At 34.9% G+C, this 72,089-nt stretch overlaps 2 protein-coding genes across 2 annotated transcripts; both read right to left on the bottom strand.

Annotated features, from left to right (window-relative positions):
* Positions 1-8,245: 8,245 nt before the first annotated feature.
* Positions 8,246-9,793, bottom strand: LOC100923890 (olfactory receptor 6V1-like). The gene has a single exon (XM_003772415.2). It carries the CDS (start codon positions 9,755-9,757, stop codon positions 8,816-8,818), a length of 942 nt encoding a protein of 313 aa, XP_003772463.1. The 5' UTR covers positions 9,758-9,793; the 3' UTR covers positions 8,246-8,815.
* A 26,720-nt stretch (positions 9,794-36,513) lies between these two features.
* Positions 36,514-49,181, bottom strand: PIP (prolactin induced protein). Its single transcript, XM_031939251.1, has 4 exons — positions 48,892-49,181; positions 46,806-46,911; positions 37,058-37,175; positions 36,514-36,789 (listed from the first exon to the last, which is right to left on the bottom strand). The coding sequence occupies exons 1-4, from the start codon at positions 48,975-48,977 to the stop codon at positions 36,659-36,661; spliced, it is 441 nt and encodes a 146-aa protein (XP_031795111.1). The 5' UTR covers positions 48,978-49,181; the 3' UTR covers positions 36,514-36,658.
* Positions 49,182-72,089: the final 22,908 nt, after the last annotated feature.

Here is a 72,089-nt window from a genome sequence, read left to right as displayed (position 1 = left end):
TTCTTCTTACTTAAGAAAGTCTTGATCTCCCCACCACTCTATATTCTGTGATATATCATTACTATGATAATAGTATCTCCTCAGAGCCATATGATCTGCCATTCAGTAAAGGGAAGGGAGAACACTCATTTATTAAACACTTTCAATGTGCCAAGCACTGTGCTGAGGGCTTTATAAATAATATCTCATTTGACCCCAGAGGAATCTTTTAACTTGCCTTCTATTTGATTGTAGGTGTTTAGTCCTATTACATTCTTCTTCTTCTTAGAATTTTAAAAATTAATATTTTTTCACATTATCAAGTCTTTTTTCCTCCTACTTTTTTCCTCCCCATTAGGAAAAACAAAACAAAACAAATCCTTGTAATAAATAAGCTAAATGAAACAAAATAAATTCCCATATTGGTTATGTCAAAAAATGTGCATGTGTATAATTCTGTGTATTAAATCAGTACTTCTCTGTCATTGTCCTTCACCTACCCTTTAATATTTTTCTAACAGACAAGTGACTACAAACCTTTCATCATTGTTCAGTTTATCTTGGATTTCATTTTACTCTTCTTTGAGCCCACTGTCTAGGAAAAAGAAAGCTAAAACTAAACTTCCCTTCTTTATTCATAACCTCATCCTACAAGGTAAATGGATGATGCAGAGCCCTAGGTCTGGAGTTAGGAAGACCCAAGTTTAAATCTGGTCTCACACGCTTACTAATTGCACAAATCACTTAACTTTGTTTCAGTTTTTTATTTATAAAATGAGCTAGAGATGGAAATGGCAAACAACTCCAATATCTTTGCCAAGAAACCCCCAAAACAGGATGAAGAAAAATTGGACAAAACTGAAAATGACTGAACAACAACAACTGGTCACAACAACAATCATAATAATGACAATAACAACAATGCTTCCTACTAAGTTTCCTGGTCTACCATGGAGGTCACAACATGATTTGTTTGTTAAAGATTTTTCTTAGATCCATTTGCTTTTAATTCAGTTTCTTTAATTCTAGCCAGGGTAAGTACACACCAACTCCTCATTATTCTTGGGAAAGGGACTGTTTTCCCTCAAAGATTATTTTATTTATCCTCTTGCCCAGAGGTCACAATGCATGTGCAAATATTTCACCACCTTCACTAGACTTTCTTATATATAATCTCAAGACCCCATGCTGCTGTTTATCATCTTTTCCCTCTTCTCGCACCTTAAGTATCAATATAGTAAATGTGTCACTCTCTAGTAAGCAACCCAAACTGAGGTGATGACACAGAGGCAAGAGTTTTGAGAACTGAGGAGGATTTGATAGAGCCCAGGACCCTGACACTGAAAAGGTGACAATCAAGTTGCACTGTTTGGGTGAAGCCTCTGGTGCATTTTATCAATATCCTGTTTTAATGGCAGCATTGCAGGGACAAACCAATGTCCATTAAGGTTTCTAGGTCATAGGGACCAATATTCCTGAGTTTATGAAGTGGCATTCTGCTCCTATTTGTCCATACAATTACAAACATTAGAAGCACTTAATATTCTGTAAATTTTTTTAAGCTATGCATAAGCTGTCTAGCTTATTTATTAGGAACCAGGGCCTTTATTACCAGGTACTGATTATTTGCTATCTTTTGAACTAGGTCTTGCTCTAGGAGGATATGGCTAGAAGTGGGGAAAGGGAAACAAATCTAAAGAAAATCCTTACTGGAACTTTCAGCATGAGGTCTGAATGAAGAAGTGGTAATTTGTAATACATGTAGCTAATCTTTGATATCAGATGTTTATTTTATCCTGTTCATAAATTGTTTTTTTAAGTAATGAAGTTGGTAAAGGTAACTTAATGACACATAGGAACAGAATGGGATGGCCAGGACATGAAGTCCAGAGCCAAGTGATTTGACTACTTACTGGATGAGGTCACTTTCCTAACCAGACTTTGGCAAGATCCATTGAATAGCAGAGTTGTGGGGTGATTTAGAACTGGCTGACTTGAGATTCTTACAAAGAAGGCTAAGTAGTCTGGCTAACAGTAATAAATGCCCTCTGGTGTTGAGAGAGGTGCTGGCAGTGACATTAGTATGTTTATTATAATGATAATAGAAATTACTTCAGATAGTAAGGAATCATACCCAAACTTTTCCCCTAAGCTCTTCCTTCCCATCCCATACCCTCCTTTAACTACTCAGTGCTCTATCAATTATGCTAACTACCTCTAGGTTGTTGAGATCTTTTTAGGTTATAACACACTCATCAAGCAATATGTTACTTGTTCCTTGAAGAATTGGCATTGCATGTCATATACTACCTTATTCAAGACAATAATTTTTAGCCAAGGCAAGATTGAATTTTTTCTTTTTAAAAATGTTAAATTTCATTTTAACATAGCTGATAAAGATAGATGAATAGAAACAAAAACAAAGTATCTTTCTCCTATAAAGGAAAACAATACAGAATTGTATTTACAAGTGGTATATTCATTTGTAACCATATATTTTTCTAATTTGTCATTTGTTAAAAGAATGAAATTTGTGTACTATCCTTTTAATAACATATACAGGTTTTCCATTCTAATTAGCTGATATTTTGTTTCTATTTGATGTTTTTATTTACATAAATGTTAGTTACCATGCTGCTGTTTTGAATGTGCATTCATCACTCTGATTCAGTTCATATGAATATTTCCACATTTATTTCATACTTGTTGCTTCTTTAACAGTATAACATACTGTTACATAAGATAAGAGTTGCTGTGTTCCTTGAGCAAAGTAGAACTATAATAGCTTAAAGGAAACATAAGATGCACAAATTTAGATATGTCTCCATTCCAAATATTCATTGGACACATATAATAATGTCATTTGGTTCTTTTTGAGAATGAATTGGAACAACCCCACTTTATTTATCCATTCTCCAATTGTCATGAGCACAGCTTGTAAATTTTTGCTATTACAAATATTGCTACTATAAACATTGTGATACATGTAGGCTTTTTTTTCTTCCACTGAATTTATGATATGAACAACTTTGTAACTTTCGTTGCATAATTCCACACAACTTTCCAAAATATTTGGGCTTAATCACAACCCATCAGCAGTGAATAAGCAAGTTTGTTTCTCCACAGCCATATCAGTATAACATTTTTTAATCCACCATATTTGCCAATGTAGTGGGAGTAAAATAATACCTGAGAATTATTTTAGTTTGTATTTCTTTAAGTATTAATTATTTGAACTCTTAATAGTTGTTGATACTTTGGTTTCCTCTTAGGAAAAACTACCAGTTCACATACTTTGACCATTTATTTACTAGAAAATATCCCTTGAATTTAGAGGTCCGTGGCTATTTCTTTAGGTTTTGAATGTCACATTTTTGTCAGAAATATTTAATGAGAATTTTCACCGTCTGTTCCTATTCTTTTTATTTTTATTACATTGCTTTTATTTAAGTCATAGCTTTTTTGTTTGTAGGTAACTGAAATATATTTTATAATTTATAAATTCCTTATGAAAGACTTTTCTTCCATCCATTATTATGACATGTATAACCTATTGTCCTCAAACATTTTCATTATGAGGCTTTAACAAATCTAAATAGTTTATTATTTTATAATTAATTTATTATTTTTTATGATTGTGTAAATCCACTAGGAATAGGGAGGCAAATTACAATTTCATTTCCCTAGAAAATGTTGTTGAATAGTTAATTCCTTTCTGAGTATTTTGTTGTTAGGATTCTTACAAGGTGCTAAGTCAGTTATCTAATTTAGCATGGTACTTAACAGTTCTCTAGTTCACTAATGTACTTAGTACATATTAGAGTTCTACAAGACTCACACCTTTAAGAGAGCATATATAAGCTAGGAGCCTCAACCAGGATTCAGTCCGGGACATTCAGAAGTCATTCCATTTTCCACCTTTGTGCTGGCTGGAGGCAGAAGCTGGCAGAGGCAAAGGACTAGAGGCAAGATCTGGAAGGCCTCCAGAAAAACTAGCTGAGATCCAAGTGAAGGAGATAAGATTTTTGATAGAAACAATAAAAGATTTGGACTTTAATACCTGGCTGCATTTGAGGTGATTATACTGAACTGAAACTAAGGCCTCCAGAAGTCCCCCGAGAAACCTGCTCCCAGAGAACATTATATTTTAGAGAAGAACATTATATTTTGTAGCATTAGATTTATCAAATATTAAACTGCTATATGTATTTGTGTCTGATTCTTGATTATCTGATCTATTTCACTAATGTACTTTTATAACTTTTATTAATACAACTCTAGAGAGTTTTTATGATTACTGCTTTATAATATGAGTTAAGGTCCATTAATATTATTCCTGTCTTCATGAACATTCAATACAGTTCATGGTACACAACCAACACTTAATAAATGCTTGTTCATTTGCTTTCTTTATTGTTTCTATAGACTTTTGAGACCTTTTGCTCTTCTCTAAGAGTTTTAATTTTTTTCTTTCATTCTACAAGTATCTTCTTGATAATTTGATTAGTATAACATTAATCTTTAGGGTAATTTAGATTACAATTTCATTTTTACTATGTTAGCATGTTTATCTTATTGAGATTGGCAGCATGAAACCAATTCAGATAAATGGATTTGAAGTGAGAGCTCATGGGTTTAAAACTCAACTCTGCCACTTACTACTTACTTATGTGACCTTAGGTAAGTCACAACTTCTTTGCTCTTGTATTTCCTTATTATTAAAATGAAGAGATTAGACGGTCTCTAAGTTCTTTCCTAGTTTTCCAAACCCTTATTTTTATAAAATAATATTTTAATAGTTGTATTTATTTAGTCTTTTATGATTGTTAACTATAAATGACAAGTCTCTTGACTTGTCTTTGATACATAAATCCTTAGAAATTTAATGAATTTTGTTGTTATTTTATAAGGTATTTTTCTTTTTATCCATTTTAAAATATAGAAACATGCTAATGTGTTGATTGTCAGTCAATAAGTCAATAAATCATTGAGCAGATATTTATTTCAGTACCTACTATGGGCTAAACATTATTGTAGAAACTGGAGATGGAAAGACAATATATAAAACTGTTGTCATGAAGCTTATAATATAACAAAAGGAGATCACACAAGTGATTATAAGAATAGACAAAATGGATATAAATATTTGGAGAAGAAACTCATATCTGAGTAGTAAGGGAAGATAATATGTAAAAGATAGTGTTTGAGTTGAGTCTTTAAAAAAATGTGATTTTGAAAGATGTAGGTGAGCAGCAGTTGCATTCTAGGCATAGGAGATAGTCAATACAAAGGGATGGAAGAAGGAAATGGAATGCTATGTTTGAGGAACAGCAAGAAATCAACTTTTGCTGGACCATACTGCATATAGGCTGGGAAGGAAAATTGGGGCTTGTTTATAAAGGGCTTTAGATGCTCAAAGAAAAGTTTATATTGATTCTTGAAGTGATAGGAAGTTTCTGTTTTTTATTGACTGGGCAAATAGACTAGGAATTACATAGGAATTATTGACTAAAAGACCTGGGAATCATTTATGTTAAATCCCTTTGAGTGTGTTGACAAAGAAGAGGATAGAGCCTTATATATTGATAAGCAGGATGTATGCTATGTAGAAGTTGCCAGAAAATTGACATACAATAGTCAGATTTGGGCTTTAGGAAATTCTTTTGGCAGCTGTATTTAAGGATGGTTGGGAGATTGAAGACTAATTAGTCAGGAAGACTAATTAGAAAACTATTGCAGAAGGTCAGGCAAAATGCCATAGGGGACTGAAGTAGGGTGATTACCATGTGAGTGCAGAGGAGGGGATGAATTCCAGAGATTTTGTGAAAGTAGAAATGACAAACTCTGACCTACGAATAGATATATAGGACAAACTGAGGATTTGAGATTGCAAATTGGGTAATTATAATAATGGCCATAAAAGGAAAGACTTTAAGAGCAAATAGGAGATATCTTTATGAAATATAATAAGATATAATTATATTTTAATTTTAATTAATATTAATATAATTTAACTATTATTTTATTTATATTATAATTAAATTAACAATTTAAGTTATATTATAATTATATTATTTTAATTTTAATTATATTAAATTAAAAAGGTTTTTCACAAACAAAACCAATACAGCCAAGGTTAAAAGCAAAGCAGAAAGTTTGGGGAGAAGAGAGAGCTTAAAGTAAATGAACTATAAGTAAAATATGAAACAAAGTCTTCAGCTATGAAGGGAAAGGGAAGTGGTTGTGAGAGTATTTTTAGGAAAGAAGAAAATATTTGTGGTAATTACTGTGGATATTAGAATAGGGAATCAATGAGGGCTCAGTATTTGATTTATTTCTTACAATTTTGTTGAAGCATTAATTATTTGTCATTGTTTCACTATAGTTTTCTAAGTAAATTATCATCTCATATATTTGCTTCCTCTTTAGCAGTATGTATTCTCCCAATTTCTTATCTTTATTTTATCCTCCTAACTAATACCTCTAATATTAGGTTAAGTGAAAGTGGTGAAAGTGGGCATCATTATTTTGCTTTGATATTATTAGAAAATAATTAATGTTTTTCTATTACAGATGATGCTCATTCTTTGTCTTCAGTAGATTAAAAAAAACATATTATGGAAATGTCCTTTCAGGCTTATGACTTTTTGTGTCTTTAATATATAATAATGCTATATAATTCATTGAAGATTCTTTCTATATCTTATTGAATTACATGTGTTTTGTTGTTCTGATGTCAGCTATTTATTTTGACAATTGTTTCTTAATATTATCTTACTTGTATCACTGTTACCAATTTAAATGAGAAATAATGAATGCATTTTTTTACATTTATAGTAATCTTTTTCTTTATGTTTTATTTGAGAAAGTATTTCATAATAGGTAGAATGCTGACTCAGAATCAAATCTATATTCAAATTTCACTTCATTTCATTTATTAGCCCTGTGATTATGGGCACAGCATAAAACATAGGGTTTGGGTAGTGATGGTGCCATGTTACACTTCAGTAAAAGCTGCATCTTTGATAGCACCTCCTGAGGCCTTCTCAGTTCTCTTTGGTTTTCCTGGAAAGAGAATATTAGAAAGTGCAGAAAGCCTGGGCAGATGTGATTAATGGAATTACTCTCAGTGATCTTTTTGTAATAGCAGAGAATAAGTGAAGTGGGATAAGACTAGAGACAAGCAAATGTTTTCCTGATTTTCAAAATAAGAGAAGATATAGACCAATGACCTTGACTTTTATGTCTTTTGAGATTCTGGAATATGTTATGATAGGGGCAGTTGGATAACTAGATAATAACTGCCTAGTTATCTGCTTCTTCCTGATCCCTATAGTTTAGCATTCTAGGAGTGCTTCAGGCTGTATATGCATGATTTGACTCCCAAATGCCATTGTCACAATGAACACACAAATTCTGAATAACAGATAATTCCATTTGTCCAAGATCCTGGTCTTTTAGTTTCCAGCTTCAAAACATCTCTCTTTTCCAAAGCTTTTGCCAACCCACGCAAGCAGGGTTGAATAATCAGTTTCTACCAATGAAGAAAGTCTTATCCAAATTACTCTGAATTGCAGGTTACATTGATAACCAGAGGAACATTGAACAGTTATCTTAAACAGTACATTTATCAAAAATCTTGTATTATTTTAACATGACCATGTAAGATAATACCTTGAAAGAAAGCTTTTAGAGATGCATTTTGTTTTTCCATAGGAAATGCTTTAAAATAAATAATAGACAGCAAAACTTTGTATTTTCTGCACATTTTAATTAACTATGTGATTGTAAAAATTTTTGCTGTATAAAATCATTTTTAAAAACCCATCATTTTTTTCTCAGATTTCCACCAAATATGACCTTACATGCATTTTTATCACAAAGATTTTATAGAAGACAGAAAGAAGGAACATGGATTGGTATTTAATGTCTCAATCTCCTTTTCTTGGCCTATGATTTTTTTTCAATTCCTTGGCATCTTCCCCTGTGTGAGATATTTGTTTATTATTATAAATAGAATGGAAATGTGATTACATTGTCTTTCATGGTAGATTAGTGGGTGAGGATAAAAATGCTAATATATCTGTTTATATATATGTGTGTGTGTATATACAAACACGCACACATGATTAATAGATAACATTAAATAAACATAGAAAGAGTACTCTATTCCTGAGAAGAGAATGTTTCTAGGAATCTTTTTTATCATTTCCCTCAATCCTCTAATGGAGCCCTTAGTCTATCTAATAGAAACACACATTTAGCTTGAGCTTCTCAAAAGTATGGACTGCTTTTTGCCTTTCTTTGTATCTCCAACACATAGCACAATGCCTCAGAGTTAACACTTAGTAAATAATTGTTGACCAGCACACCCATTTTTGCAAACACATAAGATATAGAGATAACAGTCTCCATTGATCATATACACAGTAAATCTGCTATAAACACATGTCTACTGTGTGTACAAATGTATTTAGGCATACCCCATGCATGTATCCATGTCATCTTACTCTCAAATTAAGCGTTCTTTCCTATTGTTCTACCTTTGTTGTCTGCTCCATTCTGTCCATTTATAGTGTATTCCCAGACTCTAAGACCTACAGATGGTTTTTTCAATGACAGGTGAGAAGTATGAACTATGTTAGTAAAGGGCAAATGGAAAGCACTGAGAGAAGAAAGGCAGAAATGAAGATTTCACTATTTCTCTTAGTGGTCCTATCAACCAGGCCTCTCTTGAAGTGATGTAGAATATTCCTTCCCTTTACAGTTGTCTTCCAATACCCCTTAATGCTTTTCATCCTTTGCCTTAATACAATACATCTGGGCTCTTTCCCAATCATGCTGAATTCTTTAGGTCTTTTAGTCTTTGCACCTGTCCTCGGATAATCGTCTTCACTGTCTCATTGCGGAGGGTAAAAATAAAGGGATTGAGGACAGGGGTCAGGATAGAAGTGATTAAGACCACAAATTTGTTGAGCTCCACAGAATGTGCTTTACCAGGTTGAACGTAGACAAATATTGTACTGCTATAGCCAATAAAGACCAGAGTTAGGTGGGAGCCACATGTGGAAAAGGCCTTTTGGCGGCCACTGGCAGTAGGGATATGCAACACTGTGGTAATGATATAGCCATAGGATACAAGTGTTATCAGGAAGGAGCTGAGGACAAAAGCCAAGGCCATCATAAAGTCCCAGAACTCTAGTGGGGATGTATTTGAACAAGCTAGCTGTAGCAGTGGGGCATTGTCACAGAAGAAGTGGTTAATGATGTTGCCATGACAATAGGAGAGCTGTACCCGGGAGATAACAGTGGGTACCATGGCCAGAAAAGGTGCTGCCCAGGCAGCCCCTGTCAGAGAAATGCATACTACAGAACTCATGAGGCTACCATAGCGTAGTGGGTGGCAAATAGCTATGAAGCGGTCCAGGGCCATGTCTGCCAGGATCAGGAAGGTGGTAGAGCCGAAAGAGAAATAGAAATAGAATTGGACCATGCATCCAGTGAAGGAAATTGTCTTCGTGGAAGCATGGAAGTCTGAAAGCATCTTGGGTACTACAGTCATAGTGACCAAAGTCTCTAGTAGGGCAAAATTTCCAAGGAAGAAGTACATAGGTGTATGTAGTTGGGCACTGGCGAAGACCATGGCAATGATGATTATGTTTCCTGTGAAGGCCAGAAGATAAAGTACCAGGAAGGGCCCATACAGTGCCATCTGCAGCTCCCCAAAGACTGAGAAGCCCAAAAGGATAAATTCAGATGGTTGGCTCAGATTTGCCATATTCTTATAACAGGATAACCTGGAAGAAAAAGAGGATGGGGGATTAAAAAGAGGCAAAGATGAAGAAAGAGGCAGAGATGCACAGAGAGAAGTGGAAAAAAGGGGAGGGGCAGCTAGTTGGTGTAGTGGATGGAGCACCAACTCTGAAGTCAGGAAGACCTGAGTTTTTTAACTGGTCTCAGACACTTAACACTTCCTGGTTATGTGACCCTGGGCAAGTCACTTAACCCTAATTGCCTCAACAACAACAACAACAACAACAATGGTTCTGTCCCCATTTTCCCAGGGAGAAAAGATTTACAGCCTCTGATCTCTTCCTTTGCCATTACCTCTGAGAATGTCAAAAATCTGCTCTGAATAGTAGCTTTTAAATTTGAGATTTAAAATCACCTGGATATGTTTAAGTAAATCTCTTTAGAGCATTATGGTACTGTGATTTTTGTGCTATCCCCTGAAAGCTATATGATTCCAAGGCATTTAGAGATTCTTTGAAGAGAGTAACTATCTGAAACATTGGTCATAGTCATAGATCATTCATCAGTAAATCTTGTCTTAAAGGAAGAAAGGAAGAAAAGAGGAGGAACTGAGAGTTTGTTCTCTCAGCCTCCTATGGATGACAAAGAGCCAATTAAAAATAAAAAAAATTCCAAAAGATATTAGTAACAACCATTACATAACTTTGCCATAGTTAAATTATAGGTTTGAGCCCTGTATATCTTATCATGCCATACCCTATACAGCTGGGCTTTCAAGATGCTACCTCTCCCATCATAGAAGAACTCATATATTTTCTTTTTTTAAAAATTTATTTAATAGCCTTTTATTTACAGGTTATATGCATGGGTAACTTTACAGCATTAACAATTGCCAAACCTCTTGTTCCAATTTTTCACCTCTTACTCCCCACCCCCTCCCCCAGATGGCAGGATGACCAGTAGATGTTAAATATATTAAAATATAAATTAGATACACAATAAGTATACATGACCAAACCATTATTTCGCTGTACAAAAAGAATCAGACTCTGAAATATTGTACAATTAGCTTGTGACGGAAATCAAAAATGCAGGTGGGCATAAATATAGGGATTGGGAGTTCAATGTAATGGTTTTTAGTCATCACCCAGAAGAACTCATATATTTTCATGACCACACACTTATAATCGTCTTCTTAATTAGCTCGCTAGTACTTTATGTGTTAATTCTCATGCTTATAAAAAACTCACAAGCTCACAAGAGGAAGTGAAAGAAGGATAGAAAGAGGAGAAAGACAGAGAGGAAGAGGGGAAGAAGAGGGAAAAGAGAGAAAGGAGAGGAAGAGAAGAAAGGAGAAGAGAGGAGAAAGAAGGAAGGGAGAGAAAGAAGTAGGGAGGAAGGGAAGAAGGGAGAGAGAAAAGAAGAGGGACAGGGAGAAACAGGAACATAAAGAAAGAAAAAGTAACACAGAAGTAGAGAAATAATGAGAAATATAGGTAAAGAGAGGAGAGAGGACAGTAAGAAAGAGAGAAAGGTTTTTCAACTTTCCTGTGCTTGGGGATATTGTCAACTTGTTGTGTTCCTATAAGCATGTATCTCTGATATGCCTTTGGTTTTGTGTTGGGAAATTTATTCCTATTTCTTATCAATTAACTGCCAAATTTACTACATCTTCTGATTTTGGGGGATCCTTTACCATCTGTTTTTAGAAACGGAGAATCGAAAGAATATTCAATAGTTATTTAGTTCACTCTTTCCCTAGATTGTAGAGAATATTTTATCCAGCACAGTGCAGATGGCAAGTGAGCCTGTTATTCTTTGAAGACATAGTAACCATATATTATATCATATATTTTGATAGCTCTAATCAGTAGTACATTTACTTTGTCAATGATACTAGACTGCCTTGACTGAAGGGTCTGATAATAGTTGTTGAATTGAATTTAATTCTGTGAGATTGAGTTCCCTGCTGGCCTCAGTTATAACACAGCAATTTTTTGCCATGTCTCAAATTAAAATAGAAAGTGCCAGTAAATTTCTTGTTAAATAGAACTCAATTGAATTGTGTTGTTATCATCTGGGAAAACCATAATCTGACTCCCTGTATTTAAATTTTTGAAGGTGCTTGTGACATTGACTAGAGAATATGAATGTTCCTTAGAAAAGTCATCAATGTTCTTAATAATGTAAAGACTTTTCTTGCTTACTGTAAGAGTTCAATAAAGAATGTTCAACAAATATACCAGCAAGAATGCATTTGATTGATGAAGACTAACAGTGAAAGACTCTAGGACAGACTAAAAGACACACATAGATGCTTTAGAGAGACAACAGTGTACAATGGAAAGAGTAATAAAAATTATAACCACATTGTCATCTACAAAATAGGGATAATGCCCATCTTTCCTGGTTCCTAGTTTATCCTGAGGTTTGGCTTAGATAATGTATATGAAGATACTTTACTTTCTAAACTGTAAGTTGTTGTGGAAATAGATGATATTATTAGAACTTTCCACCATAGATAAGTGAATTCCTGATATGGGGAAACAAGACTCCAAAGTTCTTGAGATAATTGAAGTCTTTGGTTCAGTGAAATAATGAACATAGAACTGAACTCTTTTACTTAACATTCTAGAGAGACAGACCTTTAACTTTGAAGCCTGACATGAGGTTCCTACAGAATATAGTCTTTGCTTTAAAAGAGGAAATGGATTTAAGGCAAAAGATGAGGATGCATTTTAAGTAGATTGATTCCCCTGAGGCTTAGACCCCACATATTTGACCAAATCTATTTCTCAGCTTACTACTATAAGATGCTTTTAGCAGAAGACTTACCTCTGATGTCACTGGGGTAATTCACTGTGGTTATCAGCCCTGAGTCAGGAGGTTCATCGCTCTGAATCTAAACCTTAGTGTTTATCAGGGCAAGGATCAGACAGTAAATCTGCTTCTCAGAGGGCTGAACAAACACGAGGGAGTAGAACTCCATAGAGTTAAGAATCTGGCTTTACCTTGACTCCCAATTAAAAGTTTAAAATCCTACCAGTGGATGGAATGAGGATAGGGCCATTCCATTTCCCTTCAATATACAGTTAGTATTCATGGGCTACTGGAAGAGTGAAGACATGTTGTAGGCCAGATATTCATGGCTTCTTGAGAGGAATCCATTTTCTCTTTGAGTTCAAGCTCTATTTCCATTTCTGGCTATAACTGTCCTTCCTTTACCCTGGATACTTTGTGCCTGATTCTAAATCTTTCCAGTTCTGCTTGGGAATTCCTGATTACTTACCACTCATTAGCACAGACTTGGTAGAGCTATATTGTTCTCTCAATGAATTCTCTGTAGGCTGGGAGGCAGAAACTGGGGGCCCCCTTGGGACTTGAAGAAAGTAGTTTGCCTACCACCTAAACTAAGAGAAAGGTCAAATGTCTGAAAGATCAGCTTGAGAGCTAGGAAACAGTGAGGAGAAGTTAGTGAAAAATACCAAGGCAGAAGCCAGCTCTAGGTTTGAGCATTGTCTGCTTCTTTGGTTGTACTAGAGAAGGACCCTATTGGGGCCATATTCTTTTTTTTAAAACTTTCTTTTTTTATTATAGCTTTTTATTTACAAGATATATGCATGGGTAATTTTTCAGCATTGACAATTGCAAAACCTTTTGTTCCAAATTTTCCCCTCTTTCCCCCCACCCCCTCCCCCAGATGGCAGGTAGACCAATACATGTTAAATATGTTAAAGTATATGTTAAATACAATATATGTATACATGTCCATACAGTTCTTTTGCTGCACAAAAAGAATCAGACTTTGAAATAGTGTACAATTAACCTGTGAAGGAAATCAAAAATATAGGCAGACAAAAATAGAGGGATTGGATTGGGAATTCTATGTAGTGGTTCATAGTCATCTCCCAGAGTTCTTTTGCTGGGTGTAGCTGGTTCAATTCATTACTATTCTATTGGAACTGATTTGTTTCATCTCATTGTTGAAGAGGGCCATGTGCATCAGAATTGATCATTATATAGTATTGTTGTTGAAGTATATAATAATCTCCTGGTCCTGCTCATTTTACTTAGCATCAGTTCATGTAAGTCTCTCCAAGCTTCTCTGCATTCATCCTGCTGGTCATTTCTTACAGAACAATAATAATCCAAAACATTCATATGCCACAATTTATTCAGCCATTCTCCAATTGATGGGCATCCATTCAGTTCCAGTTTCAAGCCACTATAAAGAGGGCTGCCACAAACATTTTTGCACATACAGGTTGGGGCCATATTCTTAATCAAATTTGATAGAGTACTTAAGAGCTGCTTTTCTCTCTTCCCTCCAGATCTACTAGACAGATATACAATGGTGAGTGGAAGTCAATTGATCAGGGAATAGTATATATTTTTATAAGCCTATGTAGTTGTACATATGTTTATATGTCATATATAGGACAAGATGATTCTTGTCCTTTCACCCTCAATTAAGCTAAATGGATATGACTCAGGGTACATTTTAGCCTCCAGAGTGTTGGGTCATACTTTTCTACTTGTGCCCAGAGTACAGTAATGTGTATGATGATGATGATGATGATGATGATGATGATGATGATGATGATGATGTTGTTTGCAGGGGCAGTTGGGGTTAAATTACTTGCCCAGCATCACACAGCTAGAAAGTGTTAAATGTCTGAGGCTGTATTTGGACTCAAGTTTTCCTGACTTTAAGGCCAGTGTGCTATCCATTCCACCATCTAGCTGTCCCTTGGGTACAATATTTTAAGTGGACCCATCACTGTTCACATAGCTCCCTCCTTCTAGGGGAAAACCAGAATGGAACTTTTAACTACTGAATTTTAACTACAAGGGGTTCCCAATGGTTCAATCTCAGGGGATTAATTATTTTAGCAACTTTTTCAGAGTTCTTAGCAACTGTTATGGAAAAGGACTTGGAATATAACATAGGCTAGAATAGATCTATCTCTTTCTTGCCCTTAATGCCTGGACTTCTTGACAAGTTATCTATACTTGATACCATTTTCTCACCTCCCCCTCCTTAATCTCTTACAATCTATCCTCTCTCCTTACTACTGTACCCAAACTATTTTTTCAAAAGTCATCAATGACACCCTACTTTTGAAATATAATGGCTTTTTCCCCATTCTCTTCCTTATGGACCTCTTTCCAGCATTTGACACCCTGAGCATATCCTCACACTAGGCACTATTTTCCATCAATTTTATATTCACCAACTCCTTCCTAGTTTTTCTTCTAACTCTCTAACTGTCTCTACGTCATTGTTTTCTCCCTTTACAAACTACAAAATACTTTATTACATATCTATGATCTATTTTTATGGTTTCCTTTAATATAATTATTTATGTTTCTCTGCAGTTGACACATGAGCTGGGTGCTGAATTGGATAGGAGGCAGAAAACAGGCATAATTGAGGAATTATATGTATATTGAAGTTTATCTTATGATGAAATTAGGTTCTAAAGTCAGTCAGCAAAATGGACTATTAAAATTACTCTTGAAAATAATAGCTCATTAAGTCCATTAAAGTTTTTAAAATTGTAGCTAGCAAGTGGCTAGATGTCTTTGAAAAGTAGCCATCTTTGAAAAAAAAATAGATGAACCTGGTTGGTTGCTTTGGAAGCAATTTCATATAAATTATATTTTTCATAATGTTCAACTAAGATATTAATCAAGAGAGGATGCATGTGTGTGGTTGGGATAGTGAAGCAGTGAGAGGACTATTACTCACATAGTATATTTATTTGGTATATTTATCTGACAAAGATAAATCAAAAGAAATTTTTAATAAACTTGATGAACTGGTAGAAAAATAAAAATGTAAGATATAAGAAAATATTTTGAATTCCATGCTGATAGAGCTCAATTGATGTTAGAATGAAATTCAGATCCACAAGCACTAGTAAAAATATTTTTCATCTTGCAACTTGGATTCATTGAATGTTTAATATATAATCACTAGTATCAAGAAATGTAAATGATGAGTGGGTGATCTATGTCTAGTTTTTTAAAGCACTAAAAAGTTAATCAACTTTGCAAAAACCAATCTATTAAAATAACATTCTTTGTAATGAAATATTATTGTTCTATAAGAAATGATCAGTAGGATGATTTCAGAAAGGCCTGGGGAGACTTACATGAACTGATGTTAAGTGAAGTGAGTAGAACCAAGAGAACATTGTACAGAGCAATGAGAAGATTATGTGATGATAAACTCTGATGGACTTTGCTCTTTTCAACAACTGAGGTAATTTAGGCAAATTCCAGTAGCCTTATGGTGGAGAGAGCCATCTGCATTCAGAGAGAGAACTATGGGAACTGAATGTGGATTACAATATAGTATTTTCACCTTTCTTGTCCTTATTTGCTTGCTTTTTTTCCTTTTTTTTTTAAATTGAAGCTTTTTATTTACAAATCATATGTATGGGTAATTTTTCCAACATTGACCCTTGCATAACCTTTTGTTTCAAATTTTCCCCTCCTTCCCCCCCCCACCTCCTCCCCTAGCTGGCAGGTTGTTCAATACATGTTAAATATGTGTTAGATCCAATATATGTATACATATTTATACAATTATCTTGTTGCATAAGAAAAATCAGATCAAGAAGGAAAAAATGAAAAAAAGAAAAATTATGCAAGCAAATAACAATAGACAAAGTGATAATGCCATGTTGTGTTCCACACTCTGTTCCCATGGTTCTCTCTCTGGGTGTAGATGGCTCTCTTCATCACTGCACAAGTGGAACTGGTTTGAATCATCTCAATATTGAAGAGATCCACTTCCATCAGAATTGATCATTGTATAGTCTTGTTGCCATATATAATGATCTCCTAGCTCTGCTCATTTTACTTAGTATCAGTTCATGTAGGTCTCTCTAAGCTTGTCTAAAATCATCCTGCTGGTCATTTCTTACAGAACAATAGTATTCTATAGCATTCATATACCATAACTTATTCAGCCATTCTCCAATTGATGGGCATCCATTCAGTTCCAGTTTCAAGCCACTACAAAGAGGGCTGCCACAAACATTTTTGCACATGTGGGTCCCTTTCCCTCCTTTAGGATCTCTTTGGGATATAATCCAAGTAGAAACACTGCTGGATCATAGGGTATGGACAATTTGATAACTTTTTGATTATAGTTCCAAATTGCTCTCCAGAATGGTTGAATCTGTCCACAGTTCCATCAACAATGTATCAGTGTCCCAGTTTTCCCACATCCCCTCCAACCTTCATCATTATCTTTTCCTGTCATCTTAGCCAATCTAAGAGGTGTATAGTGGTATCTTAGAGTTGTCTTAATTTGCATTTCTCTGATCAACAGTGATTTGGAGCACCTTTTCATATTACTACAAATAGTTTCAATTTCTTCATCCATCTGTTCATATCCTTTGACCATTTATCAATTGGAGAATGGTTTGATTTCTAATAAATTTGAGTCAATTCTCTATATATTTTGGATATGAGGCCTTTATCAGAACTTTTGAATGTAAAAAAATGTTTTTCCAATTTATTGCTTCCCTTTTAATCTTATCTGCATTAGTTTTGTTTGAACAAAAACTTTTTAACTTAATATTATCAAAAAATTATCTATTTTATGATCAATAATAATCTCTAGTTCTTTGGTCACAAATTCCTTCCTCCTCTATAAATCTAAGAGGTAAACTATCCTTTGTTCTAATTTGTTTATAGTATCATTCTTTATGTTTATATCATGAACCCATTTCGACCTTATCTTGGTATATGGTGGTAGGTATGGGTTTATGCTTACTATCCGCCACACTAGTCTCCAATTTTCCCAGCAGTTTTTGTCAAATAGTGGATTCTTATCCCAAAAAGTTTCTTTCTTTCTTTCTAATTTTTTTCCTTTTTGATCTGATTTTTCTTGCACAGCATGATAAATGTGGAAATATGTTTAAAAGAATTGCACATGTTTAACCTATATTGGATTACTTATTGTCTAAGGGAAGGGAATGGAGAGAAATGAAAGAGAAAAATTTGGAATACAAGGTATTGCAAGGGTGAATGTTGAAAACTATCTTTGCATATATTTTGAAAATAAAAAAACTATTATTAAAAGACATTCTTTGCAAAATTGTGTGTTGGAAGCAGAGCATGAGATAACATATATTATTGTGAATAATTACAGGTTTCTTGTGCCAAATATATGATTTTAAAAATTTTTATCAAATTTCCATGTTTATCAGTGACAATGATTATATTAAATTCATTTAATGACAGAAACTTATATATCTGATAAATATTTTAAAATATAATCTAAATCCTATATAGTATTCACACTGATTCAAAAAGATAAAATAACTACATTTGTGAAAAAGCTATAAATAATACATTCATCACATATATGTATGTGTATATATACACATGTAGATGTATACAAATGAATGTATGCACATACATATGTGTGTATATATACATGTACATAATGTGTTTTATGTACATATATAATGGTAGTCTATACATAGACATATCATTCCAATTTAAAATGTAGCACCCTCTGCAAGTATTACTTAGTTCTCAAACTTGAAGATCAGATTTCCATGATGATAACTATCTCTAATGCTCAAGGTATTTTGTGGGTCTTTTCTCCTAACATTGTAGTCAGTAATCCCTACTGGAATTTTTGCTTTTAAGAGTCAGCCAGGAGACATAATTAGCTCAAAGCAAAAAAAAATAATATTGGATAATAAAGTCAGTATCTATGCAAAATTCTTTCAATAAAATTGAGCAATAATTTCTCACAAATACACATGTAGGAAACACATATGACTGATGTAAAACATGCCTGTAGCACTTTAGTGTCTAGATATCTTTTCTCTTCACATGGAATCCTTATATTACTAGTCTACCGGGTTCAGTATCTTTGATGAATAGATCACCCAACTAAATTTCTTAGGTCTGCTCCTCTTTGCTCAACTTCTGACTGTTGGGAATAAATCTTCCTCTTTGAAGCTTAATTTCTGACTTTCAGGGCTGATTTTTCTCTTGAATCATTGAATAGTTCACTCCTTTTGTGGCTCGTGAGGGTCACTGTTCTCAAGGTTATATCTACTGCCTCCTTGAATCCATGGGCCTGTACTTTGCTGATTGCAGCCTGTTCTACTAGGAGAATATCTCCAGTGATGATACCATGACCAATAAGGGTAAAAAATAGTTGGAGAAATCCCCCTTTCCCTATTTATGTTTGAAAGTGCTACAAAAGATCATGCTGGAGTCTTCCTTTCATAGATAGATCTCTTTTATGCTAGCAAGGATTGCTACATGCTTGGGATTTCAGAGGCAATGGTAAGACATGAACTATTATTTCTTCTGAGGTCACTTATACTTATATAAAGGGCAAGAGCAGCAATGAAATCTAGAAAAGTACAATGAAGGCAGAAAAACCAGAAGAAATATAAGACACTTGTTTTTATTATTCAGTCATTTTAGTCATGTCCAACACCCCGTGATTTTCTTTTATTTTCTTTTTGAGGTAATTGGGGTTAAGTGACTTGCTTAAGGTTATACAACTAATTAGTGACTGAGGCCAGATTTGAATTCAGGTCATCCTCACTCCAAGGCTGGTGCTTAATCCACTATATCACCTAGGTGTCTCTATTTAGGGTTTTCTTGACAAAGATATTAGAATGGTTTGCATTTCCTTCTCCAGCTCATTTTGTAGATTAGGAAACTGAGGCCAACAAAGTTAAGGGACATTTCTAGGATCACACAGCTAACAAGTTATCTGAGACCATATTTGAACTTAGGAAAATGAGTCATTCTGATTTCAGGCCAAGCACTATATCCACTGTCCTACCTGCTTTAAGAAATTCTAGTGAGGAATCCCAGTGAATCTTGAGCATGCCTTTGTGTAAATTTGTTTGCTGAGAATTTTGGAACATGCTCCCAGTTAACTCATAGAATCTCAGGAAGTATTAGGAGGATTGGTCATCCTCTGGTGCCTTAATTAATTAATATCCTTTATATCAGGCCTTAATTTGCCCTTGAAAACCTGACCAGTTCCTGGAGCAAATAAAATCATCCTAAATGAATGAACGGACATCTTCCTTGATGGGCCTCTTGCAATGAAAAAATCCTTTACCTGAGGGGATTAATCCATCTCAAGGGTCATGTATTAAATGAGAATATTTATTGTAGTGCCTTCTTTGTTCTTAGACTATAAAAACCTCTTAGTGGAAAGGGATTTAAAGAATTCAGTTAGGAAATTTGGTGCTACTTGCCTAAGAATCTCCCACTTGAGACTCCAAATAGCTGTGAAACAGGTTCTCTCAGCTAAAGAAATTTAGATGTTGGTGCTTCCTTGTAGTGGTGATGATGTATGTTGTACATTGTCTGTTTCTTATGTTGTTTTGGTGATCACTGTGTTTGTTAATTGTGCATTAGTTTTATGCTATGCTTCCTTTTCTTATATTTTGTTTAAATCAAGATTCTGAACAGTAATAAACTTCTATATTTTACCTTTTTAAATATGTTCCTGTTGAATGCAACATCTTCCAAACCTGGCTTAATCCTATATTTGCCCTCAAACAAGTATTACTATCATGTTAAACTAATAAAAAGGTTAAAAAATAGACTTTGGAAATTTGTTTTGTGTATTTTTCATTGGAACCTGCCTAACCCTCTTTAGCCTCTCAGGGTTTGAATTGAAGAGGCCAGGGGAAAGCCTTGCCCCCTCCTTTAACATTTCCATGACTGAACCTAGGGTGTAAATGGACAAGGAGGATAAGTTAATTGAATTCTTAATAGACACAGCAGAGGGGTGGGGGAGAGGGGGAACTGCCTATTCCAATTTTCTACATTTTCCTGGTCCTACTTAGCCCTCATTGATTCCTTTGGTGGGGATTGACCTCATGCCATGAAAAGATAGAGAAACTCATCCTCTCCCTTGTCAATATGAAGATCAGATATTTTTTCATAGCTTCCTCATTCTACTCTCCTATTCCATTCTCCCTACTTATGGGGGACCTTATGCTCAAACTAGGTTCACAATTCTCCCTTACCTCAGAGCTGGGCTCTTGCCAATTCAGGACTCTAGCTCTAGACCTCTCACATTCCTATTGTTATTTGGGACTCTGTGTCCCTTGAAGTCTGGTACCAGTGGTTCCTGAGAAATCCACTTATGCTGTACCAATTCAAGTCAAAATGAAAGATTCCCATATATACCTTCACCAGGGAGAATATCCCTGTGAGAGGCCATTGCTGGCCTGCAATCCCTTAATTATAGGTTCCTTGAACATGGTCTTCCCACCCCCTGCCAATCCAATCATCCAATACCCAATACTTCCTTTTCTTAAACTAAGTAGGGAGTATTGGATGGTTCAGGATTTAAGAGCAAGGAATAGCTCAGTTGTACTTATTCACCCAGTTGTACTCAGTCTCTACATTTTGACCCAGATCCCAGAAGGGGCCTGCTGGTTTACAATTTTCGATCTCAAAGATGTTTTTTTCCTGCATTCTCTTTTACCAAAATTCCCAATTCATTTTTGCTTTTGAATGAGCATTCCTGGAGAACCCACAACCCCAACAACTTACTTGAAGAGTGCTATCCCAAGGATTCACACACAAATAACAGCACTTAGTCCTGTGAAACAGCTAAAAACTTGAGACTGATAGTCAGAAAGATACCAAGCACTGAAAACTACCATGGAAATAGGATACTGATTTTTTGGTCATATTTGTCCTTATTTTCTTGTTTGTCCTTTTCTATTTTGCTATGCATTTCTCAAGCAATCCCATAGTCTAACTCTACACCTTATCTCCCTGTTGCAGAAAGTGCTATTAAACATTTTAATATCTCTTCCTTTTGCTTATGCCCTGGGGTTTCCAGCTCTACTCAGAAATCTCATCACGATTGGGGGAATATTATCTTTTCTATCTTCATAGTGCCCAGCATTAATGTTTCTTTCTTCCCTAAAGAAATAACTCTCAATTTCTTCCAAATAGCATGAGAATTAGGAACAACTGATGTTTTGTTTCAATATGATTCCCACATTTACTGGGCCTTTGTTTTTTACCTTAGATATTTTAAAAGATGTTTCTTTTCCTTTTTGCAATAAGGGTAACTCACCAGATGTATGCTTTATATCTCCCAATGTTCTCTTGTCATTAACATTTCTTGCACTTCCTGCCCACTACAGGGTATAGTCATAATTGGATACCATGCTTTCACTGGGACAGGCAACCCTCAATAACTACCTTCTCAATAATCCTCCTTCTTCAACCTGGATCTGGGAAAAGGAGTATATACTGTCAGAGCTGCCCCAGCAGGGACTTTGTTGACAAATATTATCTGCTAAATATTTACCTTAGTATTCCATGCTAACTGGACAGCTGCAAATTACTTAATACCCCTTTCCTAGTGCTCTGGGATCCTATCTGTGGATTCTTCCATAATGAACCTTTCATTATGGACCTTCCATAATGTCTCTGGTGATTGGTCAATCCATGAGAGAGACTGTATCTTTAACCCAGCCCCTAATCCCTCCATAGCCTTTTTCATATCACGTTCACATCTAAAATTCCTCTATAATTGGTTCAAACACATGTCAGATACTAATTACGTAGATTTTTTCATTTCTCCTCCTCTAGATTCTGTCCTATTTTTGTGTCAATAATTTCCTCAGAATCCTTTCACCCTTCTGGACTGATGACTTCATTTTAATCCTTGCAGTTTCTCCCATGACTACCATTTCTTCTACTGTCTCTTTTTCCTTCCAATGTATGCCTGACATTCCTTTATGTCCCGCCCCCCCACCCAGCCCCTTGTCTCCCTTAGTAGGGAACATTACCTCTCTTACCTATTTTTACTTTTATAGGACCAGTTGGAAGCTTAGACACCAGAATAGTGAGAGTTATCCAAACCCAGAAGATTTATAGTGGTCTTTCCAAAAATCTGGCTGAAGTCAAGAACCATCTTACTGCTAGCACTCAAATCCTGGACCAGTAACAGCAATTGCTTTATAAAACCAATGGACTTTAGACATGGTCACTGCAGCCTAATGCAGTAGGAGTATTGTTTTTAATGTCAAAAATTCTGGCATTATTCAGTCCATCACTGATGCAGCTGAGACTGATGCCAAATAATTGTTTAATAACTCCAGTTCTTTTTTCTCCACCCCTTGGTCTATCTGGCTAACAACTTTTCTAATTCCACCTAATTGTTTTTGTATATTGCTTTTTTTTTGTTGGCCTGCCTCTGCCCTCCTTTATTTGTTTTTTTTTTCCTCTTGTTCCTCCTACTTTCCTAGGTTAAGATATTTCCTTCATGCACTGCTGACCCAATTCCCTTTCTATTATGGATGAGGCAAATAGGAACAATTCTACACCCCATGTCAGCTTGAAACAATTACAGAACAATGATATTTGTTCTTGTTCCCAGCTCAGAAATGTGCTCTAGAAATTCAAAAAGTGGGTAATGATATGGATTTTGAAATCAGCTTATTTTTTTTCCTTATCAGGGAGGAGATCATCCAGTTATGATCAGCCATAACTAAGTCCCAGATTGTCTTGTTTATTTAGAGTGATGGAACTCTTTATTAACCTCCATTGTCTACTCCTCCAATCCCTGAGACTGTCTAGTTAGAATCTTTAAAAAAAAAACCTTTGAGCTTAGACTATCTTTAAGACAGTCTCAACATCTCAATACACATCGTTGTCACTGCCTAAATCCCTTTCTTTATCTTCTCCCTTTCCCTCTGTGTTATAAATATTGTCACCTTCTCAAAGCAAGTCACAGAATCATTTTTGGATTTTGTCTAGGACATTTTCTCATGAATAAAAGCACCTTTTTGTCAAAGAAAACTCCATTTCACCATATGTGCCTTGCTGCTCACCTTTTGAATCAGGTATTGCTTTCCTGACCCTCATCACTCTTCTTGTTGGTTGACTTTTTTTTCATAATCTTGTTTTTCTTGTATCATTCTTTTTTTCTTTTCTTCTTTTAAAAATGTTTTACTCAATCTCTCTAATTTGATTTTTAAAATCTTTTTTTTGAGTTCTATGGATTCCTTTTGAGGCAGGTAACCATTTAACATTACTCTTTGGGATAGAAGAGACTTTTTATTAACTTCATCCTTGTTTGAAGATAAACACTGATTTTCCCTATTTCCATAGTAAATTTTTATATTTGGGTCCTTCCTCCTTTGCCTGTTTATTGTTATTTATTAAATAAGAACTTGTTGGTATAATCACCTCTAATTCTGGGGTAATACCTCTGGCTTCAGGTCTTCCTTCAGTTCTTCCCTTTGGTTTGGAACCCAAACCATGAATTCCACCCTCCTTTAAGTGCCTGCAGTGAGCAGCTTCCCTGCTCCACTGTTTTTGTACTCATAGAGCCTGTACTGGTTCCTTCTCAGCAGCACAGCTGGGCCTGGAGTTCCTTATCAGCCGAGGTTCTTTTAATCTTCCCTGACTCAAACCCCTCTACTCCCCTGTCTGTCTGGGAGGTGAAAATTCCTGTGGTTTTGACAGAGGCTTCCTAACTCATCTAGCCCCAGGACTCTCTGCTTGCGGTTGAAGATGACCTAGCCTGGTACTTTACACAGACTAAACTCCCTCTTGCAGATCTTCTTTGGTAGGAGGACTCCAGTTCTATCCCAAGTCTTATTTGTTTTTTCACTGGTCTACATTTGCCCTTAGGCACAATTTTGTTTCATTTGTGGAAGAAATCTGGAGTACTTGGGATTTTCTGGTCTAATCCACCATCTTCCCAGAATCCTCTCTCTTGTCTTCTCTTTAAATAAGATTTTTCAAAGTTGAAGATACTGATTAGCCCTAGGTGGAAACACGTTCAATTTTCATTCTCTGGCTTTCTCTGGACTGGATCTTGAGGGGATCCTTGCACTTAAGCTCATTAAAGACAAAAGTATCAATTCTGAATCCTCCTTAGGGGTGAGGGGAAAAGAAAGCAAGAGAACAGAGTTTTTCTCAGATTACTTATTTTTGGATGTTTACTTAAGTTCCTTGCTGAGGCATATCAAGTATATCCTGAAATGAGATGAGACCCAGAATTTTATGGGAAAACTAACATCATTTGTGGACTCTTCTGTGAAAAGTGACAATTTTTTCATTGTTTCCTTTATGATTCATTTAAGGTGTTAACGAAAAACTCAAAATGACCCAACAAAAATGACCTAAGATAGATAAAAGGTTATGGTAAGAGAATACCTAATTTTCTTTGATAAATTAAAGACACTTGATCCAAATGAACTACATCATTGGTTCTTAAAAGATATGGCAGATGTGATTGCTGAGCTCTTGTCAGTGATATCTGAACAATCATGGAAAATAGAACAGGTACTATGAGACTGGGGAAGTATAATTATTTCAATTTGAAAAAAAGTCTACAAATTATAGGACAATGAGCTTAGCTTTTCTTGGGCCAATTCTAGAACAGACCTTTATAGAAATGGCAGACATCTTGAAAGTGAAATAGTCATTATAAAGACCCATCATTTCTTCATGAGGAACAAGTCATGAGAGTATTCTCACTTCTTTTTTTTGACAAGATTACTAAACTATAAGATGAAAATGTGATGAATACAATTTGCCTATTTAGCAAAACTTTTCAAAAATTATCTCCTCCTGTTTTTGTGGAGAAGATGGAGACATATGTATTAGACCATAATAGCAGATGGATTTGGAACTATTTGGATGATAAGACTCAAAGAGTTAATATTTTAATGTCCACTTGCCAGGAGGGCTGTAGTATAATATCTCAGGGATCTGTTTTTCCCAGTGCTATTGGCATTTCTATCGATGCCATAGATAAGGAACTGATGTCCTTTCTTTGGCATTCTGGAAAAGCCTATGGATCCTTTTAATCTAATTCAATCTAATCCAATAAATCTTTATTAAATGTCTATGTGTCAATCACTATACTAAGAACCCAAGACAGCATCCAACCTCAAAGAGCCTACAGTTGAATATTGAGAGACAACACAGAAAAGAAGCAGGAAAGCAAGGGAAGAAGCTCTGGCGTATCTGGCACAAGGGCATCTTGTTCCATTGAGCTTGTTCCATTGCATTTGCGAGTAACAAATACAAAGTGAAATGAGCTGAGAGTCCAATTTCTGCTTTCTAAAAAAGGCTTTGGGAGGGGAGGATTCTGGGAAGATGGTAGAATAGGTCAGTGAATTTCAAGCTCTTTAGATTTCCCTCACAAATAGAACAAATTTGTGCTTTAGGTCAAACACAGACTGGTGAAAAACCAAGAAGTTTTGAGGCAGAATTGGGGTCTTCCTGGCACAATCCAAGAAGATCCAAAGAAAACCTCAGGCAAGGGATTAACCTGTATAAAGTGCAAACATCTCCAGGCTAGCTCAGCAGAAACACCAAGGGTGTTTGGGTTTGGCTCGAGCCTCAGTCAGAATTAAAGGAATTTTTACCTCCCAGACAATGAGGAGCGGTGTGTCTTTAATCTTACCTGCATTGGTTTGGTTTGTTGATTTAATATAATCAAAATTATCTATTTTGCATTTTATGATGTTCTCTAGTTCTTTAGGCACAATTTTTTTCCTTCTCCACAGATCTGAGAGGTAAACTATCCCTTTTTTCTCCTAATTTTCTTATAGTATCACCCTTTATGCTTAAATCATGAACTCATTTCCACCTTATCTTAGGATAGGGTATGAATTATGCCTTCTTTTATCTTGGTCCATCTAGTGTTACATAGTTTAATTGAATTTACCAACATAGCTCATGGATATTCTGTTAGCTTTCATTACTCTTTATTTCTATTTACTTGTGCTGAATGTATTAAAAAGTTGGAAAAGTCAGTCACTGAGTGTCTCTCTCTCTCTCTCTTTCTCTCTCTCTCTCTCTCTCTCTCTCTCTCTCTCTTTCTCTCTCCCTCTCTCTCCCTCTCTCTCTCGAGATCCACACACACACACACACACACACATATATAGGATCTATATATAAGGATCCAACTTCTCCAAGATGCTTTGTTTCCATGCATAATTAATTAGAGATCAGGACAGAACAATCAGGGGTTTGACAGGGTTATGTCTTAATTAAAAAAGGAAAAGAAGGAAGTCAAGGAGATGAATGCTCCCCAAATTTAGGGATAAATGCCAGGATAGATCCTGAGCATAATCAATGCTATAAAGTTTCCATGGGAGATACTAAAATTATATTTAGGAATTGATAGAATAAGAATAAATATTTATGTCTTATTTTATATGCATTATCTAATTTAATTTTCATCATGGCCTTGTGTGAGTATTTAATATACACACATATGCATATTTTATTGGTGATATTATTGTTGTGGGGAATTCTTGGTGAAGCACCTCTAATAATACATCTGATTACTTCTTCATAACTTACAGTCTTTGAGAATTAAATGATTTGTCCAGGAACATATAGCTAATATTTCCTAGGCCAGTTTATTATTATCTATGTTATGCTAGATCTCAAATACAGATGAGAAAACAGAGCTCAAGCAATGTCAATGGTTTATCCAAATTCATACAAATAGAAGCAAAGGTAGAACTCAAACTCAGTCTCATGATCTTAATTCCAGGGCTTTATATGCTTCCTCATACCCAGCCTGGTGCAAACTCAGGATTCAGATTTGCTATTGCAATATGAACATTGACATCTGATAATGGCAAAGAATGATGGCTTTAAAACCATTACCCCCTTATCATATTAGTCAAAATTAGAGATATCAAGGTTAGAGGTACCCTAGAGGGATGAACTCTGAAGATAGGAAGCGTCACTTCCTATCTGAATGACACTTTCTTCAGTGTCCACTTGCTGAATCTTTCTCTGCTGTGAGTTCTCTTTGACTTATTTCTTACTCTGCTTCCAAACCAGTCTACCTCCCCCTAGATTTTTTGAAGAGTGTAACAGAATAGGAGGACAAACCTTGGAAACAGAGACTTGGGTAATTGTTTGGCTATTTATTACCTATCTGACTGAGCAAATCACTTAACTTTTAATGTTCATGTTCCACATATATAAAATGAAAGTCAGATTAGATAACTTTTATTGTTCCTTCTATATCTTTATCAATCATTATAAGACATCTAAATTGCATTTCATAAAATATTGGCTCAATGTGACAAATTGCATGAGTTTAAAATACTTCTTCCACAAAAATCCTGTGAAATAAGTAATATTATTATTCCCATTTCACAAATGAAAAAATTGATACTCAAAGAGTGGCTAGTGAGTGACATAGCCAGTATTTGACCAAGTTCTGATTCTTAAATTCAACATTTTGACTTAAAGGTGGAGAAATTGGGTAAATGAAAAGATGTTAGTAACCTTAACAAAAATGGGGACATTTGGGGGAAGATAATAAGAAATGCAGTAAGTTCTACTTTTGAATTTAAGTTACTTATACAAAAGTTAGCTGGAAATATACAGCAGGGAATTGGTCATGTGGATTGGAGCTCGAGTGATTAGGGCTAGAAATATTGATTTGCAGAGAGATGGTAATTAAACTTATGGGAATTGATGAGATTCCTGAGAGAAGATGAAGAGAGAAAGGAGATGGAATGCTGCGACAGAACCTTAAGGAAAGGGGGAGGGAGATAGATTATATTCTAGCCAAAAAGACAAAGAATGAGTGGTCAGACAAGTAGGAAATAAACCATCATAGAATCATGAAAACCAAAGGAAAAGGGATATAGGAAGAAAGGGTGGCCAGCGATCTCAAAACTTGCAAAGAGATCAATAAGATTGATGATTAAAAAAAAGAACACAAGGGCAAGTAATTAAGAGATTGTTGTTGAACTTGAAGATAGGGATTCTCTTAAGTGGTACCTTTGGAAGTCAGATCACAAAATATTTAGAAGTGAGGAGTAGACAAGGAAATCAAAGCAATGAATCTTAGTATTATGAGAAAAATTATCTCTAGTTCTTTTCACTTTGATTCTATTTGCCACCCAAATTTAATCTGCTTCTAGCTCAGGCCTGTCTTTTCTTGGCTTTATATTACCTTTTTATTTCTAACCTCTCTCTAGTAAGTCCTAGCTGATTTTTTATGAACTTTGGCCCCTGAGAAAACTATGTGCATATATAGTTATTTTCTGGACCTTATTATATGAATTGTTCATATTGTATTAGCTATTTTTTGGTCTAACTATGTCATTAGTAATGACTAGACTGTGGTAATGAGCATATTTTAAATATTAACATAAAAACTCAAAACTCCTTTTAAACAATGTAGAATGACATCTTGCTTGTGTAGGTACAATTTCATATTTTAAAGAGCAGAGCAAGCTCTTATTTATTAAAAATAAAGAAATAGGAGTATAAAGGAATATAATTTCAAGAACAACAAAAATAATGTGAACGGTGTTGAAGTCTTCAGAGCTACAAAGCATTAAATTATCTCTTAATTTGCATATAGATAATTTATGGCTAAAGAAGATAAAACTAAAAAATTAGATTTTATATATATAAACATTTGGAGATTATCATTCAGGACTTTGCTTTTGACTTCCATTTAAAGATGAGATGATGCTGAGAGTCAAGAGATTTTCATTTAAGCCATGAAAGATGTAGGAACTGAGAATAGTAACCTCAGTATTAGCATTGAAGGAGTAGGAAGACTGAAAAGTTTCTTTTTTCAGATATGGCAATTGGAGGCATACCTTGGAGATAATGCAGGTTTGATTCTAGACCACTGGAATAAAGCAAATATTGAATTAAAGTGAGTCACGCAATTGTTTGGTTTCCCAGCACATAGTTTAGTCTATGAAATATGAAATATCATTATGTCTAAAAAAGCATTGTATATGCTTTAATTAAAAATATTATATTGCTAAAAATTGCTAACTATCTGAGTCTTCAGTGATTTTGTAATCTTTTTGCTGGGGAAAGGTCTGGCCTTAATGTTGATAGCTGCTGACTGATTAGGGTGGTGCTTACTGACGGTTGGGGTGGTTTTGGCAATTTCATAAAATAATACAATAATGAAGTTTTCCATATTGATTGTCTCTTCCTTTCACTTGCCTAATTAGAGGTAATTGTAGGGTGTTAAATTAGCATAATTTCAATATTGTTATGTCCTAGGAAATAGGGAGGTTTGAGGAGAGGGAGAGAGATGAGGAAATAGCCAATTGGCAGAACATTCAGAACACATACAACATTTATTAATTACGTTCACCATCTTATGTGGGTGTGGTTTATAGTTTTCCAAAATAATTATGATAGCAATATCAAAGATCATTGATAATAGATCATCATAACATATAACAATATAATAATAATATACTAATAATAAAGTTTAAAATATTGTGAGATTATTAAAATGTGACACAGAGATACTACATGAGCAGATACTATTGGAAAAATGATATGATACAGGGTTCTCACAAATCTTCAATTTGTAAAAAAAAAATGCAATATTGTGAAGACAATAAAGTGAAATATGTGCACATGCTCACACAAGCGTGCACGCGCGCGTACACACACACACACACACACACACACACACACATACTTAATACCTGTAGTTATTTGACATAAAGCTTTAGCTAAGTGATTCCTGATTGGTGGAGAGATAATTTGCTTTATAGATCAAGAATTGCAGTAACAACTATTGTCCTTCAGCACCACCTAGATTTGGACAGAGGCAGAGCATTTTATAAGAGCTTGCTCTCTTCTGTCATCTCAGGCTTGAGAAGAAAAAGCAGAGGAAGCTTTGTGCTACTTCAGTGTTTTTATGACATGGTTTAAAGATTAAACATTAACTATGTTTTTGTGAATTCTGTTGTGATTAGACAATACAGGAACTGACTAGGCTAGTCTCTATATTTCAGAGATATTCCAATCTGATAAGTATTATAGTTATATCACTTAAAGAGGATAGCTATTTGCATTTAACAGCTAACACTTTCTAAATATTTTTTAAGTCTGATGAAAAATTGAAAGGGCTTATTAATGCTGTGTTCAGGTAGAGAAAAGTTAATAGCCAAGTAGTGGGCAGTATGCCAAGTAAATATTCCTGAATGAGGAGAGCAAGAGTAATGAATAGGTATTTAATGCCTACTATGTGATTTGAACTCTGCTAAGGACTTTTTACAAATATTATCTTATTTGATCTTCATAGTAAGCTTTAGGTAGATGATATTATTCCTATTTTACAGTTGAGGAAACCAAGGCTGAGAAAAGTTAAGTTGCTTGCCCAGTCATACATCCAGTCTAAGTCTAGATCTAATGTCAGAGCTTTCAGATTCCAAATCCATGCTCTAACCACTGTGCTACCATTTCCCACTGAGTTGTAAACAATCTATGTAAGTTTTTTTTATGATGGAGAAGTTTCTGATTGGACTAATAGCATTGAAGTCTATAGTCACAACAGTGATTTACTCTAAGTCCCTTCTTCATTCACTTTCCTGTCAGGTTCTTCTTTCTAGTTGATATTGAAAGCATTGGTGGAAGATTTTGATCCAAGTTTATTTGGGCATTGTTAAATATTGTGTTATTTATGCATTGACTTTAATATATTACTATCTGAGATTATTATTTTTCTGCTTTTTATTTAGTAAATTATCACATTTAAGATTTTGTAGTGTCAGTATTATGAGTTACTTTTATGTGTAAATAAGTGCTACTTTGTGTGTGTGATTGGGTAAATAGAAAATGCATGAGATGGACACTCAAGAGTTCTAGTAGTAATAATCATTGTAACCATTAAAGAGTATTGAATTCTCATTTTCTTAGAAATGTTGAAGGGTAGTTTAATGGGTGGATTCCCTGGTGTTTAGGACTCTCTTTTTCTCTTTGGTTCCAATTCCATCAATTTTGTTTGTTAAAATACTCCTTGGATTCCAAGGAGCCCAATGTATATGGAAGAATTTTGAAGTGAATTTTGAATTGGAGTAGAGGAAATATTAAATTCTTGGTATGAACTGAAACTGGTCTATTTGACATATTTATTTCTTCCTAATCTGATTTACTATGCTGGGTTGTGGCAATTAGAATCTAGAGGCAGAGAACTATTCCTTCTTTCCTAGTCTCAAATGCTATACTAGGTTTGGGGAAATTCTTGATAAATGGATGACAATTTGGATGAATTGATATAGAGTATAGAAAAACCAAGAAAACAATATATGCAATGATTATAATAAAATAAAAGACAATTTTTGAACCATACTTCTCTCATTTGAGAGATTATAGGTGTTGATTTTGCATATTCTGCCAAATAAGTTATTAGTTTTATTTGTGTGTATATGTTTCTTTGAAACAAGGGAGACCTGTGTGTGTATGTATGCATGTATGTGTGTGTGTGTGTATATATATGTACTAGGGACAAATGTGTGGTATAAAAAACAAAGGTCATAAATTGTTGTTCAGGTGTTTTCAATTATGACTGATTCTGTGACCCTATTTGAAATTTTCTTGGTAACAATACTAGAATGGCTTGTCATTTCCTTCTCCAGCTAATTTTACAGGTGAGGAAACTGAGGTAAAAAAGGTGAAATGATTGTCCCAGTCATATAGCTTGTAATTGTCCGAGGCCAGATTTAAACTTAGGAAGAGGAGTCTGACTCCAGACCTGGCATTCTATTAACTGCCCTGCTTAGCTGCCTAAGAACATCAACAAAGCAACAATAACTACAAAATGGAGGTATCAAACATCTAATTTGATTTCTTTTCTAACAATGATCACATACTTAATTCAGAAGTAGTTCCTATATGGCTGTGCATGTCATAGTTATAATGAAAGCAATCCAGAACCTACCATCTATTGGAAGACTTTTCTTTTGGAGCAGCTAGTTGGCACATTGGATACAGCTTTGTCCCCAGAGTCAGGATAACCTGAATTCAAATACAAACTCAGATATTCACTAGCTGTGTGACCCTTTAGACAAGTCATAACTCTGTTTTGTCTCAGCTTTCTCATCTGCAAAATAAGCTAGAAAAGAAAATGACAAACCACTCCAGTATCTTTGTTAAGAAAATCCCAATTGGGGTCATGGTGAGTTGGACACAATTGAAACAATTCAATAACAAAGTGAGTCTTTTCTTTGGTGTATCCCTGAGATGTATCTTCTGGTTTCTGTATGAAGTCAAATTATGCAGCCTAGAAAAAAAAGATGAAAGATAATTTTCAAATTGGTTCAGAAATTAGATAGGAGAGGGATAGTTAACAGATAAAAAGGTAAAGATATTGTCCCTGTATTGTCCCCTGCGTACCATTTGAGCATGGGAAATGTGGGAATGAGACAGGAAATTTTAATTTCTAAAATAGAGAAATTATCTTTTTCTGTTTGAGTAGCAGGAAGGAGGCTAGTGTCAGTGCATCAAAACAAAAGTACATAATGAGGATTAAGATGTAAGAAGACTAAAAAGGTAGAAGAGATCCACATAATAAAAGGATTTAAATGATAATTATTTTGTATTTTATATATAATTCTGAGGGTAACTGAAGATATCAAAAACACTTACTATGTGCCAGGTACTGTGCTTACCACTAGAGAGATAAAGAAAAAGCAAAAATAGTTCTTATCTTCAGGGAGCTTGTATTTTAATGGAAGGGACCCCGGAAAACAAAATCATACAGATAAATAAAGAGTAGATGGAAAGTTTCCTTAAAGGAAAAAAAAAAACTAACAACTGCTGAAGTTAGGAAATGCCTTCTACAGGATAGGAGCACTTGAGCTGGATCAAAAAGAAAATCTGGGATTCAGAGAGATGGAGTGAAGAGGGAGAACACAAAGTATAAGGGAGAACAGTATAAAGGTATAGAGACTGGCTGAAATGGTGTGTGGGTGGAATAATAAGTAGCTGAATATGACTATACAGACTCCTGTATGTGGAAGGGAGTGTTGTATTAAAAGACTAGGAAGACAGGAAGGTGCTTCAATGTAAAGAAATTTAAAAGCTAAACAAAAGAATTTATATTTGATCTAAGAAGTAAAAGGGAGCCATTTAAGTTTATAGAAGGAGTCATAATTGATTCATGGTCTTAAATGAGTCAGGAAAATCACTTTGGCAGCTGAGGGGAGGGAGGATAAATTGAAATCTGGAGAGACCTGAGAAGCGAGCAAATCTAATCAATTTGTTATTATTTAGTTGTGTCCAACTCTCTGTGAAGCCATTTGAGTTTTTCTTGACAAAGATATTAGTCTCTTTTCCTATTTCCTCCTCCAGTTCATTTACAAATGAAAAAAAACTGAGGCAAATAGAATAAAGTAACTTGCTCAGGGTCTTACAGTTATGTGTCTGAGACAAGATTTGAACTCAGGAACACAAGTTTTCCTGACTGCAGGCCCAGAGCGCTATCCAATGTACCACGTAGCTGTCACAGTCTTTTTTTAATAATGGAGAAAAAAAGAACTAGTGATATATGTGTCTTTACCACCCTCTAGTGGCAATCAAAAATGTCACAGAGAAAATCTATTGTTGCTATTATTGCTATTATTAAACATTGGTCCAATATTGCATCTGCTCTACCAGTTGACAAACTGTAATAGATAACAAAAAATAAGATTCTGATATAAGAACATTATAAGGAAAAAACACCTTATTCCTGAGAATACTTATCCAGCTATAACTAGCACAATTCTAACAACACTATCTAAAGAGGTAACATTCTATTTTTGACACACTCTTGGTATTAAGTAGCTCTTTCTTATATTGAATCAAAATTTATACACCTCCAGATTGTACCCAGGTGTTGCCATCTGGAGCCACATAAAATATATCTTATTCAACTCTTCCATATATAATAACACTTTAGATATTTTGTGACAACTATTATATCTCTAGAAGTCTTTTCTGTATGAGTGCATCAGTTGATAGTTCATCAGTGTCAATGGTTTTTGATATCAAAAGGAAAATTTCCTATACTTAGTAGAAAAAGATTCTCTGAAAAAATGAGAACCTGAGGAATATTTTGTTTCATATTGGAAGTCAAGGTAGAAAGCAGCAGTGAGGATGAAAGGAGGGGAAATAAAGTAACACATTTTTCTTTTAACCACTAGGTCACCATTGACTAAGAACCTAGTGACTAATTAAGGGCCAAATGCTGTCAGTCACTTGACCTCAGAAGTCATGTGCTCAACCGAACAATGGAGGGCACTCTGGGATAGAAAAAAGCAACATATGGCTCTCAGAATATTCATATCTCTTCCTACATGCTAGACTCCTTTTATAGACCATGATACCAATCTTTTTATTTTGGAGAGTGAGCATCAGGAGAATGTGACCTTCTTAGGGAGCAAGACTATTTTATTTTTGCTTTTGTATCTCCCCAGAATCTAGCCCAGTGGCTTGCATTAGTAGATATTTAATCAATATTTAAAATTTGAATTTTATTTAAAATTGAATAATTCCACCCCACACCCAAATTATGGTCAAATTGGGGTATTTTCTGGGAGAAATGTTGAAATTTAATATTGAGAATTAAGATTATTCTTAGAGGATATTAATTAATCTATCTGTGAAGGAGGTTATTGTTCCTTGGCTTTCCTGTGGAAGAGGAAAAAGGGTGAGGAAGCAATTTGGCCTGAATGTCAGTGAAAGGTGGCAATTAAACCCAAGCCAAAAGAGAGAAACCTCTTTAAAAGAAAATCCTATAAAAGAAAAAAATTCTGCAATCTTGATACTCAAGACAAAAGTCTAAGAAGAAAGTTGTAACTTTTGGCTGAATTAATAGGAGAAAGTTTAGGCTTCCTTCCATACCCCGCAGCATCTTGGGTATTTGGAGAGAGAAGTCAGCTGAGGATAGTACAAAAGAAAAAGGAGAAAGTAATAATAAATAAAAAAACAACAACAGCAAACATGTATATAGCATTTTAAGATCTGTAGACAGCCTTACAAATATTTCATTTATGATTACTCCAATTTTATGGATGAAGAACTTGAGACAGAATAAAATGATTTTCTCAGTGTCGAACAGCTAGTAAATGTCTGAGGTCATATTTGAATTCAAGTGTTCTTGACTCCAGGTGGAGTGCTCTATTCACTGTGTCATCCAGAGATCAGCAGAAAGCAATAGTTTTACAATAGACCTTGGGGTACAATACAGTGGGGAAGACTTTGGGAAAACAGATCTTGTAAGAGCAATCTTTCTGGGAACAATTCTGAGACGATTTCTTCTGCTGAGATGTGACTCTGGGAAAATCACCTAGCTTCTATCTGCCTCAGTTTTCTCATCTGTAAAGTCAGGATAATAATAATAATATCTATCTCCCAGCATTGCTGTGATGGGCAAATGAAATATTTGTAAAATGTTTTATCAACCTTAAAGTGCTATATAAATGTCAGCTATATTGTTGTTATTCTACTTTGGGGGAATTAAACTCCCCCATTATTATTACTTTATAACAACCTTCCTTCCTTGTCAATACAACTCTGTAACAAAAAGGAAAGTCGAGTAAAACAATGACATATTGAGTATTTCCAACAATGTATTCCCTTTTTCCTACCCATACTTCCCCACATCTCTAAAAAGAGAAATTAAATACATTTCATCATTAGTTCTCTGGAGAAACCTGTGCTTGTCTGATTTTATGGATAGAAATTCATTTTAGAGGAATTATAGTGAAGAGTTAAAACATAAGGTTCTCATCTTGGTTTTACTAACTTGCTAAGTGATTACGGTTAACTAATTTAATCTCCTTTTTTGCCTTCATTTCTTCATTTGCCAAATGTAGGAATGATCTTTACTATAATTTCCTCACAAGAAAGTGTGTAAAAGTACTTTGAAAGAAGAATAGTCTAGAAAGTAATAGTACCATGGGGCTTTGAAAGGTGTGGTGTTTGAGAAAAAAAATTAAAAATGGGACATACGCAGGCAGAAAAATGTAGCATATTTATTTTACATTTGAAACTAGTCTCAGATGTTCAGTTAGCCTAATAGGTTGACTAAATGGGGGCGGGGGGGGGGGGGGGAAGGGGAGAGCCTAGGGTTTAAAGCTCAGTTGATTATTTTCAAGGTCTTCATATTAACCCCATATCTTCTTTTTTTCTGGGGAGGAATTGAATTCTGGTCCTCAGGGCAAACATCATCCAGATGGAAAGCAGCTCTACATCCTACATTCACAGTCCCTGAGAAAGAGAATAGTTCAATGTCCTTCAATACCTCTCAGCCTTGTGGGCACACTTCTCCAACTCAGTCTGCAACACTGTTCTTCAAACTCAGCCACAGCACATTACTTTTCCCTTATTTCATCTCAGCCCACCTCCCACCTTGCCTAATTTCTCTTTCCTTTTGGTCATTTCTTGCCTTTGATCTTCCCATTTCCCTTCAGCCCTCTTGCCATAGATGCCTTCTCTATATCCCTCCCTGACTTAGCCTTGGTGGCCCCTCACTTACTGCTGCTTTGGATGATCCAGTAGAAGGTCTTAGTTTCCCCAGGACATGCACAAAAAGAATAAGTCAAATTTTTGAAGGGGAAGTCAATGGATGGGTTGCTCAGGGTGTAGATTTTGACCTAGGAAGAAGGAGTTGGTAATAATGCACTAGAGTCCTCATTTAGCACTTTTGAGGAGAAATGTGAGAGAGAGGTAGAGAAGAAGAAAAGAAGAGGTAGAGAAACAATGAAAAAAATCACAGCCTGGTAAATAGTAGAGGAAATAATGTAAGACTAGAGATTGGGAAGACGTTAATCAATGAAGTGGCCCATATACTAAAATAATTAGATTAGCACACACACACACAAACATATAAACAAAAGTTTATATATGTCTATGAGTAAGGGAATGAATGAATGAATGAAGGACAAAAAAACATTTATTGAGTCTTTACTACATTCTAAGTATTATGCTAATCAGTGGATATATAAATTTGGCATGATTTGAATAGCTCTTAACAAACAAACAAACAAACAAACAAACTTCTCATTCTAGTTTACCTGAGATTGAAAGTGATTTTCCCTTTTTACTTATTTGAACAATTAATAGAATTTAGGATTAGAAGGCATCTGAAACACAATCTGATTCACTTAGATAAGGAAAATGAAGTTTAAAGAGAAGAAAGTTTTCTGAAATAGTAAACAGCAGATTAGGAATTTGAACCCATATCTTTTATCTTTAATCTTGACTTTTTCTTCTATAAATATATATCTTGCAAGCCATTCCCATACTTATAAAAGCACCTTTCTCCTCAACTCCATTTTTCAGAAACAGTCTTCCTCTGAAATTTAATTCAAGTTACAACTCTTATGAAGCTTTCTCTGATCCTCTCAGCTCTTAGTAAAGTTTTTATTTTTTTTGTACATTTATTTTTTGCACATATATCTTTCAAAATAAAATAAAATCTTGAGATGGAGGACTGTTGCATTTTTCTTTTTGTATCCTCAACATCTAGTATAATTCCTGGACCTAGAATCAGAAAAGACATGAGTTCCAATTTACCCCAAACATTTACTAGCTGTGTGACCTTTGACGTCTTGTATGCCTCAGTTTTTGTATCTGTAAAAAGAGATTATAATAGCATCTATTTCCCAGGATTGTTGTAGGGAACATTAGTCCTATAATGCCATTGATATATGGAAATTTGAAAGGAAGAAACTTTCTCTGTCCAGGATACATTAGCATCTTCTTTGCAACTTATGGTTTTAGAGAGTTGTCTTTTGCATTGAAGTAACCTGTTTATGGTCACACAGTCAGTAGAGATTAGAGGTAGGACTGGAACCCAAGTTTTTCCGAGCTTCAAGGTCAGTTCTCCATCTATTACTTCATGCATTAGTAGGCACTTAGTAAATGTTTGGTGTTGTTGGTGATATTACAACAGAATAAACAACAGAAACAGGTTATTGTAAGAAAGGTTCTGAAGTTTTTTTGTTTTTTTTTAAAGTGGCCATTTAGCCTTTTCTTATTTTTTACAAATTTGCTTTTTTGGTTAGTTAATATTTTCATAGGAGACAGTAAAGTTTTGCACTGACTAGAGTATAGCACAAAAGTCAGAGTTTTGTTATTGTAATCAAGTCAGGAATATGGGCCAAGAAAGTAGAGTGCAAAATTTTTTCTTCTATATTTATATTGTTTACCCTTCAAATACATATGTAGACTAAAGAACTTCTGTTTGATTTTTTTCCCCTCGACATCCTTGAAATAAGTTTTGAGGTCAAAGGATCTCCTTCATGGATTAAATGTACATACATTAGAAAGAATTTTCTAACTCTAAATCAAATAGTTGTCTGTCAGCACAGATTTCAAATCAATGCTAGACACAGGAAATTAGAAGAATAGGTATGATCATAACTTAAATAACCTAGTTGACTTTTGTCATCTCTTCTTAGTTAGGTGAAGTGGCTCATATCCTTAACTATGAAATTGAGTTTAGTCATTTGTCCTGAAGAGGCTTTCTAATCATTGCCTCTTAGCCAAAGAGAACCGAGGAGATGACTCTGAGGAGCTGAAACCTAGAAGATAGTATCAGAGAGAAGTTCAGTGACTGTGAGTTTAACTAACTGGAGATCAACAGGGAGTATTATCCTTATCACAGGACATAAGAAGCCATACATATAAGGTTGTAAGTATGAATTCCATTGGGCATATATATGCCTGGTCATGCTTGCTTCAAAATATGTGTCTTGTGCTCTTGCATGTGCTCTTGTTCCATGTATTTTTAAAATTGGGCCCTTTCCCACTAGCAGTATGGTGTGTGTGTGTGTGTGTGGGAACTTTTCCTATTATTTTATTTATGGTACTCCTTTATTTAGTGCATTTGTTTGAAATAGTGTCCTCTGGCTGTCTTGTAAATATCAATATGCTAGTTGGGGATCACTAGCTATGGTTTCTAGTGGGTGTTAACTCACAAAATTGCTGGAACCTGTGCAACTAAATAATGGAGCTAAGTTGACAATTGTATTCCAGTTATTTTATGAAAGACATTTGCAAAATATACCTCCTCAGGCTATGTGTGGAATGTTGTTCTTTGTTCATTTTCAAAGAGGAACAATGACATCATGGGGTGATTTCTTGACTTGTGCTTGAATTGGATTTAAGTGGGGCAGAGTTGCACAACTGTCAACCTTGCTCTCTCTTCCAGAGCCATCAAAGTCCAGTGGCAAGATAAAAGTCAGGATGACTGGTGATGACCCAGAATGCAATGGATGACCTTGTTGCCTTCTGTGCCTGACTAAGCCCTAAGTGCTCTACTTTTAAAGTGCTTTCTTTATCTGCTTTCATGGCCATAGAAACAAATTGTTCTCATCTACCCATTTCAATCTTCTTGTGCTTGGTTTACTAAGGTATATGAGGTATTCAGGGAGGACTAGCACTTCTAGAGTGAGGGGCTTGCCAAGCTCTTTTTAGGACTGCCCATCCATCTTTGGTGTCCACCTTCACTCACCTTTCACTTGTGGTTCCAAAAAACTAAAGCATGCATAGTGGACAGAAACCCACAAACCACCTTGGCAGAGAGGTTAAATGCATGGAATAGGCTTCTGTGGGACAAATGAGAAAGATCATCCACACTGCAGTAACATCGATATGAATTTGAATTTCCCTGAGGAGATATTGGTTGTCAGCATGAAGGTACATACTGGGACTCAGGTATAGGACCTGATGAATCACTTTGGTGTGTCAGCATTGATTTTGAGTGGTCATCTGTGAGGAGGAAGAGCTGCGCTTTGAGAGTTGTCTATCTCTATGTTTGAATGCCCTTGATTTGTTTTTTATATACAAATGCATATATGTGGGTATATATACATACATGCATGTATATTTATCCTTATACATATTTACACATGTAGGCATATATGTATGAATATGCAAACATATATTTGTATATACATACATACATATATATATATTCATGCTTTTCTAGGCTATGATATAAGCAAAATAATCATTATGGATTTTATAAGCCAGACCAGTTATTTTACATGTATGTGATTATGTGGTTAAAAATTCAGAGTTGTATTGCTGTGTATGATTGCTGTGTATGATTTCAGGGAATATTCACACCATTTCTGTCCAGGCACTGAAACGTTGGTGGGAAATGATGGATTTGGATTCATTATAAGGAACTTTTTATATCAGTTATACCCCATGCATAGTGGGACAAGGATAATGAGAGTGCTAGCTATGTGACTATCAGACAATTTCAGCAGTATGGCATACTTTCCATAGGATAGAATGGACCAAATAAAGCACTGTTGTGCAAAGTAAACTATTTAAGCCAACAATACATTTATAGGATTGCAGATTTAGAGTTTGAAGGAATAATAGATTCTGTTATGTCTTCTTTCAATGAACAAGGAGACTGAGGTGCATAGAAATTAAGTGATTTGTTCAAGGTCACTTAACTAAATATCTGAGTAAAGATCTGAATTACAAGTCTTTCTGACTAAAAGCCCAAATACTTTATTGACTTATAATTATTACACTAATTTTCTTGTCTATTTAGGTATTAGATACTTTGATGGGAAATGATGGTAGAATGGTGGATGGTGGGAAATCTCTACAAGGGATATATACATCAGATATACTGATATTATCCACCCTGGGTGCTGGTAAGAATGACAGTACATATGTGGACAGGATTAATGTGAGCTTTGTGTTATCTAAGGAAGTAGTGGGTGTATGTGAGAAAGTGAGCACCGACTGGTATGTCTACACCTGGGGAATAGCTTTGTGATGTCACTATTTTTGGCACCAATTCAAGCCTGTACAAGGTATAGGCAGAATATCATAGACACTGAACTAAGGCTGTCTAGTTGAATCCTTTGGCAATCTATGTATAATGTGAAGAAACTTCCAGGAGGAGAGAAGCCAGTGGTAGCAGAAGGCATCAAAGAAACACTGAATCCTTCACTCTGAGAATGGAGCCAGAGAATTCTCACTCTTTATAACTTCACAATCACGAAGTCTATAGCATGGAAGAATCAATTGAGGAAAAAATGCAGTAAAAATAATGAAGTTTTTTTCCCCCACTAAATGAATAGAAAGTAGATGTGCATAGTGCACATAATCTGCCTTAATGAGACCTGGCCATTTCAAGAGAAGGTTGCCTTGTTGTCAATGACATCATCAAATTGTCTAGCAGCTCATATGTAATGACTATATTAGAGCTTATTGTTCTTCTTCATTTTCAAAGAGAATCAATAACATCACTCAGTGATGTCTTGGATTTGCATGAGGTGGAGTTGCACAGTAATAATCAGCCTTAAGTTCCCTTCCAGAATCCTCAAAGTCCAGTGGGAAGACAAAAGTCAAGATGACTGATAATGGCCCAGGATGACATAGATGACCTTAGCTCTTCAATGTTTGACCAAGCTCTAAGTGTTCCACAGTACCTGTTTCATCCTCCTTCGTGGCCATTGGAACAAATTGTTTTTATTTGTCCATTCCACTGGGGGAAGTCTTCACATGCTTGAGGGAGACATCTCCTTAACTCAAAATCAAGACTAAGAAGAGATAAACTAGAGCTTAAAAGAGAGGTTTAAATTAGAATAATGCACAAGGTCATAACTTTAAGATGCCCTGCTAGGTAACCAGTGCTTTCAGTATTAGAACTACACAATAAATATTATTGTGTATTATGTTAGGCAAAGACAAAAGAAGACAGCCTCCATCTTTCCAGAAATATTATGAGAATATGGGCTCAACTCTATAACCAACTTACCAGTTTTCAATATCTTAAGAAGAAGGCTATATGGAAGTATAGTTATCTTGATGATTTCATTGTTTTTAGAAATACATTATAAAAACACCAGAAAAGACTAAATTAATTGTTAAATTGTCTAGATTGTGCTAGTCTGAAAATACCCATTGATATGTGCCAGTTTTTCAAGTCTTTATCAGTAAACAACTTCAGATTAGTATCTTCCAGCTAGCCTAACAGTTTATTCAGTGAGTCATATAGTATCTGAACAAAGAGTATGCATAGATTTAAAGAAGACAATAACATTTGGTGACTACTATTAAAAATATGCGAGGAATTAACATTGTTAGTAGTAATCTCATTCATGAGGATGTAATTGAGAAAAAATAGAAGCAAGACACTAAAGTTGGTCTGTTTTGACTCTCCCATACCTGGAATACTCTTGTCCTTTTCATCTTCCCCTCCTGTGTTTCCTGACTTCTTTCAAGACCAACTGAAATCTCAAATTCTATAAGTAGTCTTTTCTGGTCTCCCTTATTCCCCATTATTGATTACATCCAGTTTAACCTCTATATATCTTATTTGTACATAACTGTTTTTATGGTGTTTTTTCCCCAGTAGAACAGTCTCTTTGAGAGCAGGAATTGTCTTTTGCCTTTCTGTGTATCCTTAGCACTTAGCAGTGTTTAGCACAAATAGACTCTTAATAAATGCTTGTTGATTGATTGATTGCTAAATACTTTTTGGAGATCATGTATTGAGAATTATGCCAATATATTTAAAACATAGCCATTTGTCTCATACAGGTATCAGTGTTGATTTATGCAAACCAAACCAACACTTTCTGCTGGGCAAATATTATAGGCTTGGCACTGGTCTTATAGAATATGAGTTACTAGTTAATTATTGTATTTTTTTCATTATAGTTCTTACTGACAGTGAGACTTACTATCCCATATACAAGTTGGAATTCTTGGTGTTAAAGGGGACTATTACTGAAAAGTTGTGAAATTATGTATATGGATTCAGTTTCAAGTATAGGTTAACAATAATATACTGACATTTATACCATCACTAAGTTGGATATTACTTGAAAGAGATGAGTAGAGTCACTAATTGACTACAAGTCAGTGTGTGCTATTAGCTATAGGAAACTAATATAGTATTAGATGCTACTTCTGTGGGTCATGTGACTGACACTGAAGAGCAGTAAAAAAGGTGATTGCATTGAACCAATTCTCTTTGACTTGTATATATCTTACATTATTGGAGTAGAAAAGAATATTAGGTTGAAGAACCATGAAAAGTGGTAGAAGTCAAGATATAAAAGAATGGATCTTTGGGGCAGAAATTTTGTTCCTCAAGTGGGAGTTATATACTGGAGTTCTATGAGAGAGATAGTAACTGATTCCCCCCCCAGGTACTAAGAAGCATGTAGTATTTCCAGGACTTTTCCTTCTATGGAATGTAAAGTAGATTGTAAGTAAAGTGGATACTTCGGTCAAAAGAGAACATTTAAATTAGTAGGACAGATTTTATACTTACTCTAAGTGAGACTTGGGCTCAATGTAATCAAAAGAAAGTGATACTATATTAGGTGCATATTTAGAAACTATAGATACTAGAAAGCTTTTGAAGTTTATATATATAAGCAGTATATTTGGACTAAATGACAAAATAATAAACAGCCTACTAGTGGTGATGGAATATTCCATCTGGCATACATAAACATATCCAGTCAATAATAAGAAAATTTTTAGTGTCTGTAAGATGTTGTGGGAAAACTATTTCTCTGAATATGACTTTTCTGCCAAGATCTATTCTGACCAAACAGAGTTTGAAAGTAACTACTTAAGTATATGCTGGCCAAGGCAGGAATCAAGGCTCTTAGACTATCATCACAATACCCCTCTTAACTTGAGTGTTTCAGTCATAAACTCTTGATCATATTGCAACCCTAATCTGAGCAAAAGGCTCAATGGAGAGACTTTCAAGTGCTTCAGCATAGTCCAAAGCAAACAGGAAACCTCCAAAGGCCAGACCTCCTTATGCTTCAATGTAGAAACACTCCATTGGCCTCTGTACTATGACCAGAGCTCCTATCAGGTAAACTGCCAGACTCTTTCATCTGCCAGTAGCATCAACCACTTCCACACTACTCCCATAGTACAGATATAAGGGCCCCCCTGTGAGTCTCAGGCAACATCAGTACAGCAGCAGGTCAAGAGTCAGGGTCTGCAGACCCTGACACAAAAAGCCTGAGATAATGTTCCTTCCACTCTGGAAGCAGATTTCAAATTTAAAAAAAGGGGGAAAGCCAAAAAAGATGAGCAAAATTAAAATAAAAAAAGAATTTGGCCATAGAATGTTATTATGATAACAAGGAAGATTAAGGCACTATTTAAGAAGAGAAAAACAATGTCAAAAAAAAACAAAAACCTATGCGCAAAACTCTAAAGAAAAATGGGAAGTATAGCAAGTCCAGAAAGAAATAATGGAAAAACTCAAAAAGGATCTTACAAATCAAAAAAGAGAGGAAGAAGAAAAATTGGGAAAATAAATGAGTGGTACAAGAGTTATGAAAAATAGAGCCAACATCCTGGAAAAAGAAAACAACTGCTTAAAAAGCAGAATTAGCCAAATGGAAAAGGAGATACAAAAATCCACTAAAGAAAACAATTCCTTTAAAAGTATGATTAGCCAAATAGAGAAGGAAGCACAAAACTAAATAAGAAAAAAAACTCCTTAAAATTAGGATTGGTTAAGTGGAACCTAACAACTCTATAAAAACATCAAGAATTAATAAAACAAATTCAAAAGAATGAAAAAATAGAAGGCTCAATGGAGTCAACATGTAGCATTTTTACTGTATGCATTTATGTATACATGTTATTAAGAAAAGATGCTTCTGGCTTCAACTCATATTTGTTAATGTTTGGGAGACAGCTATTCCCCACTAAGTTGTTCTCTGGAGACTAAAAAGATGAAGACACAAAAAATAAAGAAAAAAAGAAAAGAAACATAAAAAAAATAAGCAGCCAACATATCTCTTTGCTGATAAATCATCTAAAAGGTCTTTCTAGCTGTGGTTTCATCTCAGAAAAGTTGACATAATCCTCATCTTCATCCTCATCCTCACTAATATTTATATAATATTTTCAGCTTTTCAAAGCACTTTGCTAACATGTTTTAGCATATACACATGTATATGTTAATCCATTTTAACCTTACAATAACTTTGTGAAGTAGATTCCTATTTTATATGTAATTCCTATTTTACAGATGAGAAAATTGAGGCAAGAGAGAGGTAAGTGACTTGCCCTGGCTCATAGGATTCAAATTAAGATCCTCTTGCCTTCAAGTCTTGAACTCTCCATTATTTTAACTAACTGAAATAAATTACTTCACAACTACTGGATTTTAGAAGATCTCCCATAAAGGGAAGAAGTTCTGTTAAAAAATCTTCTTGTTCAGGGAACATATGTCTTTTCTTGTAACTTTATTTCCTATATTGCCTGATTAAATGCTTTTTGTTTAAACTAAAGTTTCTTCTTGAACAGCTGGTAAAAATAAGCACTCTTTTTGGGGGTCCATGAGTTTTGGTTTTGATTTACTTTATCTTGGACAGTTTTTCATGCTGCCCACATGGAAAAGGCACTGTTCCAGATGCTAAATTTGAAAATACAAGGAAAAAAATTCATGAGGGAATGGAATACTGGGTGGGTAATAGAAAGTAAAGGGTAGTGAGTGGGTGGCAGTAATAAACTCTGGGAGAGGAGAGATTGGTATCGAGGTTTCTAGGCATTAACAAGTCTAAGCTGATCATTCTATTGGAAACCTGAAGAGCTGTAAAAATGGCAAAAAAGCCCCAAATCAGTGAGGACAGGCTTCTAGAGATGACTTACTTTTCATAATGGATGAAATGCATTGTAGTTGAAAGGAAAAATTTGATAAAAGAGGATGGTTTGAAGTTTGAACTTGATCAATTTTAGCTTTCCTTCCCTTTAGGCTTTGTCCTAGATGGGAATGTGTTTGTTAACTGTTGGTGGGCCAACTAACTCTAGGGAAGAGACTTAATGATATAAAATGAGAGATATACTCCTCCAAGAGGACACATTATCCATGAAGAACAATGAAAGTTTGAATCCTTTCTTCCTCCCAGTTTATATACTTTTTCACTCATCTACCTCTACTGACTAATTTGTGAAAAATGGGATATCTACTTTCTTTATATTCTGTCCTCCTCTAGTCTTAGTAATGACTATAGGGAATGGGAATGGGGAGAGAGGAGATGAGTCCTAGAGTAGATCATCTAATTCCCATTGCCACTTCCCTGTTTCCTTTCTACTCATTATTCTCCCTCTTCTTTTCTCTCTTCTAAATGAGATTCTCAATCAAATTAATGAGCTAATTGAGCCAATGAGCATTTATACTTGCTTCTCCCTTCTTTCTTTCACCTCTGTATTTTCTTTACTCCCTTCCCTCTCAATAAAATCTCTGTCTCACTCACCGGAGCACAATCTGTCCAATATGATTGAACATGACATGCCAATTCGACTTTTCCCCCTGGTTTTGCAGGCTCCATTGGGATCACGTTAACATCAAGCAGCTTTTGTCTGGTAACAAAAAGAGAGAAAGAAAGAATTCCCCTATCCTTCTTACAAATAGATCAAGAAACAAGAGGGTTGGGGGTTGAAAGTAGGGATGAACCAAAGAAGAATAGAAATGTGAGGCGTCTAGGAGAAATGTGATCATGTGGTGTAGATAATCATTTCCTCCATATATTTCATTTCCAAGGACTTTCTATTTTTAAGCCCCACTTCTCTCCCAGAAAGGAAAGGATAACTGAAACCCAGAGGGCAAGACATGAGATGCTATCAGAATAAAGTGTTCATATTTCTGATTATATACTAAGGGAACAGGTTAGGGATTGGCTTCTTTTTATTCTTTATAGCTCCAAGTCAAAGCAACTAGACTGGTAAGAAAAGTACCAACTGAGTGAAATAATCTAGATTTTAGACCTGGAGGGGGATTTAGGAACTGTTTAGTCAAACCTCCTTAATTTATATAATAGAAAATGAGGGTACAATTAGATGTCATGACCTGTGGATCCAAGAGACCTCCTTAGCTCTGAAATTCCCTTACATGCCCATTTTTCTGACACAAAGCATTATACCTCAGAAACACTGTGCTCGAAGAGGTGTGTGTGTGTGTGTATGTGTGTGTGTGTGTGTGTGTGTGTGTGTGTGTGTGTGTGTGTGTGTGTTTTCAGGGAAAGGGGTCTACAGACTCAAATTTCAAAAAGAATTGGATATTTTTTGAACAATGGCTCTTAAGTTGAATGTAAGTATGGTTATTTGCAAAAGTAGTTGCTGTGCAATCTAAGACAGAGTCAGTTCTGTCTAGGATTTTCTAAAGCATAAGTCCATTGATTGTGGTTTCCTAAAGACCAAGAGTATCCCCACCAACATTAGATATTTGGTTCCTTTTCAGAAGCCAAAGCCAAAAATGCAACTTAGAAGTCCTATATTCTTAGCTCCCTCCTTATAGTATTGGACACTAGTAGATTTCATCCTTCCTTTATTTTTTCCTCTTCCTTTGAATAATTCCCACCTGCACTTCCATATATGTCCCCTCTAATCTCCAACACTCTATCTTCCCACTCTTTCCCTCACATGAGTTGTCTTCCTCTTAGAAACCAAAGCTTGTCTCATTTTTGAGATATTTCAATACAAAGGTTCTATTCCTTCCAAGAATCCAAACTTTCATGTTTCCCAGTCCCCCACCCCAGTATGAGATTAGATAAGGGCTAATCATTCTATAAAGGAATAGAACTCCTGGATTCTATACTTCTATCTGAATCTATTCCTCAGCACCATTTCATGGAGTCGAGTCCTAGGGTGTGTTCACCTACTAAAAAATTGTCTATTTATCCATCCATCCATCCATTCATCTATTTATCTATCTCCCCAAGAGGAAGGGCTAGGATGAAAATAAGGAGATAGGAAACAAGGTAATTTTGTACTTATGTCTACTTTTCACTCACTAGCTCCAGATCAGAGATCTAAATTGGACTACTTGGCTTAGTGCTCATGAAAGAAACATAGATTGGCCGAAAGTAGATTGTCTCCTCCCAATTTCAGGACTTATGTCAATATGTTATTAGAAAAATTATGACAGTCTCTCGTTATAGTAACTAGTGTCTTGAATACCTTTTTTACCATGGTCTACCCAGAGTCATCTCTTTGACCCATAATTTTAATATTTTCTCCCTTCAGTAGAGATTTACAAAGAGGAAAATCAAAGCACAGAAAAAGAAGAGGATTCATGGTAGGGGCAGGAGCCAATTCTAGATTTTTTCTCTCTCTAAATATCTTGTTCTTATCACCAGGAATTGAGAGAAATAGTTAGGGAAGGGATAAATCTCCTATCAAAGGGGAAAAGAGATTTCTAGGTAGAAAATATGGCATGTTGTTATTAGAAGATGGGAATACTGGGTGGTATAATATTTTGAGAGGCAAGTGAGGTCTTTGGGTTGCAAGATAAACCCTTTCTGAGAGACTAGAGAGACAGTGCCTAGAAAAGGGGTGGCTTACATTTTTGCTTCAGTGGTCTGTAGTTGGAGGTAGATTCCCAGAAAGATGGCAGTGATGCAAGAACTCAGGATCTGCAGATAGTACATCCTAAAGGAACCAGAAAATAATATTAAAAAAATTAGGGTACTAACCTAGGACCTTCTATTTAAAGATATAAAAGGAAGGCAGGGCAACTGTTGGGCAGCCTTGTACTCTGGCTCCTACTGATCCCTGCTTGTCTCTGCTAGGTTTATGCTTCTATAAAAACATATCAGCATTCAGAAAGTTGAATTGGCAATGTTCTGGAGGGGAGGAGTTGAGCACTTTTTCTTTATTTTGCAGTATTGGAGAGTGTTCAATCTAAAAGTGATCTTAAAGAACAGGATGTTTCATCATAATCCTTTCAACTCTCATCACATTAGGACAAGAGGTGGCAGGATTTCAAAGGCCATCTAGGCCAACCCTTTCTCCTTTTCCTCCCCATTTGTAGATGAGTAAACTTCAGGCTAAGGTCACATAGATTGGAGGCATCAGAGGTGAGACTTTAAAGCCAAGTCCTTTGACTCCAGAGTTAGGGCTCTTTTCATTGTATTATTCTACCATCTCACATCTTGGCTTAGGCTTATCAGGCATAGCTTCTCTAAAAATAGATTTACTGTTACACTTATGGTGCAGATCCCACAGAGCCATTCAACCAATTTCATGCTGATTATAGCCTGGAGAATGCCTCTGAAATTCTCTATGTGAGAGGAAGTGAGTCATCCTTCCAGCCCCATGTCTAACCAGTACCCCAAGAAGTCCTTGGCTCAACATCCACCTCAGAGCCTGAACAAAGTGAAGTGGAATTCCTGCTGCTGCCAATTAGCACCCTATCATAACAGTGGAAACTTTCTTGGGCTCCTCCTCCTCCTTAGTTTAGGTTTTTAGAGAAAAAATTTTCTTTCTATCCTATATCCCATGTACCTCACCAGAATCTTCTCTTTTCTTAGGTTTATAAAAACAAACAAATAAATGAACAAAAAACAGTAGGGATTCCCCACTCCCTGACAGGGATTTCATGGAAAGTACCTGCGTGAGAAGAGTGATAGTGGATTAGTATAAGCACAGCTAATCAAAGGAATCAAGTGTTATTTTTTAAAGAAAAGAGATGGGGAGAAATAAAATGAAAGAATTGAATGGTGGAAAGCAAAAGTTAAATACTTATAAACTTAAATATGAAAGTCTCCAATAAAAAGAAAGAAAATTTAGGAAGAAAAGTAAGAAATAAAATCCCAATTTTTTTTTGTTGATAAGTATATTTTAAAAATAAAGCCACACAAAATAAAAATGGGATGGCCATGTTGTATAGTCATTTTTGGTTATGTCCAACTCTTTGTGATCCATGTTTTAAAATTTTCTTGGCAAAGATGCTGGAGTAGTTTGCTATTTTTTTCTCCTGAAGCAAACAGAGTTAAGTGAATGAAGCCAGATTTGGACTCAGATATTCCTAACTCCAGGGCTGATATTCCAGCTACTTAGTTACCCCAAGAGTGGGATAGACCAAAACAAGACTATATATATATATATATATATATATATATATATATATATATACACATATATATATATACATATATATATTTATATACACACACACATATATATATATGTACATACACACACACACACACCCATACACACATATATATATATGTGTGTATATGAGATTTTTAAAAAGCTGGAGTTTCAATCATGATTCCAGAGAAGCAAAAATAAATAAAAATAAGTGTCCAAATTGTCAAGAGAAAGTTATTGTTCTATTAAAATTATAGACAAGGAAACAATATTATCATTGAATATATGAACTGAGTGATATTCTATCTTTCTTCATAATAATTGTATGAGGTGGGATTTGAACCCAAATTTTCTTGGTTTTAAATCCTGTGTCCTATGTACTATTCAATATTGTCTCCTTAACAGAAGTTTTATAATAGATAAAGTTAGAAGGAACTGCTACAATCAATGATGAATGCAACCCTTTGTCAAAGATATGAAATCTTTTGATAAATTGTTTACTTATTCTTGGCCAGGAAGCTCAAAGATACCATTACATCTTCCTCAACTTTTTCTAGGTACACTCTCATTTATTATCCCTAAAAAATGGAAGCACAAAATTTTCAATGTTACTTTAACATTCAAGGAATCAAAATTTCAGGGGACCCCAAAAGTCATATAGAGACATATGGCAGGCCCAAGAAGACTACAGAATATATATAATGTTGACCTACAAGCAAAGACAAGCATGTGAAGACTTCCCCAGTAGAATGGGCAGATGAGAACAATATTTTTTCCAATGGCCATGAAGGTGGATGAAGCAGTCAATATGAATGCTTTGAGACTGAAGAAGTCAACATCATCCATTGCATCCTGAGCCATTGTCAGTCATCATGGATTTTGCATTGTAACTGGATTTCAATGACTCTGGAAGAGAATGAAATTGAGAACTTGTGCAACATTGCTTCACTTAAATCCAATTCACTCTCAAGTCAAGATATCACCCTATGAAGCCATTGATTTTCTTCAAAAATGAAGGGCAAACAACATTAAGCAAGGAGTGTGAGTTATGTGTCATAGAGAACAATGTGATAGGAAAAGGAAGTAGGTTAATTGTATGGCAAGAATAATTAAAAACAGAGAGGTAGCATCTTCATTGGTACCCAGAAAATGTAAAAAGACCAAAAGGAAGTTGAAGACCTAAAGAACATGGACAAAAATCACAGAGAAGTCCTGAATGCATTATAATCTATGCTGATGAGCTCACAGATTCATTGAAGAAGTTGTGTTTTCATTCATAAACTGGATAAATTGGGCAATTTTAGTGCTTGGTTTTTTGTTCTAAATGTATCTATCCCTTGTAATAGACTGACTGATGATTACATAGTGGACTAGCTATAAGGATGGCATGAAGCAATGCTTCAAAACATGGGAGTTAGTTCAAAAAGACCGGTTTTTGGCTGGGGTGATAATATTTTACTTGGTAATATTGAACTCAAATTTGTCATAGTCTCCAGTAGAAAGGGAACTTATTTTTTCTTCTTTGTGCCTCTTATTTATAGCCTCAGTCCAAACTGAAATTTATGCAACTAAGTCTTTTTAGATAACATTCAAGGGATTCAGTACATCCATCCACCTATCCCTTACTTCTTAAAAAAGTCCAAACTTTATTCTTTAATTTTTATCTTATTTAATACTTATTGTTGTTCTCTTTTTATATCATCTTTACTTCCAAATAGATTTTTCCTCTATTCTATCCCTTACAAAAGAGGGGAAAAAGTTTCACAAAAATAATTTTTAAAGGCCAAATCTGATGGTTGAAGAAACTGCGTCACAGAGAAGTTGTTACTCCAAGGCTAGTAAGTGTAAGAAATAGGATTTCAACCTGTTTTCCTGACTCCAAATTCAACTATTCACTACTCCACACCTATAGTACCTCACCTTTGCAAATGAGTAACATGAATTCTTTCATCTTTTTGTGGGTGATGGGCAAGCTTGGTCATTATAATTACAAAGCATCCAGCTTAAGTTGTTTTTTTTTTTTTTGTCCTTTCTACTAACATTGTTGTAGTCAAAGGATATATTGCTATCTCAGGTTCTTTCTATTTCATATTAATTAATGTCTTTTCAGGCTATTCTGAATTTTTCATATTTATAGTTCCTCATGACATAGTAATATTATATTACATAAATTTCCAATTATTTGTTTAATCATCTTTTGATTAATGACTTCTGAAGGGCATAAAGTATATTCACTTCTCCACTCTGTAACCCCTTGTAATTTGCTTTTATAAATCTACTGTAGTTGCCTTTTCAAAACCACCAATGACTTTCTAAATTGATGATCCCTTAGCTTTTTCTTAAATTTTGTTTTCTTTGACCATTGTCCAACATTGGATTATGCTGGTAACCCTCTTTATTTAAACATATTCTCTACTATTTTAAGGTCATTTTAACATTAGAATTTATATTGTATGGAGTGTGTGTGTGTGTGTGTGTGTGTATGTGTGTGTATTTGTATGTTTATGTGTGTATATTCTTTAGTTCCCATCTTCTCTGACTCTTAGGAGTTTTTGACCCTTCCTCTTCGAAACGTTTTCCTCCTTTGCCTTGCATGACATTGCTTATTTCTGGATTTATTCCTGACTGACCATTCCTTCATGGATTTCTTTTGTTACCAAAAAATAATGTTCAATCATCATCAAGGCTTATCAAATCTATCTCTATAATGTCTGTCATCTCTATCTATTTCTCTCCTATCATATAGCCATTATTCTAGGTCAGGGTTGTCACTGGAACTAATATAATAATCTCCTTATAAGTCTTCCTTTTTCAAGTCTCATCACTCTCCAATTCACCCCCCTCCAAGTTGTCAAATTATCTTCATAAATACATATTTTTACCACATGTCATTTACATACTCAGAATTCTTCAGTGTTTCCCTATAATCTACAGGATAAAATATAGATTTCTTAGATTAGCATTTAAATATCTCCAGAGAAGACAATTAGGTGGCAGAGTTGGATAGAGTGCCAGACCTAAAGCCAGGAAGACTCTTCTTCCTGAATTCAAATCCAACCTCAGCTGTGTGACCCTAAGTAAGACATTTCACCTTATTTGCCTTAATTCCTCATTTGTAAAATGATCTGGAAAATAAAATGGCAAGCCACTCCAATATTTTTGTTGAGAAAACACCAAATGGAGTTAAAACAAAAACACTAAGAAGGCCCCCATTCCCTCTTCCAGTCTTACCTTATGCTGCTCTCTTTTACTAAATTTATTTTTTAGTGAAAATGGTCTATAAACCATTCACTTAGCTCAATATTCCTTCTCTTAACTGTTCAGTTTCCCAAATAATTTCCCCATGTTTTGCCTCTGTAATGCTTGCTTTGTATAAGACTCCCCTCAAATGATACCTGAAGTTTTCCCTGACTCCTCCATTTTTGGGGTGCTTTCTCTCTTCAATCATCCTTTGCATTATTTCTATACATACTTTAGCTCCTGATATAATTAAGTTCCTTAATATAGATATTCTTTCATTTTCATCTTTGTATTTCCAATGCTTAGCATACATATAGAAATTAATTAGAATGGGAACATTTCATATTTTTAAAGAAAATGACCATGAGAAATGAACTGATGTTTTTATATCTTTGGATTCAATTCCTTAGTCAACTCTAGGGCCAAACTATCTAGGGCCATATATCTAGGGCAGCGGATTGCCTAGCATGGAATCTTTCTAGAAATGACCACCATTCTCCTAGCTTTGAAAGCTCCATTTTTTGGGGGCAATCAGTTAACTGAGCAGTGATTTAAGACAGCCACTGGGGAAGGAGGTGTCAAAAAAGCCCCAAATTCAGCCCTTCTGCCTACTTCCCTGGAGCTACTTTGATGATATATCTTCTTAGCAGATTGTTCTTAACATTCATTTTCATGTAATTTTATGCTGAGGTATGAGAGAACATTAATAATTGGGGTAATTAGGAACTGCTTTGAGAAGTAACAAGGTGAGAGAGTATTTTCTCCATCTTATCCTCCATTCATTTGATTTGTTACTTTTTTTAATCTTTGGAGAGAGTAGTAGAATATGAATGGTAAAGAAAGAGAGTTAGAGAGACAGAGAAAAAGACACAGAGACATGCAGAGACAGAGGGAAACAAAGGCAGAGGCAGAGACAGAGATAGACAGACAGTTACACACAAGAAATAAAAGTAGAGGGACAGACAAAGATAGAGTCAGAAAGACAAAGTCAGAGAGAAAAAGAAACAGGCAAAGACAAGGACAGAGAAGTAGTCAGAGAGAGGCTTCTTTCCTTGAGTACAGAATTACTATAGGATATGTATCTGTTTCATTTTTCATTTTGTTCTGTTTTATTTGCCTGGAAATTCTGTCTTTTCAGGCTTTGGGGAACTATGAATAAATGTGGAACAGAAGGCCATGATTACTTTATGCAGACTTAGACAAAAAGAGAACTTAGTGACAGAACTTTTCTCATCTGTAAAATAAAGAAATCAGATCAAATGACTTCTACATTTTCTTACAGCTCTAAGTCCAAAATATTCTATGACTTTTGCTTAACCCATTAATTCTAGCAATAGATCCACGTTAGTGCTCTACCATTCTGGTCCCACATCCCCAAAGGACTGCACTCAGTACTCAGGACTTCTGACAGACTAACATAGCCACACATTTGCTGCCCAAACAAGACTGTTTTCCACCGTTGGATTTAATGTGTTCTTTTTCTTTGTTCTTATAATTTTCAGGACCATCCATTCATGAAAGTAAGTTTTGAGTAAAGTGTTCCTTGTTTACATAGAACTTCCCCACATCACTTGGACATGCCCTATTTTTGGTGCCAATATCAACTCTGGTTTATCTGGAGGAAGGTTTTTTGGCTTTCAGGTCAAGTTATTGCATAGAATCAGACAGAATGTTTTACTCCTTCCTCTCAAAAATTCACTGTACTAGTATATTATTTCAGAACCATTTTTCTGTTCTTGACAGATGTCTACAGACTTCCTACTCTCTTGCCCCCCACAAAGTTTCCATTCTTCTTAAGAAATCAGAAAAGCAAATCTAGGTCTTGGAATTATTGCCTCATGAAGCAACTTTAACCTTGACTTCCAGTTCATGATCCTTCTTAATAAAAAGTCAGAGCTTCAGGATGGGAAGGAGGACTTGGGATTTCCAGTTTCAATGATAATTTTGTGGTGATTGTTGTTATTGTCCTGGTAATTCATAGCTTGTCTCTTGGTTTCTTTACTTGTACCATGAGAAGGATATCTACCCTATGATAATGATAATGATATATATATATATATATATATATATATATATATATATATATATACACATACACACATACATACACATAACTTGAGTCAAAGGACTTGTGTGCTGTACTGCATGCTCGTTTCCAAGAATGCCCTCATCATACCCCTTAGAACTTCCCTTTCTCTTATGGATTCATAAACTTGGGTAGTAACTATATCTCGGGCTATCTCTTCCTTGATTATTAAAGGGGAAAATGAATATAAAGAGAAATTTGTGAATAGGACAAAATGAAGAGATGGGAGAGAAGTAGGAAGAAAATAGGGAAGTTTAAACTTTGGATTGATTTTCTTCAGAGGATCTTGAATCCTAGGAAGATTGATCTTATTGAAAAGTGTTTAGGTCAAGAGAATCCAAAGACAAAATAATTGTTTCAGAAGAGAATGTGAGTTACTTGATTATTGTATCTTAAGAGCTTAGAATGGCCTATATCAAAATCCTTCACTCTCTTCTTATGAAAGAGCATCTTTTTCTGTAGATCAGAAATTTGAGTTAAATCTATAAATTCTTATTGAAGTGGAAGATGAATTATTCTTCTGTCTCTTTCTGTTTTACTCAGATCAATGCATATATAAAGAGGGGGTGACTTGGGTCATGGAGGAAGGAAGCCAGAGTGGGCTTCTTCCCTCATTTTTTGGTCCCAGGTCAGTGGGTCATTTGGGATATACTTAAACATTTATTCACAAACACAAATGTACACATGCATGAATGGAGAGAAATTCTCTGTGATAAACAAAGTCTTAACATTAATTTAGATCTCTGGGTGATAGTGCCCAGTATCTCTTCAACCCTGTCATCTGGTTTTAGGGAGACTGAGAAAGCTGGGCACATCATACTCTAGCACTAGGTAAGGATTTCTTACAAGAATAGAAAAAAAAGATGACAATAGTTATGTTCCCTTGAAGTTCATTTGGCGATGATACCTTCTACATTTCCTTGATCTTAGAAATCTTCCCCCAGCTTTGTGTTTCTGCAGAAAAAGTAAACAAGGCAGCAAAAGTGTATGTGATAAAGCCACAGAGGGAGGAGACATTGTTCTTTCTCATTTCTTAGAATAAAGGAGTTCTTGAGCTAAATGTGACCATGAAACCCAAGATAATCAATTTACCTATTTCCTTGCCTCCAGGAGAATTACTGCCAATGTGGACCAGGATACTAGTGGGACTTGATAAAAATGAGTTAACTTTCCATTATCCTATAACATCAGGCAGGTGTTTATGAATTTAGGAATTAGGGAATTATAATGCAAACCTGGGGCAGTTTGGATCAACTTTGTCTCCTGATAGATTGATTTGGACTTAGCTTTGGGCCTTTTGGGCAAGATGAATATAAAAATATTTTGGTCTTTGGCAGGAAACTCCTTAAATCCTATGGAAACACTTGCTTATATTTTTTTATCCATTTTTATCTTTCTGGATTGCTTTGGAAAATACTTTTACATGAGATCATGAAATCATGGGAATGTTTTTTAGTAAAAGGTTTGTTCATTTGAACTCTTGGGTTTTGAGTGATTCTTTGTACCAGATAAGGAGCCAAAACCAAGACAAATGCTGCCCCTTCCCCTTAGCTCTAGCTATGACTATCCCACATTATGGAAAAGCTTCTTTTGTGCTTTTTTACTTCTCAATATCATAATTAGTCATACTCTCAAGCAAGAGTTTTCCTTTTCCTTCATCCTCTCCACTATCCCTTTTCTCTCCATCTTCCTAAGGTAAAATGGAAAAAAGTAGTTTTTTTCCCTATACTTTGCTTTGATACTTCAATTTCCAACCCTATTATGGAATCTGACTGTCGAATCCAAACTTTTCTATCACAGTTCACTAAAAAAGTCAGGGATCTTTATTTTCAAGGGTCATTAGAGAGTAGACTTATTTTTTAATAAAATAAAAAAAGCAAAAGACATACACATTCTTTGTAGTATTTAAATTTCAAATGTAAGTGAGGCCTTTAATATAAAAGGTCACATCAGAAATAAATTAGAGAAACAAGGAACCATTTACCTTTCAGATCTATGGAAAGAGGGAGAGTTCATAACCAAATAAGGGATAAACAGGACTGCAAAAGATAAAATGGATGATTTTGATCACAGAAAATTAAAAAGTTTTTACACAAACAGTACAATTAATGATGAGGGGAACTGAAGAATAATTGAGATTATTTCATCATAACAAAAAAAGAGAGATAAGAATGAAATAATAACAGTGTACAATTATATAGCTTTAACATTTGCAAAATACTTTACATACATTATCTTATTTGATTTTCATAACTTAGACTTTTAAAAGGAATGTAAAGAATTCTACCTTCTACAACAGTGAATGAAGCATTAACACAGAAACACTTAAATCATAAGAATAGTACCAGGATTGTAAAAGCTCAGTATTCTAGAGAAGGCCTAGCCTAGACAAATCTAATAATTCAAGTTTGAAGGTGAAAATATAAAAAGGCAGTTGGGATTCATAAGATGCAAATAAAAAATTTGTTATTAACAAGGGACTAAAAATTAACTTTAAAGTTATAAAGATATAAAACTTATCCATTAATAATAACCAGGTTGGGAAGTCAAACAAGCATTTTCACCTGGTCCAGATAAATTACATTCTTAGATTAATGAAGGAACAGTTAAATGTCATTTCTGAGCCACTGTCAGTGATATTTGAAAGACTGTGAAGAATTCAAGAGATACCTTCCAATGATGAAGGACAAATGCTGCCTTGATTAAAAAAGAAGGAAAGAAAGATAATAAGAATCTGAAACTTAGAGTCTTGGAAGAACCAAGATCCAAATTCAGGTTTTGCTGACTTCAAATTAATTACTTGTTCTACTGCATGAGAACCTGGACTCCTTGAGGGCAGGGATTACACTACTACTTCTACATTTTCCAATTTGAATATTTGATAGAGATGAGAGGATAAATACTGGAATTGAATAATTACTGTTGTTCAATCTTTTCAGTCATGCCCAATTCTTTGTGATTCCATTGGGGGTTTTCTTGGCAGTGATATTGGAGGGGTTTGCCATTTCCTTCTCCAGCTCATTTTACAGGTAAGGAAACTGAGGCAAATAGAGTTAAGTATCTTACTCAGGCTCACATAGCTAATAAGTGTCTGAAGGCAGATTTAAACTCAGAAAGAGGAATCTGCTTGCTTCCACATCTAGCATTTTCCATTATGTCATAGGATTATAGAATCAGAATTAGACCTTTTTTACTTGGTCAAAAAAAATTGTAGCTATAAGTGGCTGGACTTAAAAGATCTTAGTTTTAGACTAAGTGGTCTACTAGCTATTCCCTAAGTTTGGCATTCGGTCTCCCACTTCACTTGGTGCACTCAGCTTTTATGCCTAGGCTAGCTCCTGCCTTCATGCCTCGGCTAGCTCCTGCCTTCATGCCTAGGCTGGCTCCTGCCTTCATGCCTAGGCTGGCTCCTGTCTTCATGTCTAGGCTGGCTCCTGCCTTCATGCTTAGGCTAGCTCCAGCTTCATGCCTAGGCTAGCTCTTGCCTTCATGCCTAGGCTAGCTCCAGCTTCATGTCTAGGTTAGCTCCAGCCTTCATGCCTAGGCTAGCTCCTGCCTTCCTCCCTAGGCTAGCTCCTGCCTTCATGCCTAGGTTATCTCCAGCCTTATCTTTGTTTGTCCTGATCCTGATCTTTTCTGAAACCTCTAGTTGTTAGCACTTGGTACTACCTAAAATCAATCACTTCTAATTACATACATGCTGTGTGGTAGGGACTTCTATTTTTACCTTTGAAAGCCCAAGGTCTTCCACTGCACTTTATACATAGACAACTCCCACTTTGTTCGGGGCCATGTCCAGTCCTTCTGATCTCCATCTGGACCCATTTGACTTCAGAGGGGAAGAAAGTGAGGCAGATGATCTTGCCCATCCCTCCCTCCTTCAAATCTAATTCACTTACATGTCATCATGGCATCCCCTCCCTGATGTCATGCTCCTCTTTGAGAACAAGGGATAAACAGCAACAGAATTAAACGTGATCATAGAGACTATCATATTCAACTCCTTTATTTTTCAAATGAGGAAACTGAGGCACAGAGTGCTTAAGTGACTTTAACATGTGTTTTCTGACTCCAACTTGAATAACCAGACCACTATAGTTTTATTTATTACAACCACTGACCTTATTTATATTCTTGTTACAAAATATGTTTTTTTAAACTCTTCTTACTTCTTTAACATATTGCAACTTCGTGCTTTATCCATACAAGAGCTAATCTTATGTGTCTGTACCAAGCTTTTTGGTGGTTATCGCTGCTGTATATTGTCTGGGCTTGAAACCAACTATGGGCTCATTTATAGACATCCAGGGAAGACAAACATGCCATATGACCTACTAACCGTCTGCTCCAGATGTTCAGCCACATAAACAAATACCGGAGGGATCATACAGAAGTCCTAGACCTTTGCAACTGAACTGTTATGCTGAACCCATTTTTTTCTATGTGTATATTCATTGTGTGTATATCACAGAAGATTGGTCAGTCTGATATCTGTATGCTAGTACTGTGTTCTGTGTTAAGCACAAATAAAAACACACTCCTTTCTAACCTAGGGTTAGGCAAAGCAGTCAGAACTCATCTCTGGTACAGACAGGTGTGTGGCCCCAGGTTTGTTCCTGTGCTCCACACCCAACCCCTGTAGATGGCTTGGAAAAATTTCCTGTGCAATATCTTGGGGTATAAAGAGTTACACTGTGTTCTCTACTATCTTTCACAATCCCCATGGTGATTGTGGCCAAAGGTCTTCCTCCTCTCTTTGGATCATCTGCTCTCAGTCTTGTTATGGAAGTAAAAGGTTAAGTAAAGAGCATAAATAGGAAGTTGACACAATTCAATTCTATTCACCAATTCAAACAAGCATTTATTGTTCAGCCTCAAGTGTAGCCCCAGCCATCACTTCTTTGTCATCTTTTCATAAGTCACCTGCCACCAGGAGAAGACGCTATGCCTTGGAGTGGAACACTCTTGAAAATACTTAGAAAAATGCTCAAAAAGTTATCAAACTGTGCATACCCTTTGACCCAGAAGTGTTACTACTGGGCCTATATTCCAAAGTGATCTTAAAGGAGGGAAAGGGACTCATATGTGCAAAAATGTTTGTGGCAGCCCTTTTCGTAGTGGCAGGAAACTGGAAACTGAAAACTGAGTGGATGCCCCTCAATTGGGGAATAACTGAGTAAATTGTGTTATATGAATGTTATGGAATATTATTGTTCTGTAAGAAATGACCAGCAGGATGATTTCAGGAAGGCCTGGAGACTTACATGAACTGATGCTGAGTGAAATGAGCAGAACCAGGAGATCATTATCCATGGCAACAACAAGATTATACAATGATCAATTCTGATGGATGTGACCCTCTTCAACAATGAGATGATTCAAACCAGTTCAAATTGTTCAGTAAATAAGAGAATCAGCTACACCCAGAGAAAGAACTTTGGAAAATGCGTGTGGACCACAACATAGCATTTCCATTCTTTCTGTTATTGTTTGATTGCATTTTTGTTTTCTTTTTCAGGTTTTTCTTTCTTTTTAAATCTGATTTTTCTTGTGTTATACAGATTACTGTATAAATATGTATGCATATATTGGATTTAACATATACTTTAACATATTTAATATGTATTGGACTACCCACCATCTAGGGCAGGGGTTGGAGGGAAGGAGGTGAAAAATTGGAACAAAAGGTTTTGTAAGGGTCAATGTTGAAAAATTATCCAAGCATGTTTTGTAAATAAAAAACAAACAAATAAATTAATTAATTAAAAAAAGAAAATACCTAGAAAAGCAATGGCAAAGATAAACACTCAAGGTTTCATGTTTTAAAAAAAATGAATTGCTTGAAATTGAATTGACAGCATTGGCTGCTGGGAACAGAACAAATCCACCTGCTAACAGTGATTTTAAAGTCTTTTTGCAGCCCCTTTTTCCATGAGTTAACTCTCTGTGGGAGTGAAGGAGTACTATAGAAAAAAAACCCCAACAACTTTTTTATTTTCAAAATGTTCTATTTGATTGAATGACACTCTTGACATAGATTGAATAACAAAAACTGAGTCCTACTTAGACTGGATATAATTCCTGCAGTTGACTTGTTGACACAGTTGACACAAATCCTTAAAAGGAATGAAAGACTATTGAAAGCGATCTATGTTACTGCTTTCTAAAGACTTTCCTAGAAATTTGCTCCCATACAACAATATAATAAAAATTGGTTTTATGTCTGTACATCAGTGCTATTTGAAATGCTAACAACTCTTACTTTTCAACCTCCCCCTTTCAGGTATCATGGAGCTGCCTGAGAGACTACTTGCACATAATCCTAGCTGGGTTTCTTTGTTCCTGTGTCTATTGCCAGTAATCAGATTACCTGTCTCAGTCTTCATTGGGGTGCTTAAATGACAAAAACAGAACTTGTGTAGTGTGTCAAGATTAGAAGAAAAGTAGAAAATTTGGGGACACTTTCATAGACAATCTCTCAGATAAAGGCCTTATTTCTCAAATATATAGATAATAAAGTCAAATTTGTAAGAATATGAATCATTTCTCAAAAGCATATGAACAGATAGTTTTCAGATGAAAAAATCAAAGCAACTTATAGTTATATGAAAATACTCTGAATCGTGATTGATTGATTAAAAAAATGAAATCTTAATTCCACTGAGTTAATATCTTGTTATAGGATTAAATCAATCATACTGAACTAGAGAACTATTAATCACCATGCTAAACTTAAATAACCATTGTCTTATCAATTCCACTGAGTTAACACCTTGTTATAAGAATCCTTGTTTCAAGTACATTTCTCCAGAGTTCTGACCCATTACATGGACCACTAGCTGAAAGAAAGATAAAACATATATACTGGGCAGAGCCAAGATGGCCAAGAGAAGCCAGGACATTGCCTAATCTCTCTCTAATTTCTCCTGGAATCAACCCTAGATCAAGACTCATGGATTTTGGAGTGACAGAACTCACATGTTTGGAGTAAAACAAATTTCCAGTTTAAGATATCTTGGAAAGACTTCAAGAAAGGTCTGTATCATTTGGGCCCAGAGTAAGTGCAGAAACAAGGAATCTGGTGGGAGACTCTTAGCCAAAGAACAGATCAGCAGAATTTGGTTCTCTGTCCTGACTCAGAGGAGTAGTGACTCAACTGGTCAGCTATGAGACTTCCAACCTAAGCAGAGAAGGTAATTGAAAACCTTGGAACCCAGCAAAACAGGCAGGATTAGACCAGGCCATGCAATGCAGTGAGAAAGCAGATAGCACTACTGGTCCTACTGCAGAAAGTCAGTGTGAGGCTCCTGTTTCCCTGCTAAAGAAGCTTATGACAATCTCCCCTGCGTCCTATGATCAGGGTTCAACATTTAAAAATGAGCAAAAAAGTAAAAAGATCTCTGACCGCAGAAAACTACTGTGGCAATGTAGTATCATAGTATCACAGATCAGAACACAAATCCTGAAGAGAACAGCAATAATGAAATGTTTACATGTAAAGTTTCAAAGTGGGATATAAACTGCTCTCAAGCTCAAAAGGTTCTTTTGAAAGAGCTCAAAAAGGATTTTAAAAATCAAATAAAAGAGATGAAAGAAATTTAGGGGAAAAAATGAGATCTATGCACCAGAATTATGGGAAAAGTCAATAGCTTGAAAGAAAAAGTTAACAACTTGGAAAAGGAAACACAAAAATTGACTGAAGAAAACATCTCCTTAAAAATAGAATTGGTAAAATGGGAAAAAGCTGAATGAAACAGCCCTTTTTTAAAAGCACAATTGGTCAAATGGAAAATGAGGTAAAAAAGCTAAGTGAAGAAAATAATTTGTTAAAAAATAGAATTGAACAAAAGTAAGGGAATAACCCAATGAAACATCAAGAATCAGTAAAACAAAAATGAAAAAAATGAAAAAAAAGAAGAAAATGTAAAATATGTCCCTGGAAAAACAACTTTCCTGCAAAATATATCCAGGAGTGACAATCCTTTTCAGATCATGGTGCAATAAAAAATATGTGTAATAAATGGCCATGGAAAAATAGACCAAAATGTAATTGCAAACTAAATAATCTAATCTTAAAGAATGGAGGGGCCAAACAACACATGATAAAAACAATCAATAATTTCATCCAAGAGAATGACAATAATGAGATAATATACCAAAACTTATGGGTTGCAGCCAAAACAGTTTTCAGGAGAAATTTTATATCTCTAGATGCTTACATGAATAAAATAGAGAGAGAGGAGACCCATGAATTGAGTATGCACCTAGAAAAGCTAGAAAAAGAACAAACTAAAAACCCCCAATTAAATACCAAATTTGAAAATTTGAAAATCAAAGAAGAGATTAATAAAATTGAAAGTAAGAAAAATATTGAATTAATAAATAAGAGTTGGTTTTATGAAGAAACCAACACAGTAGGTAAACCTTTGGTTAATTTGATTCAAAAAAAGAAAGAAGAAAAACAATTTATTAGTATCAAAAATGAAAGGTTGAACTAACTACCAATGAAGAGGAAATTAAAGCAATAACAAAAAGCTTTTTTGCCCAATTGTATACCAATAGATCTCACAATCTAAGTGAAATGATGAATATTTACAAAAATATAATTTGGCAAAATTAACAGAAGAAGAAAAAAATACTTAAATAGTCCCATTTTAGAAAAAAGAAATTGAACAAGCTATCAATGAACTCCTAAAGAAAAAATCTCCAGGGCCAGATGGATTTACAAGTGAATTCTGCAAAAAAAAATAAATAAAGAAAGAACAATTAATTCCAATGCTGTGCAAACCATTTGGGAAAATAGGCAAAGAAGAAGTCCTATCAAATTCCTTTTATGATACAGATATAGTGCTGATACCTAAACTGAGAACAGCCAAAACAGAGAAAGAAAATTATAGACATAATTCCCTAATGAATATTGATGCAAAAAATCTAAAATAAAACATCAGCAAAGGTATTACAGCAACTTATCACCAGAATAATACAGTATGAAAAAGTAAGATTTATACCAGGAGTGCAAGGCTGATTAAATATTAGGAAAGCTGTCAGTATAATTGACAGTATCAATAACAGAACAAATTTCATATAATTATCTCAACAGTTGCAGAAAAAGCATTTGACCAAATATCACACCCATTCCTTAAAAAACATTAGAGAGCATAGGAAAAAATGAAATTTCTGTTAAAATGATAAGTAACTTCTATCTAAAACTATCTGCAAACTTTATATGTAATGGGGATAAGCTAGAAGCTTTCCCAGTAAGGTGAAGACTGAAACAAGGATGTCCAGTATCCTCACTAGTATTCAATATTGTATTAGAAATGTTAGCCTTGGCCAAAAGAGAAGAAAAAGAAACTGAAGGCATTAGAGTAGGTAACGAGAAAACAAAATTGGCATTCCTTGCAGATGATATGATGGTATGTTTAGAGAATTCTAGAGAATCAATTAAAAGGTTTTTGAAACAATTAGCAACTCTAACAAAGTTGCAGCACATAAAATGAACCCACATAAATCATTGGTATTTCTATATGTTACCTACAAAGGTCAGCAATAAGAGATTGAGAAATTCCATGTGAAATAACACTAGACAATATAAAATATTTGGGACTCTACCTGCTGAGATAAACCCAGAAACTATATGAACAAAATTACAAAACACTTTTCACACAAATAAAGTCATATCTAAACACCTAGAAAAATACTAATTGCTCATGGGTAGACCAAGCTAATATAGTAAAAATGACAATTCTACCTAAAATAATCTTCTTATTTAGTGCCATATCAAACTACCAAAAATTACTTTGTAGAATTAGGAAAAATAATAACAATTCATCTGGAAGAATGGTCAACAATATCAAAGGAAGTAATGAAAAGAAAAAAGCAAAGGAATGTGGCGTATCTGTACCAGATCTTTTTTTTTTTTAATTTAATAGCCTTTTATTTATTTACAGGATATATGCATGGGTAACTTTACAGCATTAACAATTGCCAAACCTCTTGTTCCAATTTTTCACCTCTTACCCCCCCACCCCCTCCCCTAGATGGCAGGATGACCAGTAGATGTTAAATATATTAAAATATAAATTATATACACAATAAGTATACATGACCAAAACGTTATTTTGCTGTTCTGTACCAGATCTTAAACAAAGTTATAAAGTGGAAGTTATCAAAACCATTTGGTAATAGCTAAGAAATAGAGTGGTGGATTAATGAATAGTTTTGCTACACAAGACACAATATTTAATCATTATCATAATCTCTAATGATGATAAACTCCAAGATTCTAGCTTTTGGGATAAGAACTCACTATTTGACAAAAATTGCTGGGAAAATTGAAAAAGTATATGGAAGAAACTAGATATAGGCCAAACATCTCACACTCTATACAAAGATAAGGTCAAAATTGGTTCATGATTTAGACATAAAGGGTGATACCATAAACAGATTAGGAGAACTACTCTTCATATCTTTGGAGAAGAAAGGAATTTGTGGCCAAAGAAGAACTAGAAAACATTATAAAATGCAAAATTGATAATTTTGATTGCATTAAATTAAAAAGGGTTTTCACAAATAAAACCAATGCAGCCAAGATTAGAAGGGAAACAGAACTGGGAAATAATTTTTGTGGCCACTGTTTCTGATAAAGGCTTTACTTCTAAAATAGATGGAGAACTGAGTTAAATTTTTAAGAATAAAAATCATTCCCCAATTGATAGTCAAAGGGTAAGAACTGACAATTTTCAGATGAAGAAATTAAAGTCAACTATTGTTATATAAAATGTTTAAATCACTATTGATAAGAGAAATGTAAATTAAAACTATTTTGAGGTATCACCTCACACTTATCAGATTAATTAAGATGATAGTAAAAGATAATGATGAAGGTTGGAGGGAATGTGGGGAAATTGGAACACTAATATATTATTAGTAGAGTTATGAACTGATCCAGCCATTCTGGAGAGTAATTTAGAACTATGCCCAAAGTGGCATAAAATTGTGATCCAGCAGTGTCATTACTGGGTTTATATCCCAAAGAGATCATAAAAGAAGAGAAAGGATAAACATAGGCAAACATATTTGTCATAGTTCTTTTTGTGGTGGCAAAGAGTAGATGCCTATCAGTTGGAGAATGGCTGAATAAATTATGATATATGAATGTAATATTATTGTTCTATATGAAATTATAGGAGAAGCTAAATAATGCAGGGCACTGGCCCCAAACTCAGGGGGACTTAGTTCAGATCCAGCCTCAGACACTTAGTAGTTATGTAACCCTGGGGAAGTCGTTCTACTCCAATTGCCTCACAAAAAAGAAAAGAAAAAATGATGGGCAGACTGATTTCAGAAAAGCTTGGAAAGACTTACATGAAATGATGCTGAGTGAAGTAAGCAGAACCAGGAGAACACTGTACACAGTAACAGCAAGATTAAGCGATGATCAACTATGATAGTTTTAGCTCTTCTCAGTAATACATTGATCTATGATATATCTATATCTGTCAACTGCATCCAGAGAGAACTATGGAGGCTGAATGTGGATTGATGTACTATTTTCACCTTTTCTTTTTGTTTGTTTGTTTGCTTTTTCTTTCTCATGGTTTTTCTCCTTTGTTCTAATTTTTCTTTCACAACAGGACTAATATGGAAATATATTTAAAATGACTATACATGTGTAATGCATATCAGATTGCTTACTGTTTTAGGGAGAGGAGAAGTAACAAAGGGAAGGAAAGAAAATTTGGAACTCACAATTTTACAAAAAAGAATGTTGAAAACTTTATATGTAATTGAAAAAAAATAAAATACTATTAAAAAAGAAAGATGAAATAATTTAATTCATTTGGTTTCAGCATTTTTTTTCATATAGGAATAGACAATGGAGATGTTTCCATCACAAAACAATGGATAAAATATCCATTGGATAAATGGATAAAAATAAATTTCCATGCCTGACTCAGTTTGCAAAGGGTAAAGCTTAGGGATGGATATTCCCGTGTATTCCTGAGTTCTTCTTCATACAGCTTCATAGTCTTTCAGGCTTTTTGTTCTTAAGTCTATGCATGCATCCTTTTATAGATGTTGGTATATTAAACAAAATTCTGAGAGACTTGGAAAGGGAAGGGGCATATATGTTTGTTTCTATTAGGCTGGCAGACCATGTTTATTGTCTGTCTATGAGTATACTTAGTCATGCTATACATCTATGTTGTGCCATCCCCACATATTAATGTCTCAATGAAATTTCTTTTTCTGTAGTTTCCTGCTGTCTTTTGCTAGCAGTATACAGAAAGGCGGATCATTTTGTGGCTTTATTTTATATCTCACTACTTTATCAGTTATCAATTGTTTTAATCTTTAGTTGAATTTCTAAGACATTTTAAGTAAAAAGTCATATCATTTAAAATAATAATAATTTTTATTCTTCTTTGTATTTATTCCTTCAGTTTCTTTTATCCTATTGCAGTCCTGTAGCTCTCTGCCAGATTTCCTGAGCAATGTTCCTTATATGAGTATTCATATACATGTGCGTCCCTATGTTCCAAGTTCCAAATACATCCTATGCTCAGGATGTATTTCTGAATTTAGTCCTTTATCCTGTCATATTTGAAAATGTTCACTCTGGATACCTCAGGTACCAGGACAACATATGACTAAGGAATGGTGTCAGAGAAAATTTATAACAAATTATTTATGACAGAACCCCATTTCAATAGATAGTTTTGGGAATAAGTCAGGACATAAAATTTTTGTATGGAAAATTAACCATCTGTCTAATGGGTCAGGAGTATACTGGAAAGAAGAGAGATCTTCACAGTCTTAGGAACAAGGTCTTTCTATAGAACTAAAAGAATTTTTTAAAAAAGAAAGAATCAGGGTTCCAGGGAAAGGAGAGGGACTGTTTTATAAAAAAAAAATAGTCCTAAATCTAAGGAAAATACTGATTGATGACAAAGAACCTATATGAACCCTGATAGCACAAACATAAGGCTTAAGATAGATACACCAAAGTTTTTTCAAAATTTATGTATTTATTTTATTTTAAAAATATTAATTTTTCATTTTCAAAATGTATGCAGAGATAGTTTTTCACATTTACTCTTGCAAAACTTTGTCTTCCAAACTTTTTTCTCCCTTTCTTCCTCCCACCCATTCCCTAGACAGCAAGTAATCCAATATATGTTAAACATGTGCAATTCTTCTATACTTATTTCCTCAAGAAAATCAAATCAAAGAGAAAAAATCAAGCAAACAAAAAAGATGAAAATACTATGTTGTGATCCATAGTCAATCCTCTTTCTGGATACAGATGGCTTTCTCCATCACAAGTAAATTGGAATTGACCTGAATCACCTCACTGTTGAAAAAAATCACATCCATTGGTCATTACATAATCTTGTTGCTGTGTAAAATGTTCTTTTGGTTCTACTCGCTTTACTTAGCATCAGTTTATGTAATTTATCTCAAGGTCTTACTGAAATCCTCCTGCTGATTGTTTTTTTATAGAATAATAATATTCCACATCATTCATATACCATAATTTATTCAGCCATTCTCCAATTGATGGGCAGCCATTCTCCAATTGATGGGCATCCATCAGTTTCTAATTCTTTGACACCACAAAAAGAGCTGCTACAAACATTTTTGCATATGTGGATCCTTTTCCCTCCTTTATGATTTCATTGGGATAGACATCCAGTAGAGTCACTGCTAGATCAAAGGGTATACACAGTTTGCTAGCCCTTTGGGCATAATTCCAAATTTCTTTCCAGAATGGTTGGATCAGTTCATAACTCTACCATCAATGTATCAGTGTCCCAGTTTTCCCACATGCACATAACATTTATTATTATTTTTTCCTGTCATCTTAGTCGATCTGAGAGGTGACACACCAAAGTTTTAAAAAGTGATTGAGAGCAAGAGTAAGTGAGAAAGGGTGTGAGAGTAAAAGTGAGAGAATGAGGGGAGGATATCTATATCTATATATCTATCTATTTATCTATCTAAATATATATATATATTTCTCTCTCTATATATATATATCTGTATATATATATATATCCTATTCTTCTTCTATGGTCATATATGATATTAATATTTTATTACCCAGGAATAGGGAGAAAATGCATAGCAGGATGCAAGAAGATTATGTTTGTTCTACCCTAAGTTATGTCTTCTTGTTCTTCTGGTTAGTTACAATGAGAAACCTGGGCAACAGGTCTTTGAATTATCTCTGAGATTAATGTCTTTAGAAGGCTGGCTTTTGATGGTTCCTTGCACTATTTCCTTTTTCTGGCCCTGTCTTCTATTGTTATGATCATAGGCTTTTCCTCCGGAATTAGTGCCTATTTATGAAAGACAGAGAAAATAAAGCTCAGAGTTATTCAAGGACTTCTATCCAAAGACAATCCCATAAGAACCCAATTGATAGAAATGATATTTCTTAAATTAGTGGACTCATTTTAGCTCATTCTTTTATCTCTGACCTTTAAGGATGTTATTGCAAAAGAGCTCCCTTTATTCTTTCTCCCAGCCTTTATATGGATATCTTCATAGCTTTGGATGGGAAGAAGGTGGGAAATTTTGGTGTTTAATCTGTAACTGTGATGTTTTTAGTATTGGAATGGCATTGAAGCCTGAAGAGAGAGATTTAGAACTGCCACACATTTTGGTGGGGTAGATCAAATACTTAACTGTGGTAAAAACATCTAGAAAACAGATCACATTTTCATAGCAATTTGAAGTTGACACTTTGGAGACTGTATATCCCAATGTAATTTATCCTCACAACTCTGTGAGATAGGTAGGGCAAGTTTTAATCCATTTTACAGGTAGCAATACTGGAGCTTACAAAAGTTATATATTTAAACAAGGCCACATGATCAATGATTGACAGAATCTGGACTTGAACCTAGGACCTCGATGCCAAATTTGGTGCCCTTTCATTATACATGCTTTTTTCTCTTTCCTGTGTTTATAGGAAGATAGACTACAAATAACTTTCAAGCATAATGAGATATATTATAAGAAACAGAAAAGCCTGCTTAAGAAACAGGGAGAATGAAATTTCAAAATGTTTGAAAAACAAGAAGAGCTCAGTATGTTGTATGATGATGGCAGACTCAATCATCCAAGATCAGAGAAATGATGAAAAATAGGTCTAACAGAATCATAGGTGTAGAATTGGAAGTTCTCAGAGATCAAGGATTCTAACTGCTTCATTTTATATTTGAAAAAATGAAACTAAGAGAATTGAAGGGAAATGCCAGAGATCCCACAGAGAAGAAATGCCAGAAAGAGGTTTAGAATCTAGGAACTCTGAAATCTAGTCCAGTGCCTTTTCCACCACAGTACCTTGTCAGAGGCTAAAAAAGGGAAAACAGTATTGAATGGAGGGATAATTATAGGTATCATTTATAAAGACCTCTCACAACTGTAAAGTGCTTTAAGAATATTATCTCGTTTGACTGTCATAATAAACCTGTGAGATAGATGCTATTATTATTCTCATTTTTACAGATGAGGAAATAGAGGCAGGCAGAGGTTAAGTGACTGGCTCAGATTCACACAGGTATCAGAGGCAGTATTTGCACTCAGGACTTCATATCTCCAGGCCCAGTATTTATCCCACTTTGCAAACTAGCTGAGGGATTTGAAATGTTATTTAAAAATCTAAGTTAATAAATGATGATGTGAGATACCATGAGGCTAGGGAGACAATTTAATAAAGAGAATTAAACCGGATACTAGAAATATTTTGTCTGGCCATTACTGCAAAATCAAAAATATGCTAAAAAAAACTTGACAATAAATTGTGTCAGGATTAATTACAACCTTCTATAACCTGAAGCACTTTCACTATTTGCAATAAATTTGGAATGTCTTGCAACCTGTCAGAAGCTGGTAAGTGAAAACAAACTGGACAAAAGAGTCCAAGAGAGAAGGACAGAATATCCTTGTACCCAAAGCTTGAATTTAGAAGAAGAAAAGTTTTTTTTCTTCCTGAAAGTCATAGATTTGACTTAAGGGCTTTGAGGAGAGAGGAGGAAGTGCTTAGGCAATGGATCTTTTTTCAGGATAATATCCCTACTCAAATTAGGCTTTTTCTTCATTATTTCAGGGAAGGAAAGTCTAACCAAGATTTACAAAGTCAGACTGGGCTAGTTAGAAATCTCCTTTATAGAATCATCCTTATTAACTCAGACTGACAAAGCAGAATCAGCTTTTATTTTAAGATGGTGGTGTAAGAGATTTGAAAGTAATCTAATTTCCCCCAAACAACCAATAGCAACAACAAAAAGAATTAAAAATGATTTTAAACACTCATGCCCCAAAGTAA

Source organism: Sarcophilus harrisii, chromosome 5 (genome assembly GCF_902635505.1).
Source record: "Sarcophilus harrisii chromosome 5, mSarHar1.11, whole genome shotgun sequence".
NCBI classification, from domain to species: Eukaryota; Metazoa; Chordata; class Mammalia; order Dasyuromorphia; family Dasyuridae; genus Sarcophilus; species Sarcophilus harrisii.
Note: the sequence above shows the minus strand (reverse complement) of the source record. Positions and strands in the feature narration are given on the sequence as shown.

Excerpts from the sequence above, each read along its gene's own strand:
- PIP (XM_031939251.1), bottom strand. The coding sequence starts at position 48,977 with ATGTACTATCTGCAGATCCTGAGTTCTTGCATCACTGCCATCTTTCTG. Across the intron at positions 37,176-46,805 it reads ATTGGACAGATTGTGCTCCG|GTCAAAATCTACACCCTGAG; the intron begins GTGAGTGAGACA and ends CCTTCTTCCTAG. Across the intron at positions 36,790-37,057 it reads CTGGATCATCCAAAGCAGCA|GGACTGTGAATGTAGGATGT; the intron begins GTAAGTGAGGGG and ends TCTCTTTCTCAG.
- LOC100923890 (XM_003772415.2), bottom strand. The coding sequence starts at position 9,757 with ATGGCAAATCTGAGCCAACCATCTGAATTTATCCTTTTGGGCTTCTCA.